This window comes from Pleurodeles waltl, chromosome 1_1, assembly GCF_031143425.1.
Source record: "Pleurodeles waltl isolate 20211129_DDA chromosome 1_1, aPleWal1.hap1.20221129, whole genome shotgun sequence".
NCBI classification, from domain to species: Eukaryota; Metazoa; Chordata; class Amphibia; order Caudata; family Salamandridae; genus Pleurodeles; species Pleurodeles waltl.
Genome location: NC_090436.1, coordinates 745,753,710 through 745,825,798, shown reverse-complemented (window position 1 = coordinate 745,825,798; position 72,089 = coordinate 745,753,710). Strand labels below are relative to the sequence as shown.

Below are 72,089 nucleotides of genomic sequence, written 5' to 3'. Positions count from 1 at the left end.
TGATATGGATGGCAGGGAGTGTTCCATTTCTTCTAACATCATACAGGATAGACCAGGGAGGTAGGTACGTGGTGGTGGAGGGTAAATTAGACGGAAAACAATTGTCACTCATAGGAATATACACCCCGAACACTGCGTTGCATGTGTTCCTGAACACGCTCACCCCAGCTCTATTGACTAACCCTGCAGCACCTGCAATATGGGGTGGTGATTTCAATAATACGCCGGACCTGACATTGGATAGGTCAAGCCCCCCCAAACATTCAGCGGCCAACAGACGCCCCGGGTACCCACTGGTGACATGGGCCAGTGACATGGGTCTCTGCGATTTGTGGCGCATGAAGCGCCCGCAGCGCAGAGAATACTCATTTTACTCAGTACCACACAAAGTATACACTAGGATAGATCTGCTATGGGGTACCCGGGACATTTGCACAGTAACCAACGGGATTGAATACTTAGCTAAGTCACTATCAGACCACTCACCGCTTAAAATAACTTTAGATTGGGGCAGGAGGCGACAAGCGATCCCAACCTGGAGATTACAAGTGGAAGCGTTGCAGGACCCTGCATTTAAAGACGCTTTGAGTACAGCGCTCAAGCAGTACTGGGAATTGAATGCTGGCACTACAAGCTTAAGAGCAGTAGAGTGGGATGCACATAAAGCAGTGACCCGCGGGTACTGCATTTCCACTACATGGGGGGTAAGACGCACACTCCATGCAGAGGTTACCAAACTGGAAAAGAAACTAAGAGCACTAGAAAACGCAGTGGCCCGCAGCGAAACACCATATAAGTCATTAAAAGATGCGCGCGCAGAATACGCAGCTGCAGACGCCACACTACGCCTACATGACTACAAATATCACTTGACCAGATTACAAGCGGAAGGCGACAGATCGGGTAGGCTGCTCGCATGGCTCCTGCGGGAGGAACGGCAATGCCCCCCAATAGGGGCAATAGTGTTAGGCGTAGGCGCAATAGCAACCACACAGGATGAAATTAATGATGCGTTCAGGAAATACTACACACAGCTATACAGCACACGCACATCATGCACCCCCCAACAACTCGAGTCCTTTTTGGTGGAATCCTCTCTGCCCCAACTCACACAAAATGACAGGGAGACATTAGAGGCCCCCATCACACTAGGAGAACTAAATAAGGCTCTTGAACAACTACCTAGAAATAAAGCTCCAGGGGCAGAGGGCCTGCCATCAGAATACTACTCCACCTTTGCAACACACCTGGTCGCACATCTCCTAAAAGTCATGGAAGAAGCAGAGATCAAGGGAAGTCTCCCCCCCACAATGAGAGAGGCAATGATAGTGGTCCTCCCGAAACAGGGGCGAGACCCCACTGACGTTAGGTCCTATAGACCCCTGTCTCTACTAAATCTAGATTGCAAACTACTTGGCAAAATACTAGCCAACAGGCTAGCTCCTCATATGCACACTTTAGTACACGAAGACCAGAATGGATTTATCCCAAAACGCAACACCTTTCTCAACATTCGTAGGCTACTAAGCGTAATGGGCGATACCCCCCCGAGTGCATCTGAGGAAGCGGTGATTTCGCTAGACATCGAAAAAGCATTCGACACACTAGAATGGGACTTCCTGTTTGCCACCATGCAGCGAATGGGCATAGGCCCAAAATTTATAAGATGGGTACGCATACTGTACACCAACCCGCAGGCCAGGGTGAAGACAGGAGGAGTCATATCAGAGAGCTTCCCAATTAGCAGGGGAACAAGGCAGGGCTGTCCCCTTTCCCCCCTGTTGTTCGCCCTGGCGATGGAACCACTGGCCGCGCGTGTCCGTGCAAAAACAGAAGAATGGGGGGTGGTAAGGAACGGCACATCCCACGTCATATCATTGTATGCAGATGATGCTTTGATCTATATACGCAGTGTTGGGGAGGCACTGCCCCCGGTGATGTCATTGCTACGCGAGTTTGGAGAGATATCGGGCTTGATAGTTAATTGGGGGAAATCCTGTATATTCCCACTGGTTGGCCGGTCCCCAGCGAGACGAGAGAACACTTCACCAGGCCCATTAAAATGGTGCTTCGACACATTCAAATATCTCGGGGTTAACGTCTATCACAGTGCTGAAGACCTCAGGGATGGCAACCTGGGGAGGGCGGTGACATCTATAAAGAGCTCATTGCGTTTCTGGAATAAATTACCGCTCTCACCATTGGGAAAAGTTGCCATAGCCAACATGCTAGTGCTGCCCAGGCTGCTATATCACTTCGCTGCCCTGCCGATCATAATTCCTAAAAGTTTCTTCAACAGTTTAAATTCTGCATTGGTGCAGCTGGTATGGGGTGATGGCAGAAGGCGAGTCGCACTCAACACACTATATCACCCAGTGGCGGCGGGTGGACTGGGAGCCCCTAACTTTGAGCTCTACTCTGCGGCAGTACAGCTGCAGTGGATCTCAAATTGGATTCATAACTCGGGGTCGGCGGAAGCTGCCTGGCTGGTAACCCGACTCCGGGGAGTCCCCCTGCTTGAGTGGCTCTCGAGCAAGCAAACTAAAAGCACATGCGCAAACCCATTGATGGCAGCAGCACATGCATACTGGAAGAAGTATATTAAAAAAGATGCCAAAAAAATTCCCTACTCACCTCTCATACCACTAGAACGAATCCCTGGATGGGTGACAACTGGTTCTCACCTATCCGCAACCTGGATAGAAGCGGGCATAAGCACGGTAGGAGAATGCTTCGAGGAAGGAAAACTAATGTCCTTCGAAGATATACAGGCCCTCACAGAGATCAGCCCAGGGCAATTTCTGACATACCACGCTATATGTCATGCAATTAGAGGTACATGGGGGACCGGGGACGCTGAGCCAGACATCTCAATGAACCTACACCATATGCTGAGCTACGACACACGTGAAAAAGTAGTCTCAAATACATACAAACTACTAAATAAGCCCCCGGAGTCTAATCTGCAGAAAGCCCGAGAAAGGTGGAATGCCGTACTGCCTGACCCGATCACAGAGACAGAATGGTCAAAAGCCCTGAGCCACACACGCGAGGTCTCAAGGAACCCCAGATTCCGATACACACAATTTAATTACTTACATCAGACTTATTTAGCGCCAGCCAGAATTAAACGTATGTTCCCTGGATCGGACCCAACTTGCCCTAGATGTAAAACCCCAGCAGCACAGTTTTATCATATGGTCTGGGAGTGCCCGCAGGTAAGGGGGGAGTGGACCGCGCTGACCACTGCACTGTCGGAAATGACTGGCCTGGGCTTGGACGCGAATCCCATATCCTGTCTACTTGGCCTCAGGACCAGAACAAAAAGGAGCAAATTTATGCACAGATTCGTAGACCTGGCTTATGCAATGTACAAAAGACTAATAGCCATGAACTGGAAGGCCTCTAAGGCCCCTGACCATGGAGCTTGGCTCGCTCTTACGCTTCGCTGGACACGTGCTGAATATCAAGTACTAACGAAACTGGCGCGAGGTGGTCCTCGACACTCGGGCTGTGAAACCTGGGGCACATTGGTCTCCAAACTAGAAACAAAGAATGACGAAAAACCTCCCTGAATAGCAGTCAGACGCGATAACATAGACAATTGTAGGTTTCACCCCGGTTGCAATACCACAGTAATCATGAGTAGCGCACACACCTGCCAATGGTGCCTAAGCACAGATATAAATACACTGCACCCCCAAATACACACTAGCCAATTAATACACACAGCCCATCGTCCCCAACTAGTAAACTCAGGGTCTTCAGAAGTTAAGTTGTCCCTTCCCCCGCCCCCCGCTCTCTCCCGTCCATCTTAGGGTTCGCCCTGAACTAGAACTCTTGCTGGCATCGAAACCTCCGCACGAAAGATAGTATCAAATGCGCGAACTAGCAATGCCTGTAAGTACAGACATAAAAGCGCGGATCTAGCGGTGTACGAAAGTTATTGGTTGTTTGTTAAATCTAATAAATAAGCGCCCAGCAAACTATTGTAACTGTAAACATCCTATCACTGCTGCTAAATGGATGCATCGAAATGTTTGATTTTATTGAAAATTTAATAAAAATATGTTTAAAAAAAAAAAAAAAAGTCTTTGGTGGCCCTGAGACTCCTTAACAGGAGGCAAGCTCAGTTCAAGCCCTTGGAGAACCTGGGAAAGTAGAATGTAGAAAGCAAATTCCAGTCCTTTCACTACCAGGCAGGAGCAGCAAGCAGCAGGCCAGCATAGCAAAGCAACAGGCAGAATGGCAGTCTCTCCTACAGCATAGCTCTTCTTCCTGGCAGAATGTCCTCAATCCAGAAGTGTTCTAACTATGTGAGGTCAGAGGTCCAGTACTTATACCCATTTCTGTCTTTGAAGTAGGCAACTTCAAAGAGAAGTCTTTGTAGTGCGCAAGACCCTGCCTTTCCCTGCCCTGGCCTCAGACACACTGCAGGGGGTTGGAGACTGCTTTGTGTGAGGAAAGACACAGCCCTATTCAGGTGCAAGTGTCAGTTCCTCTCACCACTCTAGCTCAGGAAGACCCATAAGCTTGGTAATGGGCCATCAGAATATGCAGGGCACTCCCTCAGCACCCTTTGTGTGACTGTCTAGAGTGTATGCACAAGCAGCTCAACTGTCATCCTGACCCAGATGTGCATTTCACAGACAGGCAGAGGCTCAGAATGGTTGAGCAAGAAAATGCCCACTTTCAAAAAGTGGCATTTTCAAACTTATAATTCAAAAAACAATTTCACACAAAAAAAAGTTGTATTTTTACATTGTGATTTCAGATACCCCAAATTCCATATCTCCATCTGCTCCAAATGTGAAATTACACTTAAGAGATATTTCAGGGCGATCCCCATGTTATTTTATGGAAGAGATAGGCCTTGCAATAGTGAAAACTGAAATTGACAGTATTTCAGTCTCAGGACATGTAAAGCACACCAACACATGTCCTACCTTTTGAATACACTGCACCTTGCCCATGGGACTGCCTTGGGCCTACTTCAGGGGTGCCGTACATGTAGCAAAAGAGAAGGTTTGGGCCTGGCAAGTGGGTGCTCTTGGCGATGCACACACAGACCCTGCAGTGGCAGGTCTGAGACACATTTACAAGGCTACTTACGTGGGTGGCACAATCAGTGCTGCAGGCCTATTAGTAGTATTTGACTTACAGGCCCTGGGCACACATAGTGCACTTTAGTAGGGACTTACTAGTAAATCAGATATACCAATCAAGGAGACACCAATCACCAATACAATCTTCACAGGGAACACTTGGACTTTAGCACTGGTTAGCAGTGGTGAAGTGCCCAGAGTCCTAAAACCCACAAACCGAAATGCAGCACACAGTCGGAAACCGGCGGTAAGAAGCAAAAAAACTATGGGAGATACACAGATGAATGTTGGGAGAACTACCCAACCTTTTGGGAGTTCCCATCATTAAGGAGGAAGAACCTGGACAGACCATCTGCATTGGAGTGTTCTGTGCCAGGGCAGTGTTCCACCATAAGGTCTATTCCCTGTAGGCAGATGGACCACCTCAACACTTTTGTTTTCTCACCCCTCACCTGAGGGGCCTCAGGTCTCTCTGAACCCGGAAGTGAGTCCCAAACAAGCAGGGTCCTAGCTTTTTCAGTGCCAGATCACAGTAAAAGCCTTCCTTTCAATAGTTCTCCTCTTCTGTTCCTGTAGAAGTCACCTACTACTAATGAAGCCTTCGGGTTGATCTAGGCCTGTCTTGTTCAGCTTTGAATGCAAAAAGAACAGATGATGGACGGAATGCAGAGCAAATCAAACATTCACTCCCAGTCACAAAGATCTGGGTTTAATCCATCTTTTTTTTGCACACCACGCCGCCCCAGATTGGACCCAGCCATATGCAAATCAGTCTTGACCCTGTTCCTCATGGGAACAGTCCAGCCCGAACTGCCAAGCCAGGTCCTCCCTGGACCAGAAACAAGCATCATAGGACTGGTTTCAGAGTATCACCCTTCATCAGCTAGACTAGCTTGAATCCAGTGGCGCAGTGAGCACAGGACCCACGTCTGGGCATACCCTTCCCACTTGGGGCGACAAATGCAAAAAGAACAGATGATGGACGGAATGCAGAGCAAATCAAACATTCACCCCCAGCGTCTAAGATCTGGGTTTAATCCATCGTTTTTTTGCTCACCACTCCACCCCAGATTGGACCCAGCCATATGCAAATCAGTCTTGACTCTGTTCCTCATGGGAACAGTCCAGCCCGAATTGCCAAGTCAGGTCCTCCCTAGACCGGAAACAAGCATCCCAGGACTGGTTTCAGGGTATCACCCTTCATCAGCTAGGCTAGCTTGAATCCAGTGGTGCAGTGAACACAGGACCCACATCTGGGCATACCCTTCCCACTTGGGGCGACAAAAAGAACAGATGATGGACGGAATGCAGAGCAAATCAAACATTCACCCCCAGTCACAAAGATCTGGATTTAATCCATTGTTTTTTTTGCTCACCACGCCACCCCAGATTGGACCCAGCCATATGCAAATCGTTCAGCTTTGGAATTATGGCTTCCTCACCATGCTAAGACCATCAGTGTGCACCAAGAGCTCTGTGGAGAAGTCAGGAGGCTTGAGCACGAGCACAATGCACATGGCCTGCTTCAGGGCCTCAAAGGTGGTCTGGCATACCTCAGTCTGAATCACCTGATGTGGCTGCTCCCTAGAAGTCAAGGGGACAACAATGGTACCATACTCTTTGACAAATCTGTGATAATACCTGGTGAGGCATAAGAAGGCTCTCACCTCTCTCTGGGTCTTCGAGGCACCCAAGCTATAATGGTGTCAATCTTTGGCTATGTGGGTGCAACCCAGACTTTTCCTACCTGGTGTCCCAAATACATCACAGACCCCTGCCCTATCTGACACCTACTGGCCTTGATAGTGAGGCCTGCACTTTGCAGGGCCTTCAACACCTTTTGAAGGTGGTACAAGTGGTCCTCCCAGCTAGAACTGAAGACTGCATTGTCATCTAGGTAGGCGGCACTGAAGTCCTCCAATCCAGCTAGGACCTGGTTGAACAGCCTCTGGAATGTGGCAGGGGCATTCTTCAACCCAAAGAGCATAACACAGAACTGAAAATGCTCTTGTTTACCCCCTCGGTCAAGGCAATCTGCCACTACCCGGATATTAAATCAAATGTACTGAGGAACTTGGCAGCTCCCAGCCGATCGATGAGCTCATCAGCTTGAGGTGGGTTGCACGTCAGTCTTGGTGACCAAATTGAGCACATGGAAGTCCACGCAGAACCGCAGTTCAGGAGTGGCACCGGGCTGGGCAGCCTTTTGGACCAAGACCAGTGGGCTGGATCAAATACTGCTGGAGGGATCAATCATCCGCAATGCTGACATCTTGGAAACCTCTTCCTTGAGGCTAGCCTTCACTCTGTCAGTCAAACAGTAAATCTTGTGTTTCATAGGTGGGCTATCCCCAGTATCAATGTCATGAGCGCACAAATGGGTGACTCCTGGGATGAGTGAAAACAGAGTTGCAAAGTGTCCGATCAACTGGCGACAGTCACTCTGCTGCTCAGGGGTCAGTGTAGTGGAGAGGATAACACCTTCCACTGACACATCCTGCTCCTGGATAGACATGAGGTTGAGGAGAGATTCACTCTCCTCTTCCACCCCATCATCAGTAGCCAAGAGCATGGTCAACTCAGACCGGTTGAAATGAGGTTTCAGGGTGGTCACATGCAGGACCCCCCCAAGCGGTTCCTAGCAGTCTGCAAGTCTACCAGGTAGGTGACTTCACTCTTGCCTTCCTTCATCTCAAATATGCCAGTCCACTTATCTTGCAGAGCATGCAGCTCCACTGGCACCATCACCCACACCTTTTGACCAGGCTGAAACTCAACCAGAGTAGCATTCTGGTCGTACCAGCATTTCATGTCCCCCAGGCTAGCTTCTAGGTTCTCTTGGGTGAGTTTCCAAAAGCAGGCTGTCTGGTTCCCAAAGGCCAGCATGTAACTGAATACATCCAGCAGCGACTTCCTAGGAGCTTGCTCCTAGTCCTCCTTTACCAAACGGAGAGGTCCCCTTACATCGTGTCCATACAGAAGCAAAAAAGGACTGAAGCCAGTTCCCTTCTGCAGTACCTAACTGTAGGTGAATAGAAGGCATGGTAAGAGGATGTCCCTACTTACACCTCACGGGTTCTGAAAAACCCATAATCATGCCCTTCAGGGTTTGGTTGAATCTTTCAAACAACCCATTGCTTTGGGGGTGATAAGGCATGGTGAATTTTTAGTTCACTCCACACGCCTTCCACATGTCCTTCATGTACAGCGGCATGAAGTTGGTAACCCAGTCAGATACCACCTCTGTGCGGAACCCCACATGGGTAAAGATCCCCATCAGTGCTCTGGCCACACTGAGCATATTCACTGTCCTCATGTTGAAGTAAGCCTCAGCAAGGCCTACTAGTGCAAGGGGTTCACCCTTCTCTGCACAAAGTCCTCAGACCACATAGGAAGAAGTTGGCACAGAAACTGAAATAAAAGACAAAAGTTTATTAAACCTCATGAGGTGGTACTACAGTTCAAACAGCACCCTTCGGTAATGTTTGAAGTAGCACACTGAACAGAGAGAGCATGGTCCTTTTATACCCACGCAGGGGCTAAAAGGAGGTGGTACAATTATAGAAGCAAGACTTGCATACATGTAAGGTCATGTGAAAATGCACAGTCGACAGGTAGGAGGAGCTGACAGTTTTCAAGGACTAACCGCTGCAGACCTTACTGAGCATGTGCGAAAGTAGGAGATGCTAAATATAACTTGTCACTAGGCAGGTTTTCAAGAGTAGTTAACAGAAAGGTAGGACAGAGCACATGGTGAGCGCATGGCAGCATGTGGCAGAGAAAATGGCTGCCATGAATACAAAATGGATTCCGCGAAATGTTCACAGTAGTTACTAAATACAAGATGTCTTCTGCCAATGCTTAATCTAATCGCTGCTAAACTACAACAGATGACCCTTTCAGCATTAGCTGAAGACATTAGTCTTTCTGGGATAATCTAAATATTCATCTTGTATAGTTATGCTCATCATTTCAGCTATTTCCTTAGCTAACATATGTTGTGCTTTCATTTCTGTAATATTTCTTTTGGTAGGCATGCAAGCAGTAATACACATGGAGCAGAACATTGGACCACACTGAATACAGATACAGCATGTGAAAAATATTGTAATCATTACACACACCTGACCACCCAACAGGTAGTTGGTAATATCCATAGTTACCACAAACAAAATATGTATTATGTGAAGCTGTAAAACTACTATTATTTACACCCTCAATAGTTAAAATCAAGGTACAATCGCTTATCCCCACTGGAATTCGCACAATGCTACGTATACATAAATCTGCTTTAGTTTTTGTAACAGAAATCACAAATTGTTCTTTCTTGTCAGAGTCTCTTATATTTGTGAAGACATATGGTATTGAAATATTGTACGGTTGATACTCTTCCCATTCCCATTTAGTTCCTTTGGCTTGGGGATACCCATCTTTGTCTTGGTAGCATACTTTATTAAGGCGAAAAAAAAAAAAGTCCGCCCTCTGTACGTTTTCAACATGCAAACAAAAGCGTGTACCAAGCTTGACAAGAACCATTGTGTGAAAAAGGAAGAGGAATGAAAGGTGTTCCTCCTTTCTTTTGATGCGCAGGTATCATTCCACATACCCAACAGTTAGTAGTATTTGTAGCATTATAAGTATGATGCAACATCTGAATGAAGGTATTATTGAAGTACGATTGACGGTGCTTCTGCTCCTGATAGGGAAGCGTAAAGTAATATTGATCCTCTGGTACTGGAGTAGTGGCAACAAAAAACTCACGATCAGGAGACTTCTTTTCAACAAACCAGGTGATTATTGCTATAACCACCAAAACAACAACAAACCCCATATTACTAATGATCAGTTTGTTATTCATTTTAGCAACAGTGATAATGGACCCTTTCAGAAATTAATTAAAAACAATCGTTGGAGCTCTTATACCTGGGCAGCAGCTGATTTCTTCACCACGGGCCAAGACGGGTGTCACTACTCTAATGCATGGCTGATCCCCCCCCTTGCCACATTGGCTCTCCGTTTCACTAACCCAGGGCAGTAGCTCAATCAGTCTTTTTAAAAAAAAAATCAGATTCTTTCCTCGGTCTCAAATTATATCGCGACACTCCAGAAGTCGTATGGTCCGGGAAGAACTCCGCAGATTCGTCAGGTGATATAGCACGGCCTTTCTCCATAGTCAAAATCTCTCGATGATCGGTCAGCACAGCAGCTTCCACCAATGTAGGTAGCACTTTCTTGCAGTGAGTACTATGGACCCAATTCTTTTGGTTCGTCACTCGAACTGCTGTCCTTGTCGCAAGGAGCACCTGTTCTGGGCCTTGCCACCTTGGTTCCAAGCTGCTTGATCTTTCAAAGGACTTAATCATCACCTGGTCACCAGATCGGAGTTCATGGCCTTCACCTGTAGATCTGTCAGGAAGTGCTTCTCGAACCTGTTGATGAATATAAACCAAATTGTCGGTTAACTGTGCCAAATAATCATTCATCAGGACACAAGGTACATTATATACAGAATTTGGCTTAGGAACTCCCCAAATGTTCATTGGCCTCCCGAAAACCACTTCGTATGGGCTAAGGCCGAGTCGAGAGTGTGGCACTGACCTAATAGACAATAATGCCAACGGTAATGCATCCGTCCAAGTTAAGGATGTGGAAGCCTGTATCTTCGCTAACTTCAGTTTCAAAGTAGCATTATACCTTTCCACCAACCCTGATGATTGTGGGTGGAAAACCGCATGGAACTTCTGTTTAATCCCTAATCCTTTCAGGACATACTTAATAACTTCCCCAACAAAATGAGGTCCGTTATCATTCCATAAAAGTCTGCAAACACCAAACCTAGGGAAAAATTATTTCAAAAGCAACTTTGCTGTGGTAATGGCAGTATTATCCTTTGTGGGGTATGCCTCTATCCATTTACTGAAGGCACACACCACCACCAAGACATACTTTAAATTGTTGCAGTGTTCAAGCTGAATATAATTCATTTGTAGAACTTCAAAAGGTGCAGTTGGTGTAGCAAACCCTCCCGCAGGAGTTCGTGTCCCTTTTCCAGGATTGTATTGTAAACAGATCAAACAAGACTGTACTACTCTCTTAGCTGTACTGGAAATTTCTGGATGCTCCCAAACTTGCGTAAGCAACTTCGTTATTGTTGAAGCTCTAATATGTGCCAGCCCATGTGCCATCTGAACCATAGGTTGTACAAAAGCTATAGGCAATTTCCATTTATCCATCTGCTTATTCCGCCAACAGCCCTCATCATCCAATTCTCCTTCTTCAGACCATTGCTCACGTTCTTTCAAAGAAGCAGATTTCTGTATATCTAATACGTCTTGTCTAGCATTATGCCAACGTTCAGCTTGTGACTTCACTACATACATAGAAGTAGTACTTCGCTGCATCGCAGTCTCACGTGCTAAGCGGTCCGCAAGGGCATTACCTTGCCCTATCTTATCGGTCACTTTCTTGTGTGCACTACCTTTCACAATAGCTATTTTCTTTGGATATGTCAATGCAGTCAAGAGGTTATGCACTAATTCTCTGTGCATTATCTGCATCCCGTGGGATGTGAGAAAGCCTCTCTCCTTCCAAAGCAAACCAAAATCATGAGCCACTCCAAAAGCATAGCGGCTGTCTGTATAAATGTTCACACATAAGTCAGTACTAAGCTCACATGCTCATGTCAAAGCTATTAGTTCAGCTGCTTGAGCTGACTTCTGTGGTATACGAGCTGTCTCCACTACCGTGTGTATTGTGGTGATTGCATATGCAGCTGAGGTCGTACCATCTGGCAACTTCAAACAAGACCCATCAACCCACAATTCCCCATCTATATCTGGAAGGGGTGTATCTTGTAAATCAATACGACCCTTTGTCTGTTCTTCGGTAAGGAATATACAATCATGTGTTTCTTGTGACTGAGGCTGAGTCACCGGATATGGCAACAAAGTGGCTGGATTTAGTGTTGCACATCTCTTCAGTGTAATGTGAGGAGCCAGCAATGTCAACTCATATCCTATCAGACGAGCGCTAGTTAAATGTTGTGTCTTTGTTTGATTTAAAAGAGCATCAACCGCATGGGGTACTAACACCAACAGCTTATGTGACAAAACTATCCCTTCACTCTGACGTATTGACACAGCTGCTGCGGCAACTGAACAAAAACACCCAGGCAACGCTCGAGCGACAGGATCAAGTACTGCTGAAAAATATGCACAGGGACGCTGCTTATCGCCATGTGTCTGTACTAAAACTGACAATGCACATCCATCTTTCTCATGTACGTAAAGAGCAAAAGGCTTCATGTAATCTGGAGTACCTAACACTGGTGCTGAACAAAGGGCTTGTCGCAGCTGCAGGAAAGCAGTCTCACATTCATCTGTCCATGGGAGGGGCATTGGAGTATCTTTAGTCAAAAGTGCTAGCAAAGGTTTGACAATGTGTGAAAACCCTAATATCCATTGCCTACAAAAAGAAGTAAGACCAAGGAATGCATGAACATCTTTCGGAGTAGAGGGTACTGGTGTGTCTAAAATTGCTTGAATATGATCTGATGTAAGTGCACCGCCCTCCTTAGACAAAAGGTGACCTAAATAGGTTACCCTTGGTCTACAATATTGCAATTTCTTTCGTGACACTTTATGATGGTGTGAAGCAAAAAAAAGAAAGTAAGGACAAAGTGCACTTTTCACATTGCTCAGGGGTATCAGCTGCCAACAAAATATCATCGACATATTGTATGAGAGCCACACCTCAGGCAAAACAAAAGAATCAAGTTGTCCAAAGTCATAGTACAAGAACTAATTGCTCCCTCAACTTCCTCATAAAAGGCGGCTGTATTTTTCCGCGGGTCAGGTAATGCTGTTTTAAGTGCCATTACATCTGCCCTATTCCAAGGAGTATGCACCCAATTATAAATAAAATAACCCTTAGCATCAACAGAAGTTTTATCATCACTTGTACCCAATCCTTTAGGAGGAACATACAAAGGCGGGCCTCCCGCATTGGTTTCGCGTGAACTATCATAGTCTTATCTGTTCCGAAGATGGAAGCTTGCACCCCACCGGTCTGAGATGTCCATGCAACTACGTCCACGGCCCTTTTCTCCTCTCGCAAACGGTCTGCTGCAACACATAATTTCACCAAACGCCTGATTGCATCAGCCACCTGGGAGATCCTTCTCCTTCCTCGCCGCCAAGACCTGGAACTCTCTCCCCACATCTCTTCGCCAGACCCAGGACCTCCTTGCATTCAGAAGGCTCCTCAAGACCTGGCTCTTCGACCGCTAAATCAGCAGCGCTCCCCCCCCCCCTCTCAGCGCCTCGAAACCCTGACGGGTACATAGCGCGCTTTATAAATACTATGATTGATTGATTGATTGATTGGAGAAAACAAAAAGACCATCATGCATTTGCTTATGATCAGCTGCAACATCATCGGGCTCTAACTCATCAGAATATTTCCAAAATAGTTCAATAACTTCTGTGCCAAATGCCTCAGTAAAACATAGCTGCTCCTTTTCCGTCCACCCTTTCATGTTATAGTTCGGAAGCAGAGACATCGCTACGAATTGTTTTACGAGCAATAGATCTAAGCTCAGACGCACGGTCAGCAGGCAACATAGAGCGACTGTCTCGTATCTTCTCTTGCTCTGAACCGGAGGCCTTAACTAACTCATGAGGGGCAGAAGGAACGACATACGGAGGTGGAGGGCGATCTAATAACAATAAATCATCATGTGGTTTATTAAGGATAGGATAGAGAGGTTGCCTAACGGTGTATTGGCCAGTTACCTGTAATTTACGTTCTTTCTCTTCTAGCTCCTTTAAGTCATTTATTTATTTCTTTCTCATTTCCAATGCTTTCACATATACATTCTTTTGCTGCTCTTTCTCAAGCAAGGCTTGCTCACGCTTCACTCGTCCACGCACTTCTTTCTCCCACATTCATACACAGTCAAACATATCTTGCCTAGACTTTCGCTTACACATACATTGTTCCACATACTCAATCTTTTGCAAATCAAATGACCCATGCATAGGCCAACGTAACTCAGGATCCGCACGAGTGTATTTATTCCATAATGTGCTGTACATTATAGAAGAAAGACCATACTTAACATATATATCTCTATTGGGCGTCCCCTCTGGGGGTGCCGGTTGCGATTCTTCCAGTCTCAAATTGGTACCATTACAAAAGCAACACATCCTACGAAGTGCGCTAAAAACAGGCATGCCAAAAAATAGTGCAGAATATGCAATATTATAATCAAAGTAGCACTTAAGGTGCCGTTCAAATCAAATTTAAAATTGGAGAAAATTCTCCTCATTATCTGCCTATATAAATTGCAATTTATATATCAATTCAAAGGACACAAATTGACTAATCACCCAAAACACGAGAGCCACAGTAAGTAGTGCTAAACTACATTACCAAACAAAGGCATCAAAACCCACAGCAAGTGCCGTAAAATGGCTCTTACCAATCACAGGGTGTCCAGGTTCCAACTGCCAAGTTCTAAAATCGACCAAATGGTGACTGCATGACGAATGAACAAAAAGGATCTCAGTCGAGGACCGGCGCCAGCTGGATGGTCAAGTCAGAAGGAAGGGAAAAATGCTGTGGTTGCCAAGACTCGGGTCTTCTCAGGCATTGATCGTCCGCAGCGAGATCCCAATCCTTCGTCGTGACCAATCCGTTGGGCGTCTGAGTCGCCGATGAGTCCCTGTTCGGGCACCAATTTGTTGAAGTAAGCCTCAGCAAGGCCTACTAGTGCAAGGGGTTCACCCTTCTCTGCACAAAGTCCTCAGACCACATAGGAAGAAGTTGGCACAGAAACTGAAATAAAAGACAAAAGTTTATTAAACCTCATGAGGTGGTACTACAGTTCAAACAGCACCCTTCGGTAATGTTTGAAGTAGCACATTGAACTGAGAGAGCATGGTCCTTTTATACCCACGCAGGGGCTAAAAGGAGGTGGTACAATTATAGAAGCAAGACTTGCATACATGTAAGGTCCTGTGAAAATGCACAGTCGACAGGTAGGAGGAGCTGACAGTTTTCAAGGACTAACAGCTGCAGACCTTACTGAGCATGTGCAAAAGTAGGAGATGCTAAATATAACTTGTCACTAGGCAGATTTTCAAGAGTAGTTAACAGAAAGGTAGGACAGAGCACATGGTGAGCACATGGCAGCATGTGGCAGAGAAAATGGCTGCCATGAATACAAAATGGATTCCGCGAAATGTTCACAGTAGTTACTAAATACAAGATGTCTTCTGCTAATGCTTAATCTAATCGCTGCTAAACTACAACACTCAGAGGGATATCTTCAAGATACCAGGTGGCATGATCTGTCTTGGGGTCCAGAGGTCCCATAATATCAATGCCCACCTGCTCAAAAGGGATGTTCATAACAGGGAATGGCTGCAGGGGGACCTTGCATTCCCCCCACTCTTGCAGCTTGCCTGGCAAGTCAAGCAAGACCTATAGAACGCATCTGATTGTTTTTTCATTTGGGACCAGTAAAAGTTGGTGACAAGCCTGTCAAAGGTCGTGCCCTGCCCCAAATGACTTGCCAGAAGCACATCATGAGCCAAACCCAGTAGGAAGGCTCTGAAGTGCTGGAGTACCACCAGCACACAGACTGCAAAAGGTTCAACACCTTAGGCTCACTTTATAGGAGACAATTCTTCCAGTAGATCAGGTGAGATCCAGACTCTTTGCCAGATGCCTGGTCCCCGGCTTGTTGCCAAAGACCCACAAGGCTGGGGAACTCTCTCTGCAATGGGCAGAACTCCTCCCTGGTTGGACCCCTTTCCTGCTGCCATTGGGTCATCTCAGGCAGGTTCCCTAGTTGTGCCACTTCCTCCTCCTTAGGTTCCAGGGAGTCCCCCTCAGGTTCAGACTCCTTCCGAACCATGGGAATTTCTGGGGCAGGTTTCCAATGCCCCTTGCTCCTTCCCTTCCTGGCAACCACTTGGCCACTTTTTCAGGCTCCAGTTCCTTCTGATCATCCTTCGCTGCCATGGACTATGTGGTCAGGCATGTCCACTCAGTAAATACCAACAGCTCCAAGTGCTACCAGTACTGAACCTCCTTCTAGGCCGTGTGTTCCAGGTTGTTTCCCAGCAGACAGTTGACTGGCATGGACGGGTTCACAGATACATGTAAGGAACCTGAGATTCCCCCCACTCAAAGGGAACCTGTGCCACCTTACAATGGCACTCACTGTTGTCTACTGCTACCACTTGGTGGAGAATTCCAGGGATCACTTCCACTTCAGATACAAGGTGACACCTGACAGTGATCACACTGGCTCCTATGTTTCTCAGAGCCTCTACTTTATATCCATTAATGGTTACCTACTGTCAGGACCACGAGAGCATGTGGGCGCTATTGTGCTAATGTAGTAATGAAAACACACATTGTATGTGATAAAAGACAGTACTTTAGCAGAACAGGTCATTGGTGGTATCATTGTGTTCAAAACAAGAACAGGTATTGAGGATCAGCATCATGGAAGACTCTAGAATACAGTGGAAACTCCAAGTCCCAGACTTCCCTTTAATCCAATCATGTTTGGGTGTGGTCAGGCTATAAATACCTGCCACACCCGTTCAACTGACGCTTCCTATTCTGAGCGTCTACGGAGCAGCTGTGTTCCTGGTGAACAGCTGACTGGGTTCTGGTATTTGCGAGCAATCGGCTCGCGGCGGTGGTGAGTTCCCTTTTTGGAGTCAGCTGAATCTAATTGCCAGAGATCTTTTGGTTTGACGAGCGGACGGCTCGCGGCGGTAAGGAATTCCCTTTTCAAAGACGGCTGAACCTAATTGCCAGGAAATTGTTTATTTAGCGAGTGGACGGCTCGCGACGGTAAGGAATTTCTTTTTTTTAGACACTAGAGTGACAGCTGAGCATAATTACCAGAGATCTGTTTAGCGCGTGTTCAGCATGCGACGGAGAGGAATTTCTTTGATATTTTGGCACTTTGGAAATCCAGCGTTTATTCTTTGTTTTAAAATAAGAAACGCTACGCTACGGTGGTGTGCAACAATGTGTCTTTGAATATTGATTTTCTCTGGGAACTCTACGACAGCAAATGTTCTTTGGACACATTTTTTGAAAGAAAGCTAATGCCAATAATCGTTTCTTTATTTTCATGTTCAAAAGATTCTAAAAGTGTTGTTTTTTTTTATTTATATCATGTTTTAAAAGATGACATGGTGCATTTCCTTTTAAAACAGGAACTTGTCTCTTAAAGGAAAGAGATTAATATTTGAGTTTTCTTGTAGTAGAGAATAATTTGAGGAATTTCTTGGTACTGAATTTCAAGTCCATGCAAGAAGTTATTTGGGTGAAATATTCAGCTAAAAGTTTAATGCTTAGTTTTTGGTACAAGGTGTGCTGCTGATGTCACTTCTGAAAACAAATACTCTCTGAGGAATAGTGAATGTTATTTTGTATATACTAAAATTAACCCATTCCTTTTCAGATCTCCCTCCTTGCTGTTCCTTCCCGATTAACCCTTCCCCCGGCTGGGCCACTCGAAAGTTCAGCGCTATTACAGCATCTGACTTTGGTGTTGCCTGGAAGTGGGACCCTGTTCAGCATCGTGCAGATCCCGAGAACTTGGACCTCCTGACACCTACTGCCTGTATTTCTTAGTGTCATCAAGCATGAGGGTTCTCTGGAGCATCTCACTGTGCCCTAATGAGACTAGGGTAGTCTCAGCTGGTCCCCCGCACCCACCTGGGACCAACTCCTCCCCAAGCACTACACTGGCCACCCCTGTGACTGCCCACTGCTGTGCCGCTTGGGACCCTGGGAGTCCCCTAGGAGTGCCCTTCCTGATCACACTCAAAACACTTGAGGGGCCCCTTCCGTCCAGACTTCCCTGGCATGAAAAACTTCATTAGAAGGTTGAGAAGTCTTACCCTGGGAACTGGTTTAGGGCCTTTTATAGAACTCCCTATTATTATCTTTGTTCCATTCCCCCTCTCCTTCTGATGGGGACCCCACCTACCCTTGGCGGAGTCTCCCCATACAACTTCTGGTGGACCCTGGTACTCATCAAGAGGTCTGCCTCCTAAGCAAGCTTCCTGGGATCAATAAGCCTGCTGTCAATCAAGTGCTGGCACAGCTCTGGAAAACACAGACTAGACAAGTGCTCCCATACAAACAGATTGTGCAGCCCCTCATGATCTGTTACCTCGCTGCCCTTCACCCAACCGTTCAGTGCTCTGCAAAAGGAATTCACACACTCAAGCCAGGTCTGGGAATCAAGTTTCCTACTCTCCCTAAACTTCCTTCCGTACATCTCTGGTGTCAGACAATAGCTAGTGATAAGGGCATCCTTCATGGTAGAGTAGGTAAGCTTGCTTGCTGCCCCTAGTGCCAACAATGTGTCTCTCCCCTCCAATGTGAAGTAATTCCACAGATCTGCTCCCCAATTCTTCTCAGGGACCCAGTGCATATGGAGAGCTGCCTCATAGCCCTTAACACCTGTGTATGCATTCCTCCTTAGTGTACTGTTCCCCTAGATTCTTGGGTAGGTGTACCCTTCTGTCAGACTGCGCTGATGAATTGCTGCCACCACCTGTGCTGGCCTTGCTTTTCAAGTTCAGCTCCTTCAAGCTCAGCTCATGAGTTAATATAATTTTCCTTTCTTCTATGGTCAGATTCTTTGCCTCCATTTCCAGCCAGGCTTTCAAGCTCCAAGTGTGCTTCCTAGCTTCCTGCCTGTCCTCCAGCGTCCTCAGGGGACAGATCCTGTGAAGAAAAACTGCTGCCTGCCCTGGAGGATGTCTTCGCCCCAGGCAGATCCTGTTGCACCACAAAATTCCCAGGCAAGCTCTGTTCCTCCATATCAAAACTATCCACCTCTATGTGATCATTAGCCTCTCTGGCTGCCACCCAGGGCCTCAGCAGCCTTTACCAGCTCCCCCTTTCTAGTGAGGCCTTTAAAAGGACACTTGAACTCCTTGCAGAACTTTTTGGGCTGAGTCACCATAGAGGTTTCTAACCTCTCCTGCTCAAACACCAAGGGCCTGATTTGAGAAAAGTGGTGCTGCACCCAGTGCAGTGACACTTTTGATGCACCCCTTAGCACCCCCCTATTGCCACCATATGTGCGCCGTTCTAAGATACGGTGCACCATGGTGGTAGTTAATGAACTAGCCTCAGAATTTTTTATGCTAGTTCGGAGCTTTGCATGATTAGAGTCAAACATGTTGACTCTAATTCTGCAAAGCCCATTGAACCCCATTGAAAAAAATGGTGTGCCTCCTTTTAACGCCTGATCTGAGCCGGCGTTAAAAGTGCCGAAAACAATGATGCAAAGAAATCTCGTAGCTTTTTTTGTGCCATTTTTTAATTCACCCTACCAGGGGAACACCCCATTTGCATACATTATGCCTAGCACAGGCATAATGTAGCACAAAAGATTACAAAATGTTGCAATGATTGCATTGCGCCACTTTGTAAATTTAATGCAGCAATTGTGGCCTCGTTCGGCCATATTTGCATAAAGAAATTACACTAGTGTGGCGCAAGGAGGCGCTAGAGGCTTTTAAATCTGCCCTCAAATCTTCAATAACTGCTGATGGCTCACCATAGTGAGACATGATTGTGGATGAAACTCAGAAGCTGCATAAGAACTCCAGAAGGCAAAAACAGAAGACCAAAAGGTAAAAAAGAAAAAAATAAAGAAACAGTATGTGGCTGGTCTGAGATATGGACACAGGGTACACCAATAACTATATCTCAAATACAAATACAAGCCCTGTCCTCACCGCTGACGAACGATGTTAGAAATGGGTTTCTAGTTGTCAGTGATTTGCACCCTGCCAAAGTAGGGGCCCTTACTCTAGTCAGGTAAGGGAGTCACACAGCTAGGAAACCCCTGCTTCCTCCCTTAGTAGCTTGGCTCAAGCAGTTAGGTTTATCTCAGAGGCAATGTGTAAAGTATTTGTACACACACACAAACACAGTAAAACCACCACAAACATACTCCACACTAGTTTTTAAAAAAATAGGCAATGTTTATCTGAGTAAAGCAAAACCAAAATGGCAGAAATCCAACATACACAAGTGAAGATATAAATTTACAAAGATTAACTGTAGTATAGTCTTAGAAGCACAATAGCTCCAAATAAGGCTATCACAGCGTCTTGACAGAATCACTTCCAACAGTCCAACACCACTCATGAGGGAGTGTGGGCCAGTCACGGAGTCGCACAGACCCCGGGTACACTTCCTTGCAAAACGATGATGAAACAAAGATGTTGCACAGAGTCAGGGAGGTGAGACATCGCTGGAGCCAGTGCGGTGTCAGTTCCTTACTGCTCCCAGGGAGGTAAGGCATTGGTTCCTTACTGCTAGGCGGGGGAGGTGAGGTGTCAGTTCCTCACAGTAGCAGGAGAGATGATTCAGCATCAGTGGCGAGGCATTGGTTCCTTACGACAAAGTGGGGTCAATGAATCCAGCAGGTCAAGATGTGAGGCGTCACGATTACACCACTGGGCTACAGATGCTTCAGCGGAGTCAGAGTTGGGTGTCATGGACGCCGGTGACACAGCATTTGGGAATCATGCTGTGGTGGGACATTGGAGATACTGCGGCAGCGTCAGGCCAGTGTTGCAGGTCGTGGTTGTGGCTCTCAGTGGGGACCATGACTCCGGTGCAGGCAGCTGAGTAAAGCAGCACCTGTTCTGAAGTCACTCTGGAGTCGATGTGTTTAGTTTCTTCTTGGTTGGACCAGAGCTCACTTCCATGTCCCAGGAACTGGATTTTGCAATACTTGGCAAGCCGGGACTCTCAGCAAGAGAGCCAAGGTGCTGACAGGTGAAGTCTTTGATGCCCTGAAACTTCTTCATAGGACACAAATTCAGTTCAAGCCCTTGAAGAACCTTGGAAAGCAGGATGTAGAATGCAAAGTCCAGTCATTTCACTCCAAGGACAGAAGCAGTGCAACACAGGTCGGGTGGAGAGTACAAAGTGCGCATGTTGGTTTGGCTGACCTAAGACGGCCGGCCAAACCGATATGCATACTTAGGGCCTGATTTATACTTTTTTGTGCCGCATTTGTGTCATTTGTTTACGCAAAGCGGCGCAAGCTTACAAAATATAATTGAATTTTGTAAGTTTGTGCCGCTTTTGCATAAAAAAATGATGCAAATGCAGCGCTAAAAAAGTATAAATCAGGCACCTAGAGTGCACCTACCAGTCCTTCTCCCTGCTGCTGACGCAGAAGATGGCCCCACCCTACAATCGGCAGACTCGCTGAGGAAGTGAAAATAAAATGATAATAAAATAGTCTTATTATCATTTTATTTTTCTACTGCCTTTCAGCTGTGGGGTGGGGCGGCGCACCTCTGCCATAACATGCTGCCCCTGCCCTATTCAGGTGCAAATGTCAGCTCCTCTCATCATTCTAGCTCAGTAAGACCGATCAGCCTGGCGATATGCCATCAGGATATGCAAGGCATACCTCAGCTCCCTTTATGCGACTATCTAGAGAGAATTAGGCCTTGCAATAGTGAAAAACAAAATTGGTAGTATTTCACTATCAGGACATGTAAATCACACCAATAGAGCCTCGGGCCTACTTTTGGGGTGATTTACATGTAGTAAAGGGAAAAGCTTTGGACTGGGAAGTGGGTGCACTTGCCAGGTCAAAATGGCAGTTCAAAACTGCACACACAGACACTGCAGTGGCAGTTCTGAGACATGTTTACAGGGCTACTCAGTGCTGCAGTAGTATTTGACTTACAGCCCCTGGGCATGCATAGTACATTTACGAGTAAATCAAATATGCCAATCATGGAGAAACCAATCACCAATACACTTTACACAGGTAGCACTTGCACTTTAGCGCTGGTTAGCAGTGGTAAAGTGCCCAGAATCCTAAAACCAGCAAAAACAAAATGCATCACACAGTCAGAAACAGGTGGTCAAAAGCAAAAAAAACAGACTGGGGAAATCACGCCAAGGAATGCCAGGTCTAACAGTTTTCACCACCTGTCATGAGAAATTATAATAAATTTAGCACATCTCCCAGTTTTAAGAGATGGTCATGGATAAGGAAGCAATTTTTGATGTGTTTCTTTTCAGGATTAGTTATGAACCTTTAACAGAAAGCAATTTAGTTAATACTGAGATCACTGTGTTTATATGTTGCACTTTATCCTCAAGGTGCCTCGGTGTCTGCTTTTTCTAAGCCAATGTACGCTGTCAATTATGTTATTCTCTGCACCTCACTCAATGCAAAATTGTAGTCCTATTACTATGTTCATGGAAGGTCCTCGGTTTGAGTTTCAATATCTGCTCACCCTATCTTTAAAGACACTTCCTTTGCAATCAGTATTAGCAGGACTCCTAAGAATTCCTGCCTTCAAAATTCTTCCACTTCTGCCTGCATTAATTCCCACTTTGGAAGGAGAACAGCCTTTCATGGCGACCTGCATTTCACGTCCTTTCAATGTCCTTCACGGACGTGTCCAGATTGCCATGGGCCCTAACGCAAGCATGGAGAAGCGGTCCCTATCACCTCATTGAAGGTAACAAAAAAGTGCTATAAAAGGAGTGCAGTGGCCCTTAAGACCACAAAGCCCGGGTGCCACTGCTTCTCACTATTGATAAGTACACCTCCGTGTATTGTAATGTATTGTCACTGTGTGTTATGCTTCAAAGGCCATCACATACCTTGTGTCTGCAGCGAATTCACAAACGACACGACACGTTCCACGCGTTTCCTGGTCAGTACGGCTGGCCTCAAAAGTGTATTGTACATGAAAAGAGAGCCCTCTTGTGGGGACTAGCCTACATTACCAATTTCCTGACACCTTAAATAAAACATCATTACAGATGCTCTGGGAGACCTGGGGTCACGTGAAATAAATGTTTCACGAACCTAATTCACGGTTGTGCTGTTTCAAAGCAAAGTACTGAAACGTGTTATCATTGTATTCTATACTGCAGACTGGGCGCAGGGAAAGCTGTGCTCGCTTTGCAGGGCTGAGAAAGTAATGCAGAGAAGGAGGGGTGAGAGGTGGGGACTGGGAGGGGTGTCTCCAGTGTGAGTGGGAGGCACAGCGCGGGCCAGCGTGGTCCAGCCGCTAACTTTACAAAGAGTCTGTCCTGAACTCTGCAGTGGAGGAGCCGGAAGAGCAGGGCAAAGCGACAACTTCACTCACTTCAATACGAACACTTCAGGTGAGGGGGTTTCTCACCTTAGAAGCACTACCTCATCTCAGGAGGACTCCCCTAAATCAGCAGGGCTACCTGACCTCAGCAGATCTCCATCACCTGCAGACAGAACTACCTCACCTCAACAGACCTCCCTCAATTCAGCAGGACCCTCGTGCCTCAGCAGGGCTCCCTCTCCTGAGGAGGGCACGCTCACTTCAACAAGATTCAAATCACCGCAGAAGTACCACGTGCCCTGAGCAGCAGGACCCCCTCTCCTCAAGCGATCCCTCTACCTCCCCGGGGCCCAGGACGGTGGGTTCTATAACAAAGTTCTCCAGCACAGGCTATGGGCGAGTCCTGGGTGTCGCCAAATGCCAAAGGGCACAGGAGCCAACTTTTCGACCCCATTTGTCTGGATTGTGCGGACCGCAGAGACATCTGAAACAAAGAGAGCGTCGGCGGACACAACGACTCCCACACCAAGGGTCACGCGAACTCGCACTGGGACGCGCCAGCAGCCAGGATGGCACAGACAGCGGGGTGAGTGCCGCGCATCTGCCTCACGAGGGCTGCCAGGAAAGGGTGGGGGCACATTTGAAACCTGGGTCCATATAACAGCAGGCGTCACACAGCGGCTGCCATTATAGTGGGGGCCGAATAACTTTCCCGACACAGTTTAATGCCGGCCACCGTGTGTTTTTTAATTTAGAGTTTTTATCCAAATTCATCGCATACACATTGCCAACATAAATAAGTAAGCATCAAGACCCTGGCATTTAGGTTTCGAAGTAGCTTAACTTTCGGTCAGCTGGCTGCCTTTACGTTAATGGCTTCTTTTTGTTTCTCTATTTCGTATTAATCTTTTAGTGTCATTTTATCACGATCTAAGGGCCTCCTCTACGGTGAAATGGCGCAGCGCGGTGCCGCAAGCGATCTTTCTGCGCCGCGCTGCATCAGTTCCAAAATGCAGGATTGCGCCATATTTAAAAGAATACGGCGACTCCCTGCGTTTCCCCTGCACCTGCGCTAAATTAGTTGCCTAGCGCCAATGCAGCCACCCTTGTGCCATGGTGCAAGGATGGCTGCGCTGCAGGGGAGATTGTTTTTGTGCAGGAAGGGACACCTTGCTGCATAAAATCAATCTTCAATGGTGATTTGCCCCTACTATGTGTACTAGTTACAAAACGATATTGCCCCCGCAGGGAACAACAATATATACCTCACATCTAATTTATATGCAGTATAGATACATGCATGTAAATTAGATGTGATGTATATATTGTTCTTCTCTGAGCGGCCAATATAGTTTTGTAACTAGTCTTTAACCAGACCCCTTTTGGGTTCTTTTCTGGGTTACCCTCTGGGGTTTGTGGCATACCTACTATGTGTACAACAGAAAGCAGCACAGACAGAAAGAGACAAAAACTAGCGCCACTCTTAATGACTCCCCTGCCTCAGGTTTGCGATTTCTTCTAAATCTGAGGCAGTGTCAAAAAGCAAAAGGTGTTGCATGGGTACGCCCACAGCAAAGCCCATTGCCCGCCCCTTAGCCGCAGAACACTGCATCTGGGTGGTCCATATCTACAATGATACCTTAAGCCAGGAAAAGTGGCTTATCACTGCCTTGTAGGTATGGTACACTGCACATTGCCACCGGAGCATTGCAAAAAACAAGTTGCTTTTGTGGCGCTAGACGTTTTTCCCCCTAAAAGGTTTCAGAGTTTGTTTCTTCTGTGCGGTTGTGCATCTTATTTCCACCTTATATTCGGCACGTTGAGCTGAAGAAAGACTGCGGGGTCTGTCTGTGATGGGTAAGAGAGGGACGCCAGCCCCTCGCTGTTGGCGTTTTGCTCTGCCAGGGTGCAGCTGTGGGCCTCCAGTGTGTGCTGCGCAAACAGCGTGTCCCAAGTTCGGAACACAGAGCCGAGCTCGATCAGTCTGGTGTCAAGGGCACCAGCCAGCAAACGGATTCCACGTTTCATACTTATTCATAAGAGTCAAGACACGCACAGCCCATCCTCCTCCGAAGCTCATTAACAAGAAGGTTACTTCGGCATTAGGAGTTAGCGGGAAGGGATGGTCCTGAAGAGGTGCGACAAGTCCTTGCTCTCTCCATGGGCTTTCCTCAAGCCTTGTCCACTCGCAAATCACTAGGGCGGGAGCATAAGTATTGGTTTATAATTTAATGCCAGGGAGTAGCCAGAAAATGAAAATAACCTGCCCACACACACAGACTTTGAATTAAAGCTCTGATGGTGCAAAGCAAGTGAGCCCAACCCTACATAGCAGAGCTACCTACTCCCTTACGACCATGCATCTATCCATTCATCCTGTCACCCTTCTATCCATTATTTCACATTTACATTCTGTCACCCATTCATTGTTTAATCTATTATTCACTTTTCCAATTCCATCCATCCACCTACACTGCTGTTAATCGATCCATTCACCCCTGCCATCCATCCATCCATTCTGTCATTCGTTCACCCACTTTGGCATCCAGCCATCTATTCACTCATCCTTCCATTCTGCCATCCATTAACTCATCGGTTCATACAGTCATTTATCTTTCCATCCCTTTACTTTGCCACCATTTCACCCGTCCATTCACTTATCCATTCACTCACTCATTCATTCATCAATCCATCCATCCATCCCTTTACTCTGTCCATTTACCTATCCATTCACGCACCCTTTGCCCACTCAGTCATCCACCCTCTGCCCACTCATTCATGCACCCGCTCATCCATTCCATTCCGTTCCTTCCTTTCACTCTTACTCCCAATATTGCCTCCTTCTTTCCCTCTTCTATTTACCCATTTTTCGCACTTTCTTGCTCCCGCTTGCTCTTCTGTTGACACTGTATTCCTTTATAGCTGTAGGTATGAGGTTTTGTCTTCCGAGTTACTGGCAGAAGAGGCCCACAAAAACCCATCCTGCTGTAGCTGCTGAAGCAGGGGGGTCACATTGCCCTTGACAGAATGCATTTCTTTTTTGTTGAAAGGTAGATAGCGTAAAACAGAAGCCGAATTCCTTATAACTTTTCACTTATAATGTACTAGCGCAAGTGATCGCCCAGTGGTCCAAGGGCAGCAGATTGGTACCCATCTAAGAAGGTGTTCCCTCCAGTCAGAGCCCAGCAGACATTGTCACCTTCTCACTCACCCCTCAAGGCTGTGGCACAGCTCCCTGTGATGTCATGCTTTCACTGCCCACTTGCTGTGCATTTATTGAAAAACAGAAGTATTTCGATAAGCAATGTTCTGCTCAGGTACCTGAGGTGAGCATTAGCTTTGGTGGTAACATACAGAGACAGTGATGAATATGGCAGCTGGTAAGTGGTGCCAGTTGCACGGCAGACCATACATTTAGAACATTTACAGAGCCAACGGGATGCTGAAATGGGCAGTTTCAAGGGGAGGGGAGACGTACTTAGAGGATCAGACTGAGATCAGCCAGTGTTTCGGCTTTTGTACCAGGCAGTGGTCTTTAAGAGACTATTTAATTGTATACAATTGTGCAGGAATTGAGTTGCACTGAGGAAGAGGGCGAAGCGAGAAAAACAGAATCTGATTGCAATGCATGGAGCTTTGGTGTGAGGAGGGGTTTGCGACTGGCAAGGTCTAGGTTTTGAGTAGGAGCCAAACACTGAAGGTTCCGAGATGTGGTCCGATGAGGACCTTTTAACTGTTTTAAAGACTGATAGCCTTGTTTACAGTTTGGTGTACAGGGCCATCTGCCCAATAGACGTAGATATTCTGTCCACCAAACTCGTGGTTCACCTGCTTACTTAGCTACCATGCTTCCGATGGAGGAACTTGTGCTTTCTCCCTGACACAAACCTTTGACCGACTGACATTGGACCTTTGGTCTGTGGATGCAAGACCATTCACCCAAAGGTGACGTTGCAACATCTTTTTTTATTGTTTAGGGCTACCTAGAAAAGCTTCACATGTAATCAGATTAATAATCCCCCCACACGCAGGGAAAAAAATCTCCAGCCATCAAGCCCCCTATATTTTGGTCTGTCAAAAAAAGTACTGCTTTTCGATTTTATTTTATGGAAGAAAGGCCTATATTTATACTTTTTTAGCGTCGCATTTGCGCCGCTTTCTGACGCAAAAACGGTGCAAACTTACAAAATACAATTGTATTTTGCAAGTTTGCGCTGCTTTCGCGTAAAAAAATGATGCATATGCGGCGCTAAAAAAGTATAAATATGGGCCTTAGTGGCTTCATCTTCACTGCTTGTCTGAAGGCACAGAGATCTCCCCCTGCCTGGCAGAGAGATTTAAGTAGGGTGGGCTGTAGTCCACCAGGTTAGCAGAGTAGTCTACTACCATCTTGGCAGAATGGAGTACAGCCTATCCATATCGTGTGCGGTGCTGTGTTGTTGCCTGCCAGCCAACTGATGGTGATAGCATGCGGTAGGGTATGCCTCAAGAAACCACACACAGTCTTTGGGGTGAATTGTAGCGCCTTATCCAGTGAGGTAAGGGAGTTTTAAGGAAGAGTCACAGAAATGCTGTTGCATTAGTGCAGTTTATGAAAGACTTTTGCCGCTACCAGTGTCTACAGATGTAGTGCGAATTGGCACACCCTCCATGCTTCATCATTAGGATGGCACATACCTCATCTTGAAGGAATAAGCGAGAAAGCGACAAGCTTCAAGAGCCTCTTGATGGCGTCTCAGACAAGTACATATGGAGATGTCTGTAAAAATACCATTCATTGTTTAAAAACATTACATAAAAAATATCAACATGTTCATTCTCTTCCAGACAGTATTCCAGATTAAGGTGCAACCGCAATTTTGTACCCAAACTTGGGTCACAACTTGACAACCAAGACCCAGCATTTTTCTCCACTCTGATTGCACCTGGTAAAGCAAGGGGGCATTTGCATGGGGAAAAAAGGCAATCTCCCCTTATTCCGATCTTCGGAACTCAGAATGGAAAGGGTAATAGTGTCCTGGGAAAAAATGAAAGTCCCTGTGTCGGTATTTTCAACCAAGGGTACTATTGAAAAAAAATACAGTCCCTGTCAAAATGAGTGCCCAAGATCAAATCTAAATTGACCAAAAAAAATATGAACGCTAGTTTTATAACATCGTTATTCCGTGTAACAACACATTAATTCATAGATACACAACTTCTCTGCTCCACATTCTCAAGAGCACTGGTCCTTGAAGCAATTTACAAGATGATAATAGTTTCCTGTAAGTCTGAGACAGCCATTACAGGCTGATTTTCCGGGAAATAATTCCCCTACGGGATTTGGTGCTTGTTACACTTTCGTGTCACTCATATAGCTTGATAACGATTTAAGTCTACATGTTTCCAGATGTAAGAATTTGCCGATTTTATTGAGTGCTAAGCTGTGACGTCTGTTGAGGTGGAAATGATATGCTAAGGGGCTGATTTATGAAAAGTTAACAGCGCCTTTACTTCATTTTTGTCGCAAAAGTGGCGCAAACTAACAAAATAAAATTATATTTTGTAAATTTGCGCCACTTTTGCATCAAAAAATGACGTAAAGGCGGTGCTAACTTTTCATAAATCAGGCCCTTAATATTGCTAACAACCATCAATTACTTATTAATCGGCGTCCTCTGTGCTGGGAAGAACTATTTTACCACATTTTTGGCACCAACTTTGTGCAGAACTTGATGTGCTAGTGTGTATGACAGACAAGCTCTCGACAATATTGCCCATCCCTTTCCATTCAGCTACTTTTCAGCTGAACACAGACATCCCAGGACGGCTGGCCTGCCTGAAAAAACATGTGCTTTTGTTTAAAGTGCCAAAGATTAGAGAGGAGAAAATAAACAAATTCTGTTTGCACAGTGGGAAGTTATGACGTTCCATAGAACACTGATGCAATTGTTTAATGAAGCAGACACACTTTGTAACAGAAGACTGGAATGTAACTCCCCGACAAAATGAATTGTGAATACATTTTAGGATTTCGCTAATTAACCTATACACTGGACTGTGAATCTGGAGCAGTTGCTTTGGATTTGGATTTGTAAATCACAAATTACTATTTTTTTGTCAAATATCGATTAATTTCTGTTAGGAATCGATTTATTTTGGTCATTTAATGTCAAGATTTTGCTACCAATTCTCTTAGGGGCATATTTATAATGGTTTTGCTTAATCGTTGCACCACGCAAGGGTGATGCAAAATTTAGAATGACATTTGCCACACAAGGCCACCTTGCATGGCCCTGTGTGGCTTAGTAAATATTGAGTAACGTAAGGCAGTGGTATTCACTGCTTTGAGTAACTCTGCCCAAGGGAGGCGTCCCATGGGTGAAGCATGTGTGTCCCCACACATCCACCCATGGATGTTGGTGCATTACCGGACGTACTATTAGTGATAGGCCTGGAAATGTGTCAAAATGCTATGCTTCCCCACAGGAGCTGTAACTATTTCTCCTCCTTTTCCTCATTCTACGCATGCTGCATTCTTCAGCACCGATAGGAAGAGGAAAAAGCCTCAGAGGATTGATTGTTTTTTTGGAGAAAGATGTCCCTTCCTGCACAAAAAACAATCCTGCTGCAACACAGGTGCCCTTTCACCATGTTGCAAGGGTGCCTGAGTTGGCACTAGCTAAAAGTGCACCAGAGCAAGCAGCGAGCAGGAATGAGCTGTGTAATGTAAAATACAGAGCATATCTGCCCTTTCCCTTCCACACAGTGGAGCACAGCAACGTAGCTTGTTGCATTGCATGAATTTTTGATAAATATACCCCTTCATTTTTAGGGTTGAGCCTGCGTCGCATGTGTTTGCGCATGCGTTTCGCTTGCGAGACGCTTTAGGAGCTAGAATAGGGCTCGGAGCCCCGTCCATGTCACGTCAGTGTTTTTCATTGATTTGTGGGCTTGCCTGTTAAAATCTGCTTACTTTCATTAGTGGAAGGCATGCGTACGTCATGCCTTTTCCTGTGATTAGCCCTCCTCGAGCGCAGCGACCAAGTACTGAAAACATGCGAGGCTCGCTGTTTTCCGTCGGGTTTGTGGACTACTTTTTATCTTTGTTCACAGCGCAATCTCACTTGGCAGAAGTCAAGCACTTTCCTTGACATCGACCCTGTAACATAATTAATTGTTCTTTCGCTGGTTACGGTAATAATTGCACTTTTACCGATAGGTTCCACTACGAGTGAACTGTAACAGCGCGATCGCGTTCTTTTTTTTTCATTTAATGTGGCAAGAAAAGTCCGGTTGGGCGTTTTCAACTGCTAATAGATCTAACTCGGAGAAATGCAAAACCCATTGCATTGCAAATGCTTGTTATTTTTGGTGCATCTTTCAAAGAAATGCCAAAAATTGAGGATATTTCATTTTTAAAGTGGAACAGTTTATTTCGCAGTTTGGTGTGCTGCTCCAACTGCTTTTCAGGCATTCAGAGAGAGATTTGCCAAATTCCAAGACTTTTTGTGTGGTGCGGGCGGCAAAGGCAATTAATGTATCTTGCCATCAGCCATGCAGTGCACAGGCCTTAAGCTGTCAGGAGGAAATGTTTTTCAGGGCTCTCCAGAATCTCAGCAAGTCTTCTTTGAGCCTTAATGGAAGATGTCAAATGATCCATGAAGCCTGAGTATGAGGACTGAAGAGTGGTCTGAGCCCTTCCTTTTTGGGTGGGGGAAGGTATGCAATACAGTAGGCGCTTAGCTCCTAGAAGGTGGCAACATTTTAACAACATTATTGTAGCAGGCATTTGAAAAATGTAAGGTACTGTGCCTATGCCCGTATGACATCTGTGTGGTGAAAAGGGTAAGCATTGGACACTACAAAGAGTGATATGATGAGGAGGGGACTGTAACATGTAATATGTAACTTGGTAATTAGGCCAGAGCACTACACTTCAATTATTACAAGATTTGACATTACATATGTACCACATACTAACGATGTTAGCAACAAATAGAGAATGTGACTTCCTCAGAATGACATGGTTTGGTCAAGTGCTGAAGAGGTAGGAGAAACCTGGTTTCTGAGTTCAAAAGGCAGCTACTTAATCCTATTTGACTTTTACTACCCTACTTAGAGCTACATGACTTTTAGTACCCAAGCAGTTTAGTAGCTCACCAATGGTTTTGACAAGGAGCTTGGTATAGAATATGTGAGATGAGCTTATTTTATAGCAGAAAATTGGACCACGGGCTGCAGGGATTTGTGTTTCCCAGATGTTACCTAGGTTGCAGCGGAGAACTGTAATGGCAGCCACTCAGTCATCCCATCTGTCACACCCCCTTCTAGAAGTCCTGCCACGAGACTTCAAGCAGCATGAAAAGGTGACAAGAGAATGGTATTGCAAAGAAAGTATAAAATTAAACTGTCTGCCACTGCAGGCCTTTTGAGCAGTGTGATGTTCCAGCTGTCATGCGTGTCCCCTTTTTTGCAAATGTTCTAAAATAAAAGAAAGGTAGGTCCTGATTTAGGCTTTGGTAGAATCAGCACATCCGCCAAAAAGAGGCAGATGTCTCGCCTCGTCCACCCTACCTACAGTGTACCGGTAGAGGTATATCCGCCACTTTATGACGGTTGCCAAGCACCCACAAAACATCTACATCCTCCCTTTAATCAGCTGTACACTTCATGAACATAGAAACTTTTTCGAAAACATGCACCAGGTTGCAATCAATGAGGATTCGCAACTTTCCTGATGGACTGCAACATTGTACATAAAGAAAATTGCACAGGCTCAATCCTTATGCTGCCACTTCAAGGGCTAGTGAAATGTACTGGAGAAAAGTCAATATTGTGAGGATTTAATGTAGCAAATGGCAATCGAGAAAGACCCTCCCTTGACAAGCAAGTTTAAGTCCCTAATCACTCATTTTAAATGATGATAAAAGTTTGCAAGCCATACGAGAATCAATGTTGCTTTCGAAATGGGTAAAAATGTATCTGCTTCCTCGCTCACTCTACTTAAAATGCTTACACTTAAAAAAGGTTAGTAATTTGAGCAATGGTGCATGTCTCTGGATTGAAAGCTTGCCGACCCGACTCAGCCGTTCATCCTTCCTAGGTTAATATTTCCAGTCTGTTTCTGGCTTGAGGCAAATAACACTATCCCCTCCTTACAAGTGGCCTCTCAACTCTGCCCCATTAGAATTACGGGATCTGCGGAAACACTGCAGATTTCTTATCTTTCACCGGGAGGTTTCGGCTGCTAAAAGCAAGTATGAAGTACAGCCCCACACACCCGGACCCGGCGAGTATAACCTCCTTGCAGCAGAAATGGGGAATGCGCCTTGTTATCAAGGCGCCTTGGGGCACCAGCATAAACATCACATTTACAACCTTCGCCTACGGGGAAGCTTTTCAATTACTGAAGCCTTGTTTCCTGTAATTTGGCCACTCTCACCTCAATCCCTTCTGAGGGCCTGTGTGGAATCAAAGTGACGCATAGGTGGGCGCCGGCTCGTTGTTTTACGCGTGCCTTCCTCAGCCGCGTTACAGCTTCGTTCCACCTGAAATGCGCACCTATTGTGAAAGGCAAAGCAGGGTGATGAGAAATGAACTGGGTGAGGATGAAGCCTACAAAACATATGACTATATACCACCACCTAGTGGCATGATGGTAAAATACAACAAAATGCAGGTCAGTAACCCGATTTACAACGCACAATTACTCAGAGCTCAATTTGTGCAGGAAGCACATACACTGGTTATTTTGACCTACCGTTCTACGGGGAAAAAAGAAATAGGATTGAAAACAGTCTGACATTTTGACGAACCGTAGACGCGTTTCGGTTTCCAGTAAGGACAGTTTGAGGAATGGCAGAAGAAAAGTTGTAGTCAGTGATTGAAAGGAGAAAACTATTTTCCAGCCTAATTTGTAATACAGCAATCTTCATTTTTATGCGTATCATAAAATAAATGTATGTTTCTCGTAAGTAACTTCTTACTCATTTCCTATTTTATGTTATAGACAAGTTCGTACATGCTTCATTCACAATCGTTTGATGGGAAGGTTGTATATACGAGTATCTGTTAGATTATAACACATGTCGAATATTGTTACTGTTCAGATACCACCTATTGGCTCAGTAAATCAGAACCATTGCTCATTATAACCAATATACCATGCACTCTCCCAAAAAAGTTGTTTTCCCAGTTTTGACTCTGAAATAAAAGCAGAATTCAGTAAGTATTGTTACTCATATATTCATATAATGTGTCAGGTGGATATGCAAAAGCACAAGACTGTAGCCTTCAACGCTGGTTCTCAAGTACCTTATGCATGTCAGATTTATAGGTTAATCTTTTCATAGATCTACATACAATGATACCTATAATCATAATAGAGAGGCAACATAGAAACAATGCAAGAGCAGTAGGTCCTTTATGTTTGCTTTTTTAATTGTGTTCTTCATCAAAGTATGCAAGCAAGTGCAACCTACACGTTTCGCCTTTTCACAGACTTCCTCAGGGCAACGTTCATTGAAGATGACGTATAGGACCAACCTGGTCAAACAATATCGACAACATCAGCCAGATATCCAGAGTACACTCCAATAAATGTAGATAGTCTTGAATCATAGCACAAATGTCCAGTGACCAACGTAAGGTCGATACCAAGTTTAAAAAATCAGCAGTTCAATATTCCATGCTATGTTTGGCAAGAGGACCGCGTCCAATATCCAGGTTTATAAAAGTAGGTAAATACCTAATTTTATAAAGCGCTTGCATACTTTGATGAAGAATACAATTAAAAAGACAAACATAAAGTACCTACTCTTGCATTGTTTCTTGGATGACACCCTATTCGCACACTTTGTATCTATGTTGCATCTCTGTTACGAATAAAAGTCTCTAATGCTTGAACATTTGGTAGCTGGTCTTTAGAGGTGGGTGATATTTCCTTTGAACTGAGTGTTTACTACAGGTGGTGTAGCTGCCAATATTTGTTCAATACAATGATACTTGGCAGGACTCCTTTGCGAAGCAGTAGTTATTTTGTGAACATTACCTGTTACAGCTCCAACTGCACCGTGAAAGGTCCCAACCCTTTTATCAGTCCTTGTCCACAGGGAGACATGTGCCAAAGCTTCTTAATAATTCCCACATCCCCTCTTTCTGTTTTGGGATGTCGCTGCATCATGCAATGCATAACGTTTCAGTCTTCTAATGCTCAGCCATGGTAATACAAGCTCCGGTGCCAGGTGTACTTTTGCCATTTGAATTCATCACTTGTTCTAGCAACAAATTCATTTTTAGGATCATTAGTTGGAATCTGATGCCTTCTCGGCGCTCCTGGTAATGGTGGAAGCGCAAGGTAGGTAACACGGGTGTTCTAAATGTAGCACCAACCTTGCTAAAACCAGACAACTTTAGCCGATAATTTCAAAATGGCGGCGACAACCCTCCCCTGTTGTGGCATTACATCAAAGATAACATTCACCATGACCACCACCGTCCATACATCTTGCCGCCTGCATCTCTTTCAGGCTGAGCTTTTGGTGAATGTGTTCAGTACAAATTCCATTCCCACTCGTTTTAGAGAGGGTAGACTCCCTAAAATCACAGCGTTATTAGAGGAAATCACGTTGTGTGTTGTTGCGGTGGGAAAGGAGGCTGGTAGGGAGGTTTCCGTTTTATTTTAAAAGCACTGCAGTCCAGGACAGGGCCTCGCATGGGATTGCAGAGTGCTTTAATATTCTTGCCCTTTGTCTATCGCTGTGAAGGCCTGCTGGAAACAACTCGCACACATTGCTAATTTGTGTCTTGTAATTTGTTCCACAGATATATTTTCCTTTCATTAGGCAAAGTGTACGTTTGTCCTTCATAGTCCAGGCTACACATCTTGCTCTCTACAGTTATTTGTACGCTATCACATAGTTATCGATTTTTTAATTCTAGCCACTTTTTACCTTATAGTTTACTTTTTATTCTAATCTACTGCATTCTTAATGTAATCTGAAAGTCTACTCGAAACTGACAAAGAGCTATTCCAAAGGCCCCCTAATTTCATTGAATGTTGAGGCACAGCCAGAGGAAACTCAAGTTCGGATAACTCTGACATGCAACCAGTGCTTTAAATGGGCCGGTACTGTCCGGTCCTGGATACCGGCACTTTTTTTATTTTGAGAGAGGGAGTACCGGCACATCGGAAGAAAAACATAATACTTTTAATAGGAGAGTACCACCACTTCCCAGCAACAAGCAGGTACTTTGGCACAGAGTACCTGCACTTTAATTTTTCCTTTTCAAGCACTGCACGCAACGTATTTTCACAGTTTTTATAGACGGTTCCATACAATAAATGTTATACTTTATGCAGTTTTGCATAGCGAGAACCATGCCCTTGGGCATCAGAGCCCTTTACAGATGGGTACAATACAGGGAAAATTGAGACAGTGATCATCATATACTGCTGTACAAGACCTGAAATCAGTAAGCAGTGCATTTATAGCTTGGTGTGAAAGACACGGAGACAACAAATGATAAAAAAGGGAGGGTAAAAACTGCAATTCACTTAAAGGCGTAAAACTAGATACATGAGCTTGCAATTTACTCTTTTTGTTTCATAACAGCTGGTTTCTAATTTTATCTTTGCATGCTTTATTTGAAATGAAACCACATTTTAAAGACATGCTGAACGAACTGAAATTTGAATACGAAACAACCAATGCTGAACTTGTAAATGAATAAGTGCAGGGCATACTTAATTTGTGCTTCTTGTTTCCGGTGTCGGAGCACTGATACCTATTTTTGAGGGCCGGCACATATTTTTCTACTCAAGCATTTATTGCGAGCAAAAGACAAATATGGGAAAGAGGGAGGAAGAGAAAAACAAAAAAGCATGACACAAAGGGAGAAAGCAGAAAGCTGCAGGAGTGAGCTGAAGGGGCAGGGAGTGGCTTTAAATGAATTGAAGAGGCCCGAGATGGCTTCAGGATTAGCTGCCTCAGTATTCCATGCTCGCACATTTAATTGCAGCAGCCCCATGTTTAAGAGGAGGGCTTTGGGCACTGGCACATTATTATTTACAAATTAAGCATTTGTGCAGGGACCCAATGTTATCCTCAGAAGCCCACGGCTGGCCTTGTCAAATGATGGGGTGATCAAAACCAAATATCAAGACTGTCTAGTCTATGCCTGGGCGGGATTTTGAATTCCGCTGGCGGAATCGGATTAATTTTGGTATCTCTGCATTTCTAAACTTTAGAAACCACTGCATATACCACTCAGCGCCCTTTCATACTCTGCAGTGATAGATGGCAAATGCAGCCTACAGCCAAACAGCCGCCATAAGACCGTCGCCGTGGCTACCAGCCGACTGCCATATTATGACCATAGCCGGAATTCCGCCAGAAGGCTGGTGGAATTCTGGCTAAGGTCAAGGCGGTGGATGGTGGTAAGGTGGCGTGCTGCTAACAGCAGCACCACGCCAGTAGAGCGCCGCAGACCGTATCATGATCCATGATACGGCCTGGCGGTGTTCTGTTGGGGGACGCTGCTGCTGGCAGCAGCGCCCCATCCCGTCTCCTGCTGGAGGACCCCCTGCAAGCAGGTAAGTTGGGTTCTCCGACAGGGGAGGGTGGAGGGGGTGTTGTGTGTGGGGGTGGGGGGGTCTGTGTATGCTTCTGTGTGCATGCATGCGGGTGTGGGGTGTGTGGAATGCATGTGTGTATAAATGGATGTGAGTGTGCATGTATTTCTGTGATTGTGTGTGTGCTTGTATGTATGTCAGTGTGTGAGGATGTGTGTGTGCATGGATGTATCAACATCAAAGGGAGGGACAGGGAGGATTAAAGGTCCAGTGTATAGTCTCCCCAAGTAACAATAGACAAAATGAATACACTGTTCCTAGCAAAGAAGAAGAAGGGAAACCCTATGGTTTAGGAGCAAGAGCCCTCACACATCCATTCGGATGTCATGCTTCATCATTGGGGTGCTCCTCGTCAGACCGGCGCTGCAATGTCTGACGGGCTCCCCGTTAGGGGGCTCTTTTCCAGAGATCTTTTTAGAGTCACTGCCGTGGTAGACTGAGACCTACAGGCAGGTAGTGATTCAAGAGCAGGAGAAAGTTAAAATTGGTTCTCTATCCCGACAGGCAATTCTCATTTAATAGGCAAAAAGGGGATAGGACCAAGATTAAAAACAGATTGAAAATGATAAAATGAGGTAATGCTCAAACACTTACCAGGAATAATGGGGGCGAGAAATTATCTCAAAGCCACCCAAACAACGGTCAACATGTTTCGCGGCTTACGGTCTAACAGATCCACTGACGCTTATTCAGGACCATACATCAAAAAGACACTTCTCCTGTATCACAATCATTAAAGCATTATAGAGTAGTTTATCAAAAGTCTAATAAAAAAGGCCAAACTTCCCAGTCACTTACAATAAAGCGCACTGTCCGTCCAGTCACCTAAACATATTAAGGTCGCCCTGGGAAAAGTAAGAAAGTGAATAAAAACAATATAAGTAATAGTAATGTGATTGTGACCAGTGCTGGATTAGTGCGCAGACTGAGTGATAAACCGCAAAGCACAACGTGAAACTAAAAAAAGTGCTTACCATCCCTTATTCTAGGAAGGGCTCCTTATCTTAAGGCGCAAAACATGTTGACCGTTGTTTGGGTGGCTTTGAGATAATTTCTCGCCCCCATTACTCCTAGAAAGTGTTTGAGCATTACCTCATTTTATCACTTTCAATCTGTTTTTAATCTTGGTCCTATCCCCTTTTTGCCTATTAAATGAGAATTGCCTGTCGGGATAGAGAACCAATTTTAACTTTCTCCTGCTCTTGAATCACTACCTGCCTGTAGGTCTCAGTCTACCATGGCAGTTACTCTAAAAAGATCTCCGGCAAAGAGCCCCCTAACGGGGAGCCCGTCAGACATTGCAGCACCGGTCTGACGAGGAGCACCCCAATGACGAAGCATGACATCCGAATGGATGTGTGAGGGCTCTTGCTCCTAAACCATAGGGTTTCCCTTCTTCTTCTTTGCTAGGAACAGTGTATTCATTTTGTCTATTGTGCATGGATGTATGCATGCATGGGTGAATGTGGGTATGTGTGTGTGTGTATGCGTGTGTATGTTTGTGCGTGTAGGTGTGTGTATGTCGGGGGTGTTGGAAGGGGGAGGGTGAGGGAGGACTCTGGGGAGTGGGAGGGGGCTGGGGGAGACCCCTATCAGTGCCAGGGAAGGAATTCCCTGGCACTGATAGTGCTTATCGCCATGGATTTTGTGGTGGTAATAAAGCCACGGAAACCGTGGCGGTGGGTGGGGTCATATCCAGTGGGAGGCCTAGTGACATCCGACGGGCTGGAGACTGTAGTCTCCAGCCCGGTGGTCGTTACCGCTGTGGCAGTCGGTGTGGTACATTGGCGGTTTGGCTTTTGCCAAACCGACAATGTCATAATATGGCGGTATGTACCACCAGCCTGTTGGCGGTACTACCGCCACTATAACACCGACCGCCGGGGTCACAGTGACCCCCTAAATAACTGAGTATGAAAGGGTGCAGGAGAATGCTATTTGGCTGTGCTATTTTCATAGTGCAAAATGCTTCCTCACATCCATTTTTAGACGCAAGGGTGCATTTTGCACTAAGATAATAGTGCCAAATGCCCACTGTGCCCTGTCTGGAATTCCAGACAGTTTAGCAGAATTGTAATCTATTTCTGCATGATTTCATGGAATCAAACTCCCAAAATAATGCCAACCCTTAGTTTAGTTTTGATTCCAATTCTTGTCTCTTATATCCACCACCCTTCACTTCCTGCCCCTTTATCTGACTCTTACCAGTTCCATTTCGTCCCTGCTTACTACCCTAATCACTGTTTTTTCTATCTCTCTCTCTTCCTCCTTCTTTGTCCCTTTTCTACCTTACTCTTTCTTGTTCTGGGTCTAAAGTCTGATGATGAGAAATAAGTCCTGGTCTAAACAAATTGAGTGGTTGTAGGGCTCCCCTGCAACTACCGGCTCAGATTAAGCACTACAAATAACTTTCCTAGAATACTTTGGGTTTGCATACATTTAATCAAAAAAATTAAACACTTTGCTTAAATAATAGAAACACTGTCCTTATCCGGACAATATCACCTCCTGCACGTTGACAGGACAATATCACTTCCCGCATGTAGACATGTTTCTTCCTTAGCTCCAGAAATGTAGATGTAGTAATTTGTGAAAGAGTATTATTACGCACAATATGAAATTTGATTTTTGTTTACTAGAAAAAGAAAAGTCTTGTTTATCCCCCTTTTTCAAATTTTCTCACAGCCTGCATTTACAGTCCTGTATGTAAAAGATGTGTTACTGTCTCCATCCTGCTCTCCAGCCAACTATCCAAAATAATTCTTCAAAACAAGCACTGACAAAGCTGGGCGACATTGTTTTTAGGTCGAGCATAGCAGCTCGCAAGCGCTGCTTTTCCGACATGTGGTTTCTATGTGGGCTTTTAACCAAGCCCACCTCACGCCCATCACTTTCACTAGTTCGTGGGCTTCCCTTTAAACAAAAAACCTTTGATGACATTGGTAAATGCTTTACATTTGTCCAGCCTTGGGGCGGTTTTGTCACCGCCTTAGGGACCGACCCTGTTACATGGATAAATGCACATTTGCCAATATGTTTGACTGCAAGTGAACTTCTTTTTCCTTTTGTGACTTTCCTTCATGCTCATGGCGGCCGTGGCACTTTGAATTGACTTGCTTATGTCAACTATTTTACTTTACATTTTCAATTTATGTGGCAAGAAAAGTCCAGTTAGGAATTTACAACACTAATAGCTCTAACTCAAGCAAACAGTAGACCCATTGCATTGCAAATTCTTATTTATAGTGTCAATCGGTATTGTGTGATCTCGAAGCTACCTGGTGTTTATAAGAAGAGTGGCCAGGGCACTCCAGTATTGTAGATCCTGATAATGTTCAGAACACTCTGCTAAACCCCGACTCGACCGGCACGGGTTGTTTTTCAAACAAAATTGAGGCTTATCATGGCCAGTACTCAGCTTTCCAGGACTATTTGACTTCTCCTAGAGACTCATGACAACCAGCAGTTCGTTACATGTTCCTATCGGATTTATATATACGTTATATACACCTGAAGCCTTGACAAAGTCTTGAAGACGAAACACGTGTTGGCTGTTTTGCTGTATGGACTTATTGTTACATTTGATTATCCTATTGTACCTCTGACCATTGATCATCATCTGGGTGTTCTGGATACATGGTCATTTTGTACAACGCAGTCTTTGTGATTGAGACTTCTACTACCTACTTGCATCTGTAATAAATCCCTACACATCATCTTCCAAGAACGGACTTCCAATCAATTCTTGAACATTATCAGGATCTACAGTACTGGTGTGCCCTGGCCACTCTTCTTATAATATATAGGCAACCACCCACTCCTTAGTGTGTGGCCCTCCGACACCTGTGGTGGCAGGTGTTTTTGGCTAGCCTGGCCGCCAACAATATATTTTTCACATAAATGACTATGCTCTGATCTTACAGCTGATATACCTTTTGCGGATGTGCAAGCACCTTTTGGCATTCTCCACCTTCTTCACTTGGCCTACCTGGTGTTTAGTTGTGCGATTTAGCATGGCAAGATAAATTGTGCACTTGTTTTTGATAGCACAAATTAGTTTGTATTGGTATTTGTGTCTCTCTTCATATTTACACATATAAAATGTATTCATAGCGTGGGAGCAAAATCAGACGTGAAGACTAAGCATAGTGTTAGAACAAAAACACGGCTAGAGACAAAAGGAGAGTACATATTGTTGCAGCAAGTAAGGGAACAACGAAATCAGATGTACCAGGCAGTCTCCAGTTGCCCTAGTATATATTTATGAATGTAACACAATACACAAATTAATGACAGTGTTACAGCAGACAGCCCAGGTTCTCTTGTCAGTCATGTCTTATGCTGGCAGGGAAAATTAGCAATAGCCCTTAGACGCAGGGAGAAAACTCCCTACTTGTTGGGGTCTTTGTTGCATTGTTTCACAGGAACAGCCTCCTGCTTTGGGGGTTTGTTCAAGAAAAACAAAAATAGAGGCCCACTCAGCATTAATTTCTGAACAAAGTGCTGTTGTCCTAATGACACACACTCTTTCACAATTTGCATTATTACACCAGGTAGAGTAATGAACAGACTAAATGAAATAGGCAGTGCTCTTCTGCCTTTAATTTCTAGTTATCTGCATCTCTATTTATATCAGTATAAAAAATGCTATCACAGTGCCGGCAGGGTCAACGTCCTTCATCAGGACTAACAGATTCCTATTTATCTATTAATTTATCCAGTCATGTGTCGTGTCATCATTAAAAAAATGTGTAACAAAAAAAAAACCTTTCCTCGCAGTTCACATTGATGGATGTTTTCACCCAATCGACTTAAAGTGTGTTCTTAATCCGGGAAAGGAGTAGGGGTGTCGCCTTGTAGTCACACATTTGTCAAGGATTCAACACCACTTTGTTGCTATTATTGCCCCTCTGCCATGGGCACTGAGGATCTACTAGTCCAGCTGAAGGCCGCCGAACCTGTGGGCATACAAACATCAACCAAAACTTGATGGGATAATAGGGTGATAAATTCCCAAAGACCATCCAAATTAATTATTTGTAATCCTGATAGAATAACTCATTAAATAAAATCTAATTGATTTGTGATTCTTCCAGCCAGTTTTAACTTGTAATGAGGAGGATCCCTTTTCCCTTGTAGAGCGGCTGGTACAAACAAGCTGCACCACTGAATATTATGGCACAAGGGGTGTAAAAGCATACCCTAGGACAGCAGTTTTCAGACTTTGTATTGCCACGCCCACCCAGTGAAAAAATAGAAATCATCAGGCCCTCCTCAAGATTTTTCACAATTATTCTATTAAGATGGCAATGTTTAAACATGTCTATACTCATGTAAACATTACAGTTATCTAACCTTTTTAAAAATGCTTAAAACAAAGCACATTTATCTGAAAAATACTTCTTTTGGCCAGAGCCTGGCACCCCTCTGGGATCACTTGAGGCCCCCTAGGGACGCCCGCCCCCCAGTTTGAAGACCCCTGCCATATGATGAAGCATGCCGGGATAAGTGGGTTCACAAATAGAGGAATCACACAAGAAGAAGGATCATTTTGAAGTTCATCTATCTGTGTGCATTTTGGGTTGATAGCTGAGTGACTGATTGGTGATCCTTCCTTCCTCTCACTTCTATGTGTGGGTAAATGGTATGGAAGTATGCTGAGTCTGCAGTGGCAGCGGACAGTGTCTTATTTGTGTTTTTTGTGTGAGGTTTTCATTGTCAGTTGCGGTAGTGTAGCCACGGGCTCTGTGGCAATCATCAGCGTCGGCTGGCAATGCCATGGTCTGCAGAATCAGGGCATGCAAAATCATCCGGCAAAGTCATCGTGTTCAGTGTAGTCGATTCATTTAGCTTAATTTATTTTCTGTAATGTGCAAAACACCGTATAACAACCTTCAAGTGTACAACAAATAACATACAAAACAGAAAATGTAAGCATGCAATTATTAAAAGTATTCTTTTTGATGGGAGCACACATGTCCCTTGCATTGTTTTACAGCCTTGCACCTCTATCCTGAGTAAAATCAACTGTAGTTTTCGCTGGTACCTCGATTCTTTGTGCCCAAAAATCACATCAGTTATGCGGGTTGAAGCTTAGGCTGCGTGAAAGGTGCTGAAATCGAGAGAGGGACGCTTTGGTCGATCTGGAGGGGCGGCCGAGCATGTGTTCCTGTCCATGTCGTGAGGCATAATCATGGAGAAATGGAGTCAGCATGAACATTTTTTGATCTGTGTTAAAGGACGTGCTTTTTCACTTCTATGACAAAATATTGCAGACAAAAAACTTGCATCTATAAAAATACTGAGGTCACAAATAGCGACTTTACATAGGGTGTGTGTAAAATGCAAACATGCCGACCACAATAATATAATGGGCAAAAATATCAACATAAAACGGATTTTAAATATTTAGCATTAACATTAACTTTAAAAATTGTATTTACTTTAAAAATAATATTATATTCAAAAAATATGTAAGTACAATGTAGAAAATATATATTAATAATTTTTATTCATTTGAAAAACAAAAATAAATCTAGATGATCCTGTTATCATTAAGTATTAGCAGAAGATACACAACACCTTCACTTATATTCTCTATGCACCCATAATAAGAGACCACAAAGTCAACCAATCTTCCAGCCTAGCTGTTTGTTCAAGGGGATTGAACTACTGGGAGAGGACGCAAAAGGAGAAATATAAATGGAGAAGATGCACTAGAAAGCATTGAAAATATGTGGTCCTTAGACTTTCAGCCACAATGCCTCTTGAGTGGTGCTAATCCACATGGCTAAATGTTACAATTGCATTATTATTGTGTGGTTGTTACCGGGAAATCCCTTCCTGTTGTACATGGTATAGGTGCTATTTTTATTTTTCCTAAAGTTCCCATTTGTTAGAATTTGTCTGTTCACTATAAAATGCAATAAATAGATGGCCTCCGCCATTCAAGGTTTTCTCATCAATAATTTTATTGCAATCTTGCAGTTATATTATAAATTATGTAATTGAAAATGTCATTACTAATGTAATATGTGGGGTAAGTAGCAGTGCATGACGAGGGCGCAAGCTGTCTTTACTGGAGTGAGTTTGGTGTGTACTGTAAGTTCATGTATATATATATCTATATATATATATATATATATATATCTATATATATATATATATATATATATATAGATATATATATATATATATATAAATATAGATATATATAAAATATATATAGTTCAAAATAAATGTACAGAAATAAGCATGATATGAAATAATTAAAATTAATAAACCTGAATATTAAGATACAATATAATTTTATAATTAAGAATACTGTAAAAATATGCATAAAAAGCTATAATAAAATATAAATATACTATAAATTACTGAACATTTAGAAAATAATTTCATAAAAAAGACAAAAAGTAAAAATATACTATAGAAATGCAAATAAAAAGACACAAATAAAAAAAGTTACGCTTTAGAGAGCTCAAATCCACTGGTCCCACTCCAAACTAGGCAAAAGTAGTGTTGAACTTTGTATAGGTCACATTTGCTGTTGCTCCTCCAACCTGAGCAACATAAGGAACGTATGGGACTTTGGAGAGGTCACATTTACTATTCTCACTCCAATCTGAGCAACAGTTAAGAAACTATTGGAGTTTGGAGGGGTCAGATTTGCTATTCCCATTCCAACCTCAACAACAGCAGGGAAAGTGTTGGATTTTGCAAGGGTCAAATACACCAATTTCATTTCTGAATTTAAAAAAAGGCTAAATATAGAAACAAAAAATACAGGAATATATTAAAATGTAGTCCATTTTTCACATTATATAACTCATATAATGAATTAAAAATGAAGATTACAACAACATTTAAAAGTATAATCAAAAACAAAACCTTATTAAAAAATATTTCCCAGTGTGTGTGCATCAGCTCTGCGTTTCCATAGGAAATTAGTTTTTTGTGTTGATATTAACTGTGGCCCCGTTTAATTAAACTTTCCAAAAGGGTGGTACTTTTTGACTAGTTTGTGCATGGAAAGTTTCAGGATGATCCATCAAGTGGGGGTGAGAAAAAAGGTGGGTCCCAAAACACAAAATCACAGTGCATTTTCCATAGACTTCTTTAGGCAGGGCTACATCAAAGACTGCTGAAAGGAATTACACCAAATTTGAAAGGAGGCTAGATCTTGGTGTACAGATTGTGCTCTGTGCTTGGTGTAAACCCGCTCATTAGTTTTTTGAGTAATTAAAGTTCAAGTATAATTGTATGTCGGAATGGTTGCTTTTGAGGGAAAATGGTGGGAGTCCCTCTGACCCAATTAAAAAAAATAGTGGGGCATATTTAAGAGCCACTAGCGCCTCCTTGCGCCACATTAGTGTAATTATTTTTATGCTAATGTGGCCCAACGAGGCCAAAATCCCCACGCCATATTTACTAAGTGTTGCAATGCAATGTAACCCTTTGTGCTACGTTATGCTTGCCCCAGGCATAATGTATGCAATGGGGATGTTCCCCCATTGGGGGGGGCAAAAAAATGACACAAATAAATCTAACAGATTTCTTTGCGTCTTTTTTTGGGCACTTTTAATGTCTGCTCAGAGCAGGCATTGAAAATGGAGAGACACACTTGATTAAAAGGAGCCTCATTGGGCTTTGCAGGATCAGCGTCAATATTTTTGCCGCTAATCCTGCAAAGCTCTGGACTAGTATAAAAAATTATGGTGCCAGTCCCCTAACTACAGCAATGGTACTCCATATTTTAAATACGGTGCACACATGGTGGCGTTCGGGGGGCACTAAGAGGCACAGACCCGTGCAGCGCCACTTTTCTTAAATATGCCCCAGAGTGTTGTGATTGGCCCAGTAAGCTTTTTTTTCTCTTGGGCCATCTCACTCCTGCGGGAGTGCAAGACCTGTAGGAGCAATCACTTTGATTGGCTTCCAGCAACATGAGAAAAATATTGCTGGCAGCCATTACAAGGGCTCAGGGCTTGATTTTGAGTTTGGCAGAGGGGGTTATTCTGTCACAGAGGTGACAAATATTCCATTTGCTGCATTATGATCCTATTATAGCCTAAGGAGATCGTAATACAGCAGATGGGATATATGTCACAATTGTGACAGAGTAACCTGTCCACCAAACTGTAAATCAGGCCCTTAGTCCCTATCCTGATTTTTTTTTTAAACAGTATATAAGGGTGCAGGGTAGGGATAACCTGCCCCCAGGCCCCATGGAGTGAGCCAAGGTTAAAAAAGAACGGCAAACCTGCAGGATTTTTCTGTGGGATCACAAACAAAAAAAAGAAAAATACGCCCGGAGTATCTTTGTTTCTTTAAGGGGAGAGGGGTGCATAGCCCCCCTTCCTGAGCTGTTTTCAGCCCAATAACTGCATTCCCTGGGGCCCCAACTTATTATTATGGGGAGAGGAGCATGTAATTTTTTTATTTTTCAAGGAGAGGGGGCCCTCACAGTCTCCCCTCCCCAAGCCTTTAAAAGGCTCAGGGGACCTTACCTGATACGGCTGTCACTTTTCAAAAAGGGGAGGGAGGCCATGCGCCCCGAGCCTTCAATGCCCCATCTGACCCCATCCCCTGTGGCTGGCACACTTGCTTTGTCCCAGGGAGCCCACCCTCAGGACACAGCAGTTTCCCTGCCTGCACTTGTGCAGGCAGGGAAACATGTACGCTCCTGCCTGGTGGGAGCATTTTTTAATCTCCAAAAGGGAGCAAACACAAAGTCTGTTTCCAGCAGGGGGGTGCTTTAAAAATGCTCCTGCCAGCTGGGAGTAGATTTGAGATCTGTTTTCTTTCCCACAGATTGCCCCAGCCCAGAAGAAGCAGCCTAAATAGATGCGTCCCCTGGGCAGGACAAGGAGCCAGCTTCAGCCGTGGGGGCCCTGAGGCTCTCCCCCGCAGCCCCTATCGTATGTATGTTGGGTGCCCTGGCTGGGCACTGGGGTGCCCAGCTATTTAAAAGAGGTCCCCTGAAGATAAGGTCCACGGGGCAAACTATGCTCGGGAAGGGGTGCCATGAGGCCCCCACACCTTTAAATTAGATATGGCCTTGTCAAAATGAGGCTTGGATGGTATCATCAGTGAGGTTTTAAATTATGTCAAAGAGTGATGTAATAAGTGCATGGCAGGGCGTAAGTTATAGTTAGCTCTGTGAACTATAACTGGTGAATTTCTGTGTTTTATTTTAAAGTTCATGACATGTTATGTTATGTTGATATGTTATGTTATGTAATGTTATGTTTTGTGGATTTGTAGAGCGCTGCTAATCACCCATGAGGCTGAGTAGGGCAGGTCTGAGCTGTGGAGGAGGTGATCATGCCTGTTTTGTCTGGAAGAGCTATGTTTTGAAGTTCGTTTGGAAGTCTATGAGGGAGGGAGAGCTTCTGAGGTAGTGCAGAGGTTGGTCCAGGTCTTGGCTGCAAGGTATCAGAAAAAGCATCCTCTGCTTCTGGCCTTCTTGATGCGAGGAAAGTGTGCTCTTGCCTGGAATGCACATTGAAGGTATCTGGTGGCTTGGTAGAAGTTGAGGCAGTGTTGAGTTACGCTGTACTGGTGTTGTGGAGTGCTTTGTAGGTGTGGGCGAGTAGCTTGAACTTACATCATTCCTGATTGGGAGCCAGTGGAAATTGTTGAGGTGTGGAGAGATGTGCATATTTCACAGGATGTTCAGGAGGAGTCTGGTGGAGATATTCTGGTAGTTTTGAGTCGGCATAGAACATGGTCTGGGATTTCAAAGCAGATGGCCTTTCCATAGGCAAGTCTACTTGATAAGAGACTGCATGACTGTTGTCTGGTGTTAAGTGGGATCCACTTAAAAATCTTCCATAGCATTCGCAGGATGTGGAAGCATGATGAGGCGATGGCATTTATCTGTTTGCTCATGGAGAGGTTAGTGTCCAAGATGTTCCCAAGGTTCTTGGCATGGTCCGTAGGTGGGGTGGTGGCCAAGTTCAAAGGGACGCTAAAGGGTGTCCCCAGGGGAGTGGTTGTTGCTGAAGATAAGGACTTTGTTTTTTTCTCTGTTGAGCTGGAGGCAGTTGTTTTTCATCCATGCAGCGATGTTGCTCATGCAGTTGGCAAAGTTTGCTTTGACTGTGCTGGTTAAGTCTGTAAGGGAGAGGATGAGCTGTGTGTCATTAGCATAGCATATTATGTTGATGCCATTGGCTCTGATGATGTTCACAAGAGGCGTCATGTAGATGTTGAATAGTGTTAGCTGAGCGACAATCTCTGAGGGATTTAAGAGATTAGTTTCTTGGGTTCTGAGGTGTAGGGGGGAAGACGTTAATGTTGTCACTTACATAGTCACCTAACTGTAGCACTACTTTAGTCTTTGCTTTTTTCAGTAAATTTCTAAGGTTTTTATTTTTTTAAACAAAAAAATATATTTTTATCCCACCTTAATATAACGTTAACTTAACTTTTGTTTTTTTCAGTGTGTTTCTCTATATATTACCAAATTACCGAAATTACTCTGATTGCTCGAGCGTAATCAAAATTCTGCCTCAGCCTAGCCTTAAGCCCCTTTTGATCTGGCTTTAGGCTAATCCGCTTGCTGGAATGTTAAATTGAACTTACTTAGCAGAGATGCTATCCTTTGTTTGGGTGACTACTCCCACATGATTTGAAAGGGTTGAGTAAATGGTACGAGATCTTGATCTGAATAATCTGTGGTTCACTCCAAAATCTACATTTGAGAAGGATTTGGGTTGCCATAATGAGGTAGACAACCATGGATTTAGGAACCTTGGGGGACTGAAGAGATTTGTCCCCCAGATCTTAAAATGTGAGGACGCAGAAAACAACATCCCACTTCCCCCCAGATTTTGTGATGGAATCTGATGATTAAACAGTGGCTGACAATATCCCTCTGAAGACATGCTGCTGACTGGAAAAGTCTCATTGAAGTGCTGTTACTTGTGGAGCAAACTCTGTCAAAGCTCCACGGCCACTTTGTTTTGTTAATTATTTAATTGCAGTCATTTATTTGTTGAGCTCTCCTAAAATCAGTGTGCTTATCAAGTCAGGCGAGCCAGTAGTGGCACTGACATAAAAATAGCATCTTAGCTGAGTCTCATCACTCCAATGACTGCAAGTAAATAATTAACAAATCAAATAGGTACGGAAGCCCCACATAGTTCGCTCCATGGGTTTCCGCACTTCAAGAAGACACATGAGGCATATATTCAGACAGACATGTTTGTCCGTCACTGTGTTTGACTGTTGATGCTAAACGGAAGAGAAAAAGATGTAGCCTTAAAATAGCTGAATTTCATAAATTACAACCAGTAATCCTGGACTCATGTCCTAGTTTTCTCACTTGACCAAATTGTGGGATCCACGAAACATCACTTTACGTCACTATGTATAACTTTTCCTAAACAACCAATCTGAGAGCACCTCGAAATAATTGAGATTAGGATCTGCTCGATCCAAAATCCTTACCTCATATTTAATAATAATGTAGGCCATATACACAGAATAGATGGAAAACATCCATGTTGTGTAACTCATGGCGATAACAGGGTATGGGGTAGTCTAGAATATTTCATGTTTAAAACATATAATTTTCTTTAAATGTATCTCAAACCATTGACCTAATCATCAAAAATGTTGAAAAAATACATTTTTCATTGTAGTCTTTATATTTTTATGATGCTTTTTGCCTGATTTACATACTTTGATGACCCAGTTCATGGTTTTGCTCCTAAAGCCAAGCCACATCATCGGCTAGGCTGCCTGTGCCCCGTCACACATTTAGGGGCATATTTATGATTTTTTTGCACTTTACTGTGCTGCCCTGCGTCAAAGGGAAAGGGTAGGAATGTGCTGTATTTAACTAATATGGTGTATTCCTGTCCTTTCCCCCTGTGCCGGCGCCCTTTTGGCAGCCTAGTGCCAATGCAGGCACCTTTTCACCTCGATGCATGGGTTCCTGCTTTGCATCAGGATTGATTTTGTGCAGGAAAGGGCACCTTACTGGGAGTATAAATATGGCATTAAGGCCATAGAGTCATTTTTTGCACGGGAACGCCTACCTTGCATTTCATTAAGGCAAGGTAGGTCTCCACTTCCAAAAAATGACTTTAACTCCATAAATTTGGCACTAGACGGGTCTAGCGCCAAAGTATAAATATGGAGTTCGTTTTGCACCGAATTAGAGTTAAAAAAATGACGCTAATTCGGTGCAGAGTATAAATATGCCCCTAAATGTGGTGGGCGAACCATAAGTTTGGTTGACATACAACCCACCAGTCTGAAAATTACTTACTGAATGTTGAAATGTATATCAGGGTAGTTAGGGAAAACAAAAAGTAAGGTTCTGATTTAGATCTTGGTGGACAAGTTACTCCATCACAACGGTGACGGATATCCCATCTGCCGAAATATAAATCCCATAGGATATAATGGGATTTATGTTTCAGCAGACGGAATATCCATCACAGTTGTGACAGAGTAACTCGATCACCAAGATCTAAATCAGGCCCTAAGTCTGGAAGAATGTTACTGCCAGTCTTAACCCTGTAGGTACTTACTTACAATTATCCATGGAACTTTTGCCAATTTGGTTATGCGTTGTAAGTCTCTACTGTGTAAAGAAATACAACTTCTTTGTTGATCAGGACCTGAGTGTCTTCCTACGCTGTACCACTCACATTCGTTGACAGAAAAATTGTGTTGTATTGATCGCAGCTTTGGGGATTTATCTTCATTGTCACCCATTAAGTTTAAATTCCGCTTTTCACAAATTGTGAAATAATCAAAGGGACATGGCTTGTCATTGCAGTTTCTGACTTTTTCCCTCTGTTTTCCACAGGCTCTTGGTGTTTGTGTTTGGAAGCATGTCGACATTGGTGAGGAGAGCTTAGAGGAAATTCGATAGAGAAAAATGACTCCTGGTCACCTGCTGGTGGACTAAAACTGCAATCAACCCGCTCACCTGCGCAAAATGGCTTTAATGACCACTTCTGAAATGAAACAAGCTGTTCAGCCGAGGGAAAGGCGTGATTCCCTAATCCTGGCACACTACAATTACACAGGAAAATTGACGCAAAGAGGGCCTGAGCCTACCCACATGGATGTTTCAAGCATAGCCTTTATGGTCATATGTAGCCTGATTGTGCTAGAGAACTTAATGGTGCTGATAGCCATATGGAAAAATAACAGATTTCACAATCGGATGTACTTTTTTATCGGCAACCTGGCCCTCTGTGACTTGTTAGCTGGAATAGTTTACCAAGTGAACATTCTCATGTCAGGCAAAAAGACTTTAAGCATTTCAGTGACAGTCTGGTTTGTAAGGGAAGGCAGCATGTTTGTTGCCCTTGGGGCTTCGACCTTCAGCCTGTTGGCTATAGCCATCGAGAGACATTTGACCATGATTAAAATGAGGCCTTATGATGCAAACAAGAAGTACAGGGTGTTCCTTCTGATTGGAACCTGTTGGCTTATCTCCTTTTCATTGGGTGCATTGCCAATTCTTGGCTGGAACTGTATTGACAACTTGCCCGACTGCTCCACAATCCTCCCTTTGTATTCCAAGAAGTATGTTGCTTTTTGTATCAGTATTTTCATGGTCATCCTGTTGGCCATTGTGATGCTCTATGCTCGCATTTACATACTTGTGAAGTCCAGCAGCCGTAAAGTCACCAATCATAACAATTCGGAGCGGTCCATGGCTCTCCTTAGGACCGTTGTGATTGTAGTGGGGGTGTTCATTGCCTGCTGGTCTCCATTGTTCATACTTCTGCTCATAGATGTCTCCTGTAAAGTGCAAGAGTGTGATATTTTGTTCTCTGCAAAATGGTTCATCGTGGTCGCCGTTCTTAACTCAGCCATGAACCCGGTCATCTACACGCTAGCCAGCAAAGAAATGAGGCGGGCCTTCTTACGACTTGTGTGTGGCTGCTTCATGAAGTCTGGTGTCAGTAGAACTTTGCAGATACAGCCAACCCCAGATTATAGTCGAAGCAAGTCCAGCAGCTGCAATTTTCCAAAGTCAAAAGAAGAATTGTCGCCCAGAGCTGTCCCTACATGTACTTTTGAAAAGAGTGAACCTTCATGTCACAACGGAAAGATGTGAGAGTATAAGTTTGGTCTGCTGCTCTGTGGACTGAATATGAACTGAGGCAAATTTCCAGTCATATTGTCATACAATAACTGCAACTGGAGGGACAATGAAAGTGGGAAACAATAATTATTCAACTCTATTTATTGCATGAACTATTTAGACGAATTTTTATGTGCAAGCAGGTCTGAACTCAGAAAGGATCTTTCTAGTACCATGTACCACTGTAGCATGCCTATAATCCATAGCATAATATTTGTCTGCAAGTGGAACAGTTGCCGACATGCTTAAATTCTTCAGATAGCGACATCCTTACCTTTTTATGTTCACAGGTCGCTCAATTGTCCACATCTGCCGTTTTCAGAGGAATCATAATTCTAATTTGCTCATAGGGAGTAGGCAAAATTATTTCTGTATTCTTTCTATGAGGATTCGATATTCCAAATGTAACCAATAGAAAGTGGGCAGTGTGATTCCAGGCACCTGGGAATCAGGCATTCCACATGGCTTTGGTGGATTTTTTGCGAAGTTCCTTCGCGTCCTTATACAGTTGCCATACGGAGGCGTTATGGAGGCGTGTCCTACTGTATGTGAAGGACTTGTTGTCTTTTATGACACAAGCGGGAGTTATTTATGCCTTTGGTTTCTCCTCTTTGTTTTCTGCCTCCCAGGCCTTCTATTTCACTTATATTAAGTTACTAAAGGGGGCATGCCTCTATTTATATACTGTTATCTAACCATAGTTGCAATACTAAAGGTAATTATAAAAACATTAAAAAATGAAGTTGAGTATGTTTTAACTTGTTGGACTCCAAGAGTGAAGATTCGTCAAATGCTGTGCACCCACATTGTTTGGTAATTCCAATTAACCAGACGTCAATACAAGGTGGACATTGGGACCTCACTCTGTGATCACCAACTTCGCAGGTAAATCTGTCTGCATTGGCCTACACACCCGGAAACCCATCTGTGCGCATGACAGAAAACCGAATACCTTCTTACTCTTCGTTCAACTGTTGCTTTTGAAAATATCAGAGAACGTGGCCCAGAGTGGAGTTATGATGAAGTGAGTGTAATCTTTGAAGGCAACGTTTTTATGAGTGAGTTATAGCGAATGGGTTTGCCCGTGATTATCGAGTGCGTTTTTAACCCTTTTAAACTCTTCCCACCGTTTGAGCATTCTGTGATGGCTCCTGCGATTGCACTGTTCTCTGTACTTTTCACGATCAGTCATGGCCTAGGGATTACTGATAATTGCTGCCCAAAGGGAGAGTTTTTTCATCCTTGCTTTACACGTTGCCCTCTGCCTGACCAGGAGCTCCATTCACCAGCTCGCTGTGCGTGGTGCTGAGCGGCTTTTGCGCTGCATGTTCCTGCGTGACACAGAACCCTAATATGGACGGCTGTTTGAGCCCTCTGAGCGCACGAGGCCACTGCGTTCAGCTAGCTGTGTGCTTCTTCTCACTGCCGTGCACAGATTTTAAGTTGCAGAGAAGCTATGGTGTCAGGGACAGTCCGCATCATGTCACCAAGTTCATTTAGAAGTATGTTACATAAGTGTATGTGTATCTCCCTTTGTTGACCCTGATATGGACTGTTGGGAAGCCAAGCCTGCAGTGGATGGTGTGAGAAATGCAGAATATTGAAGATAAATCCACAGGGAAAAATTAAGGGGACCTAAAAGCTATGGAATTGCACACTCAGCATGGTTGGCTTAAACAGTGGCGGCTCACCCGTTTGGGCCGAGGAGCGTCGCCCCCCGCGCCAGTAGCGGCAGCTGCAAAACCTTTGAAAGAAAATATAAATAAACTATGTTTAAACGATAATAACACCTTCGCTGCCAGGCCTTTTCCCCCTCCTGTGCCGAGCCTTTTTTTGGCTATTTGGGGCAGTTCGCGCTTAGGCCCTCATAACTTTTTGTTCACATAAGCTACCCACGCCAAATTTGCGTCCTTTTTTTCCAACATCCCAGGGATTCTAGAGGTACCCAGACTTTCAGCGCAATGGGAGGAGGCCTCTGTGACAATCAGACTTTGTGGGTTCCCCTGAAGGAGACCAAGAAATTAGCCAAAATACAGTGAAAAGTTTGTTTTTTTCAAAAAAATTGGAAAAAAGGGCTGCAGAAGGCAGCTTGTCTTTTTTTCCTGAAAATGGCATCAACAAAGGGTTTGCGGTGGCAAGATCACCATCTTTCCAGCTTTCAAGAACAGGCAGACTTGAATTGGAAAACCCAATTTTTCAATACAATTTTGACATTTTAGTGGGACATACCCCATTTTTACTATTTTTTGTGCTTTCAGCCTCCTTCCAGTTAGTGGCCAAAATGGGTGAGAAACCAATGCTGGATCCCAGAAAGCTAAACATTTCTGAAAAGTAGACAAAATTCTGAATTCAGCAAGGTGTCATTTGTGTACATCCTACAAGTGTTTCCTACAGAAAATAACAGCTGAAATAAAAAAATATTGAAATTGAGGTGAAAAAACAGCAATTTTTCTCCACGTTTTACTCTGTAACTTTTTCCTGCGATGTCAGATTTTTGAAAGCAATATACCGTTACGTCAGCTGGACTCTTCTGGTTGCGGGGATATATAGGGCTTGTAGGTTTATGAAGAACTCTAGGTACCCAGAGCCAATAAATGAGCTGCACCTTGCAATGGGTTTTTATTCTATACCGGGTATACAGCAATTCATTTGCTGAAATATAAAAAGTGAAAAATAGGTATCAAGAAAACCTTTGTACTTCCAAAATGGCCACAAGATAAGGTGTTGAGAAGCAGTGGTTATTTGCACATCTCTGAATTCCGGGGTGCCAATACTAGCATGTGAATTACAGGGCATTTCTCAAATAGACGTCTTTTTTACACACTGCCTTACATTTGGAAGGAAAAAATGTAGAGAAAGACAAGGGGCAATAACACTTGTTTAGCTGTTCTGTGTTCCCCCAAGTCTCCCGATAAAAATGGTACCTCACTTGTGTGGGTAGGCCTAGCGCCCACGAAAGGAAATGGCTCAAAACACAACGTGGACACATCACATTTTTTCACAGAAAACAGAGGTGTTTTTTGCAAAGTGCCTACCTGTGAATTTTGGCCTCTAGCTCAGTCGGTACCTGGGGAAACCTAGTAACCCAGCGCATTTTTGAAAACTAGACACCTAGGGGAATCCAAGATGGGGTGACTTGTGGGGCTCTGACCAGGTTCTGTTACCCAGAATCCTTTGCAAACCTCAAAATTTGACCACAAAAACACTTTTTCTTCTCATTTCGGTGACAGAAAGTTCTGGAATCTGAGAGGAGCCACAAATTTCCTTCCACCCAGCGTTCTCCCAAGTCTCCCGATAAAAATGGTACCTAACTGGTGTGGGTAGGCCTAGCTCCCACGAAAGGAAATGGCCCAAAACACAACGTGGACACATCACATTTTTTCACAGAAAACAGAGGTGTTTTTTACAAAGTGCCTACTTGTGGATTTTGGCCTCTAGCTCAGCCGGCACCTGGGGAAACCTAGCAACTAGCGCATTTTTTAAAACTAGACATCTAGGGGAATCCAAGATGGGGTGACTTGTGGGGCTCCGACCAGGTTCTGTTACACAGAATCCTCTGCAAACCTCAAAATTTGACCAAAAAAACACTTTTTCCTCTCATTTCGGTGACAGAAAGTTCTGGAATCTGAGAGGAGCCACAAATTTCCTTCCACCCAGCATTCCCTCAAGTCTCCCGATAAAAATGCTACCTCACTGGTGTGGGTAGGCCTAGCGCCCACGAAAGGAAATGGCCCAAAACACAACGTGGACACATCACATTTTTTCACAGAAAACAGAGGTGTTTTTTACAAAGTGCCTACCTGTGAATTTTGTCCTCTAGCTCAGTCGGTACCTGGGGAAACCTAGTAACCCAGCGCATTTTTGAAAACTAGACACCTAGGGGAATCCAAGATGGGGTGACTTGTGGGGCTCTGACCAGGTTCTGTTACCCAGAATCCTTTGCAAACCTCAAAATTTGACCACAAAAACACATTTTTCTCTCATTTCGGTGACAGAAAGTTCTGGAATCTGAGAGGAGCCACAAATTTACTTCCACCCAGCGTTCTCCCAAGTCTCCCGATAACAATGGTACCTCACTGGTGTGGGTAGGCCTAGCTCCCACGAAAGGAAATGGCCCAAAACACAACGTGGACACATCACATTTTTTCACAGAAAACAGAGGTGTTTTTTACAAAGTGCCTACTTGTGGATTTTGGCCTCTAGCTCAGCCGACACCTGGGGAAACTTAGCAACTAGCGCATTTTTTAAAACTAGACATCTAGGGGAATCCAAGATGGGGTGACTTGTGGGGCTCCGACCAGGTTCTGTTACACAGAATCCTCTGCAAACCTCAAAATTTGACCAAAAAAACACTTTTTCCTCTCATTTCGGTGACAGAAAGTTCTGGAATTTGAGAGGAGCCACAAATTTCCTTCCACCCAGCATTCCCTCAAGTCTCCCGATAAAAATGCTACCTCACTGGTGTGGGTAGGCCTAGCGCCCACGAAAGGAAATGGCCCAAAACACAACGTGGACACATCACATTTTTTCACAGAAAACAGAGGTGTTTTTTACAAAGTGCCTACCTGTGGATTTTGGCCTCTAGCTCAGCCGCCACCTGGGGAAACCTAGCAAACCAGCGCAGTTTTTAAAACTAGACACCTAGGGGAATCCAAGATGGGGTGACTTGTGGGGCTCTGACCAGGTTCTGTCACCCAGAATCCTTCGCAAACCTCAAAATTTGGCCCAAAAAACACTTTTTCCTCTCATTTCGGTGACAGAAAGTTCTGGAATCTGAGAGGACCCACAAATTTCCTTCCACCCAGCGTTCCCCCAAGTCTCCCGATAAAAATGGTACCTCACTTGTGTGGGTAGGCCTAGCGCCCAGGAAAAGAAATGGTCCAAAACACAACGTGGACACATCACATTTTTTCACAGAAAACAGAGGTGTTTTTTGCAAAGTGCCTACCTGTGGATTTTGGCCTCTAGCTCAGCCGGCCCTAGGGGGGGCAGAAATGGCCTAAAATTTGCCCCCCCAACCCTACCAGGGAGCGACCCTTGCCTACGGGGTCGCTCCCCCTCCCTGACATTGGCGCAAAAAAAACGAAAACTAGATTGACCTAAAGTCGGCTGATGGGCAGAAATGGTCTAAATACAATTTGCCCCCCAGTGGAGCGACCCTTGCCTAATGGGTCGCTCCCCATCTCTAAAAAACAAACAAACAAAAAAAAAAACACACATTTTTTTTTTAGCCCTGGTGCCTAGAGGTTTCTGCCCCCCCTGGGGGTAGATCGGCCTAATAACAATAGGCCGATCTGCCCCCAGGGGGGACAGAAATGGCCTAAAATAAATTTCCCCCTGCACCCCTAACCCCCCCCCCGGGGAGCGACCCTTGCCTACGGGGTCGCTCCCCTTGCGTGACACGACATTGGTGCAAAAAAAAAAAATCCGGTGCCTAGTTGTGTCTGCCCCCCTTGGGGGCAGATTGACCTAAAATCCGCTGATCTGCTCCCAAGGGGGGCAGAAATGGTCTAAATTCAATTTGCCCCCCAGGGGAGCGACCCTTGCCTAATGGGTTGCTCCCCATCTCTAAAAAACAAACAAACCAAAAAACAAACCACACATTTTTTTTTTGCCTCTGGCGCCTAGAGGTTTCTATCAGCCTAATAACAATAGGCCGATCTGCCCCCGGGGGGGGCAGAAATGGTCTAAAATAAATTTGCCCCCCGTACCTCCAAACCCCCCAGGGAGCGACCCTTGCCTACGGGGTCGCTCCCCTTGCGTGACATTGGCGCAAAAAAAAAAATCCCCGGTGCCTAGTTGTTTCTGCCCCCCTTGGGGGCAGATTGACCTAAAATCCGCCGATCTGCCCCCAAGGAGGGCCGAAATGGTCTAATTACAATTTACCCCCCAGGGGAGTGACCCTTGCCTATTGGGTCGCTCCCCTTCTCTAAAAAAACAAACAAACAACACAAAAAAAAAATTGCCTTGGTGCCTAGAGGTTTCTGCCCCCCTGGGGGCAGATCGGCCTAATAACAATAGGCCGATCTGCCCCCGGGGGGGGCAGAAATGCCCTAAAATAAATTTGACCCCCACCCCCCCCGGGAGCGACCCTTGCCTACGGGGTCGTTCCCCTTGCGTGACATTGGCGCAAAAAAAAAGATCCCCGGAGCCTAGTGGTTTCTGCCCCCCTTGGGGGCAGATTGGCCTAAAATCGGCCAATCTGCCACCAAAGGGGGCAGAAATGGCATTAAATACAATCTTCCCCTCCAGGGGAGCGACCCTTGCCTAAGGGGTCGCTCACCATTTGTAAAACAACAACAACAACAAAAAATCCCCGGCGCCTAGTGGTTTCTGCCCCCCATGGGGGCATTAAAATAGGCTGATATGCCCCAGAGGGAGGCAGAAATGGCCTAAAATAAATTTGCCCCCCAGGGGAACGACCCTTGCCTTAGGGGTCGCTCCCCTTGCGTGAAATTCACGTAAAAAAAAAAAAAACTCCCTGGTGTCTAGTGGTTTCTGTCCCCCTTGGGGGCAGTTTGGCCTCATAAAAATAGGCCAATCTGCCTCCAAGGGGGGCAGAAATGGCCTAAATATAATTTGCCCCCTAGGGGAGGGACCCTTACCTAAGGGGTCGCTCTCCACCTCTAAAAAAAACAAAACAAAAAAAAATGATTCCTGGTGCCTAGAGGTTAAGGCCTTCAAAAAAATGCCCCCCCTGCGAGCGACCCTGGCCCAAGGGGTCGCTCCCTCATGTCAATTTCCTGAAAAGAAATAAATCCCTGGTGTCTAGTGGGCGTTTTAGCATCCGGATTGCTTGCAATCCGGCTGCTAAAACGCTGAGACAGACTTCAAAGGGAAGGAAATTACTTTCCTTCCCTTTGAAGCCTCTCCGGCCTCCTCCACGTGATCGGAAGAGAAATGCTTTGCATTTCTCTTCCGATCGCGCTGGAAGCTGATCTTCCAGCGCGATGGGAGGAGGCCACTATGACAATCAGCGCGCGATCGTGCGCTGACGTCACAGGGGGGATGGGGGGGGCCGGGGGTGGAAGGGGAAGGGCTTCCCCTTCCATCCCTGCCTTGGGGGGGTGGGGGAACCCCACAGAGGGAGCACTAGCGCTCCCTCTGGGCTCTGTGCCCAGGATGTAATGTTTATGTCCTGGGCACACGAGCACTGTGCCTCAGGACGTAACCATTATGTCCTGGGCACAGAAGGGGATAAACTATGTTTATTATTGTTTTCTTTGAAAAGGGTGGGGCCACAGGGGTGACGTGCACTAAGGGGGAGTGCTGAGCATTCCCCCTTCAAAGGGCCGGCCAAACACACATACGCTGTAGGCTCTCTCCAGTCCAGCAACAAAGTTGCCGGGCTGGAGAGAGCCTGCACAGGCTCCCAGTCTGCCTGGGAGCACCCTGGCTGGGTGTTCCCAGCCAATCCTGATGCTGCTCTGAGCAGCGTCAGGATTGGCGCAGGGCAGGCTAGGAGCCTGTGCCTGTAGCAAGGAGTGTCATGGGACAGAGCCGGTAAGTGATTTTTTTTTTTTTAATTTAATAAAATGTTTATTCCCTTCCTCCCACACCCCTCCCGCACCTCCCCGCCCCACCCCTTCCGCGGCCCGCGAGCCGCTACTGGCCTGTCCCACTCTCAGATTATGGTATTTAGTGCTAATTGAAAAATGATTGTAGTGTGTGTAAAATACTTAAAAACTGGGCTAAAAAGATTGAAAGGCAGCATGGAGATTAGGCCTTCTGTCAAGACCTATGTGCTATGATGTTCTCAGGTCAATAAATCTTCTACCTTAATCTACTGGCACATATGATTCATATGAGCCTTCTCTCATTACCAAGCTTAAGGAACCAAATGCCCTCCTCTTCAGTGACGAGGCTACTGACATCACTCCTAAACTAAGTCATGTAAAACTCTTGATATAGAGTCTGAGCCTAGTCCTAGAATGCCATCAACAAAATATTTGAACTCTGTGTTGCTAAGTATGCGTCCTGTCAGTGTGCACGAAGTTGAAGTATCTAGGTTCACTGAGGAAAGTAAGGCTGATATATTGTTCACTGCTGAAACGTGGTGCGATGAGGCTGGAGGACCACACCTGATTCTTGCTCTTACTGACAGCTATCTTATGACAATGTCGATTCTTTGACATTGTACTATCATAATATTATAGGAACAATGTTGATGATCAAGCTATCACCTCGGTAAGAATATATAGGTAAGTATGGGTTTGCTATACTTAACTCCACTGTATGTACCTTGACGATATTTATATCTTCAAGGTACGTAGATAAGGAGATGAGAATAGTCCACATTTTTACTACATTGCTACGGCATCATGAAAGAAAACTCTATTCTGATTTACTGGTAATATGAGAATGCACTGATTAAGGGAATGGCGATGGGTGCCATTAACACTTAGATCATCTTTGAAGATTAATATAGCAAGCCACAGCCGGACTGGATCCTTCCAACAGCTAGCAGAAAAGGTTAAGGTTAGTCTCACAGAGTCTTGGACTCTCATACGTTAATGTATGGATCACCGAAAAATGTTGATGCTTTTGCCCCTGCACTGCCAAAATATTCCCTTCCCCTTTTTCTGGTAACTACTGTACTTTCATCTTAAGAACATTTCATCTCTGGTTTGCAGAGATAATGCATGTGTCAGCTTACAAGGTATGGAGTACTTTTCAAGGACTTCGCTAAAACCAATTTGTTTGAGAACTCGTGCATGACAAAGGTCACAAGCTAGAATGGAACCTTATAAATAACCCATTGGCACACGCTGTTGGCACTACAAACTGCCGATTAGGCTGATCACTGAGGGGTTCATGTTAATGTTGGCTTGCCGATTGCATAAGAGCTTAACATTGACAGCTGAAAGGGTAGAAGTTAAGAAAACCTGTTAGAATATATTGAGGAATACAAAAAAAAGCTATGTTGACAAGGCTGCTCCCATGAACATCGCAAGAGTGGACAGCTAAATGGGATACCTGGCTCAACCCAGGGATACAGGAGATGATGAGAGAAATGAAGCAACTCCAGTGCAAATGTCACAAAGGCAAGACACAGGCTAGTTTGCAAACTAGAAAAAATGTCAGTTGTGGGCAAAACAAAACAACTGTTGGGCGTAAGAAGGTAAATTAAACCAGTCAAAATAAGATCACATACAATGCCCTCAGTGAAATATTCCGAATTTTGAAAACTCTGGCAGATTTGGGTATTTCAATATTATTATAAATAAATTGCTTACTTGATGCAATATCTTACAGGATTATTTTTCCAACAAGGCTCTGAACAATGTAAACAATATTGAGGGACAGATAGGTACCCTTCAGGACAGTGTAGATCTCTGCCTGGACTTATCAGCTCACATCAGGGATCTTCCACAATTTGTTTTACGGAGGGTATGCACATTAATATCATCAAGATTGTTCATTGCCGCAATTTGACCGCTTATCCTGGAGACCCTTGTTCCCTGGTTTGATAAAGGGGAAATTGCAGTACTTGCCCAGATTCTATTACAGTTGGTAAACCTTTCTTTCCAAAAAGGTCAGATACCTTCAGTATTAAAGAAAGCATCCCCTCTGCTAACAAAAGGCCACACAAGAGCATAATGTCCCCAAGAACTACTGACACATCACAGATCTAACTTTTCTGTTGAAAATCAATGGCAATGGCAAAGCTGCCTCATTCTACTCTCAAGCATAGGATGAATCAGTGAAACATCTGGGCTTTTTGCAGTCGGGCTTCAGACCAAAGTAGTAAGACACAGAGGCCCTCATTTCAACCCTGGCAGTCAGTGATAAAGTGGCAGTAATACCGCCAACAAGCTGGCAGTAACTACCACCAAATTATGACCATGATGGAAAGATCTCCGAAAGACAGCCAATGTACTACACCGACCGCAAGGGCGGAAACAACAGGCCCTGCACGGTAGGCGCCTACAGCCAGGGGGAAGTCAAAGTTCTGCCCACCTTATTATGACCAGACATTCCACCACCTTCTCTGGGGTGGTACCAATGACATCAAAAGCCTGGCGGAAACAGACCTCAGAAGTGAAAGGACTTACCTTTGGAGACACAAGGAAGAACCACGCCGCCATGGAACCCGAAATGCATGTTTTTCTGATGATATTCTACGTTCTGCTCGACCACGAACACCAATATCGGCGAAGACGATGATGGTGAGTACAGCCGCCTAGCACAGAAGGGAGGGGGGAGGAAAACAAGAGTGACACACACACGCATTATACATACCCCACACCATACACACAACCAGCTGCACAAGAAAACAAGTTAAACCCCCCAAAACAGCTGAATAATGCAAGAACAACAGGAATGTACCAAAGTGAATGTAATAAGATCAACACAGTATAAATAATAATTTAGTCAATGTAACAGATATATACAAATGTACAGAACAAGGGACACAGCCCAGTCCTCATTTTGTGTAGGCCACATGGCCACAGGCCAAAGTCCAAGGCCCCACTTGTTACCTGCATCAACACGAGAACACTGCAGGGGCATCAGTTGGTAAATAGGCAGGCACTTCAGGGGGTAGGAGGGGCACCTCATTTGGGAGCTGAAACAGGACCACTGGTTCTGGAGGGGGCAACAGGCCTGTGCTTGGTCCTGGGGAGTGATAGGCCACAGCCTCTCAGATGGGTGTCTTGCCCACTGGTTCTGGAGGGGGCACCATGCCCTGTGCTTGGTCCTGGGGAGTGATAGGCCACAGTCTCTGGAGAGGGTGACTTGCCCACTGGTTCTGGATGGGGCAACATGCCCGTGCTTGGTCCGGGGGAGTGCAAGGCCACAGTCTCTGGAGTGGGTGTCTTGCCCACTGGTTCTGGTGGGTACAGGACGCAGAGCAGCCCATGGACGCAAGATTACATTTCATCCACCGGCGGTAATGGCTGCACTGTGTTGTCGGTGGTGGGAGGCTCCGGCACATCCCCTGCACCCTCGGGTGGATGCACTGTGGTGGTGCTGCTGGTGGGGGAAGGCTCTTGCACATCCCCTGCACCCTTGGATGGATGCACTGTGGTAGTGCTTGGAGGCTCCTGCCCATTCCCTGCACCCTCGGATGGATGCACTGTGGTGGTGCTGCTGGTGGAGGGAGGCCCCTGCACATCCCCACACCCTCGGATGGATGCACAACCATGCTTAGTGGTGGGGGCTCAGTCACAGCTAATGGCCCAGGCTTCTTGTCCCTCTTGCCTGCTGGTGCAGGCTCCATGTCCCTCTTGCCTGCTGGTTCAGGCTCCTTGCCCCTCTAGCCTGCTGGTGCAGGCTCCTTGGCCTTCTTGCCTGCTGGTGCAGGCTCCTTGCCCTTCCTGCCTGATGGTGCAGGCTTCTTGGCCTTTCGGGTGGCAGGTGCAGGCTCCTTGCCCTTCTTGCCTGCTGGTGCCCTTCAGTAAATGTGGCCTGGATTCCTTTCCACCATGAGTGTTTGCAGATGGAACTGGGGCCGTGGACTCTGGCTGAAATGCTTACCTGGGTTCGTAATACCCTAGGAAAGAGGTCAATGGTGGATAGGAACAGTTTTTAGGGACATTGGCGCGGGAAGAGGTAGAAGGAATCAGAGTGAGGGAGTGGTTGTTGGAGGTGTCTGCTGGATTTGTTTGCAGGTGCATGGGCTGTATGCTGTTGTGAGGTGGATGGCAGTTGGGTGTTTGAGTGCTTGCGTTTGTGTACTTTAGGAGGAGGGCAGACACAGTGGGAGAGGACACAGTGGGAGAGGACACAGGGGACGTGTGCATGGATGTTGTGGAGGTGTCTGCCAGTGAGGTGTGTCTTCTGCTTGGTGTTGTGATGATGCTGGTAGTGGATGATGATGTAGTGCATGCAGGTGTGAGTGTTGACGTAACTAGGTGGGAGGTGAAGGAGGAGGAAGAGGGAGAGACAGTGGAAATAGTGGATTTTATTGTGTGTGCAACTGGATGGTGTTTGTGTGAGTGCAGGTGGGATGAAGTGTGGTGCTTGTGTTTGCCTGTGACACTTTTGGCTGTTGTCTTGTGCGCATGCTCGTCTGTATGTGTTCTTGGGATCGGTTGGGGTTGAGGAGAATGGGACTGGGCAGTGGAAGTTGGAGGGCGGACGGTAGAAACAGGGACAATGACTGCCATCAAAGAGGAGGCCAGAGCCTGAATCGATCTCTGTTAGGCCACCAATCCAGTGTGAATGCCCTCCAGGAATGCTTTAGATTGTTGAATCTGGGCTGCTAGCCCCTGGATGGAATTCACAATGGTAGATTGCCAAACAAAGATGGATCTCAAGAGGTCAATAGTATCCTGGGGCAGGGCCTGAGGTGCCTGGGGCAAAGGAGATGCCCACACTCCTGCGTGAGTAGGCACGGGCAACTCGATGAGGGACTGCTGGGAGGGCGGTGCTGGTGCTGTGGTGGCGGCTGTAGCTGAGGTGATCACAGATGTGTCCACCACCAGCAGGGAGCTTCCATCAGAGGAGATATCTGTGTCCGATCTGTCCCCTCCTGTCTCCGCCGTGGTGCCCTCCACAGCATCAGTGGACTCTTCTTCCTGGCTCCTGTGGGATGCAGCTCCCTCCATCGCAAGTGCCTCTGCTCCTCCACCAGATGATTCTAATGCACATAATTGTATTGTATTGTAATCGTATTTATATAGCGCTTACTACCCCTGACGAGGGGTCGAAGCGCTTTTCGGTGAGTAGCACGCTACTCTGGAACCCACCAAGAATTAGTGATGGATTAGTATCGGGAAATAATGAGTACAGTTTTAGTATTATTATGATTTAATTTGAGCCGCAGATATGAGAGTTTGTTAGTTAGATTGACTGGAGTAATGGAGGGGTGGAGGAGGAAAGACATCCAGAAGTGTTAATTGGGAGTATATCCTTCATTTACTCAACCCAAAGGCTTGGGATGAAGAAAGGGGAATGGAGGAGGGAAGAGTATGTGGAAGGGTTAGGGAGAGCATAGTAGCAGGGTGAGATAAATGCGGGAGAATTTAGTAGGGTTGTGTGGGAGGTCATGGTAGTAGAGTGAGGTTTGGTGAGTTAGATGTGGAAGCGGAGCGAAGAGCTTAGGCAGAGTAATTTAGGAGATGAAAGTAGTCGAAAGAATTTGGGATGAGTCAGAGTGAGAATGGAGGATAGTTTGATAGAGACATGACATATGATGATGGGTAGATAAGTGTGATAAGATGAGAGCAGGAGTTCATAGATATCTAGTATAACAACCCACCCAGGAGCCATGCAATGACCCACGAACATGCCAAGCACAGAAACAAAATATACACATATATATATATATATATATATATATATATATATATATATATATATATATATACACATACACACACACACACACACATACAAACACACATGAATACACACACATATGCACATACAATACATAATTAGAACCATGGGTAAAATATACTTAGTCAAACAGGTTTAAAGAGTGTGTGTGTATTTTATTGTTATGACATAGTAGCGATACATATTTTCTAAAGAACTATACATAACTAGAAATATACACATAATCTGAAAAAAATATTTATCAGCAAAGGCATATGCAGTCCATAGTTGTTTGAATATGGTGGTTATGAAGGAAAGAGCCAACTCTTGAGTAGTTTTCTTAAGACAAGAAAGTTATCTGTGGCTCTTATAGTTGGGGGTAATGAATTCCATAGTTTGGCTGCTTGAACGGAGAAGGATGTACCACCTATAGTCTTTTTCTTGTATGGTGGTGTTCTAAGGCTGGGTGCCAATCTTGAGCGGAGGTTTCTTTGTGGGATGTATTTGGTTATTTTGTTTCTGATAAAAAGCGGTCCTGTTCCATGTATAGCTTTGTGGGTGATACAAAGCAGCTTGAAAGTGCATCTTCTGGCAACGGGTAACCAGTGTAGTGCTCTCAAGGCAGGGGAGATGTGGGCTTGCGGCTTTACATGTAATAGTAGCCTCGCTGCGAAATTCTGGATACGTTGTAGTTTTTTCATAATAGATAGAGATGATCCATGGTAGAGGCCATTGGCATAATCCAGTTTGGATAGTACAAGGGAGAAAGTATCTTGCACCTTGTGTGGAAATCCGAGGTGGGGGAAGATGCGTTGTAAAGTCTTCAAGGTGATGAAGCTTGTTCGTGCTAATTTTTCCACTTGGGCATTCATAGATAACTTGGAATCCATGGTGATTCCTAGGTTTTTTAACTTCCTTGGATAACTGAGGAGGTGGTCCGAGATCGTCAGGCCAGACGCACAGAGGGTCATAATTTTTCCATTCACCACATATGAGTATTTCTGTTTTGGAGGTATTTAGTTTGAGATGGCCCCAGGTCATCCACTGATCAATGGCTCTGAGGCAACTGAAGATTTCTGAGTTTTCAATGTTTTTGGGGCATTCTAATTTAAGTAGTATTTGTGTGTCATCTGCATAGTTGTAGCATGTGAGATGGAAATCATTGATCAGTTCTGGTAAAGATATCATGTAGATGTTGAAAAGCAAAGGTGAGATGATTGATCCTTGGGGGACCCCTGCTTTTGTGAGGTAGGGTTCGGACGAGAAGGGGGGCGAGTGGATGATATTAGATCTTTTTTGAAGATAGAAAGTAATCCAGTCGAGAGCAATCCCTTGTATGCTGGCTTTGTGGATTCTTTGAATTAGGGTGTCATGGTCAACCGTATCAAAGGCAGCGGAGAGGTCCAAGAGAAGTAGTGCAGCAACTCCATTGCGGTCGACTGTGTTTTTAAGATCATCCCAGATTGCTATGAGTGCCGATTCAGTGCTTCTTCCTGGGCTGAATCCAGTTTGGAAGTCTGAAAGTATAGAATTGTCTTCATTGAATTGTGACATCTGGGCGAATGCTGCTCTTTCAATCAATTTGCCCAGGAAAGGTCCATTTGTGATTGGTCTGTAGTTGTTGGGGTCTTGCGGGTCTAGGTTTGTTTTCTTTAATAATGGTCATATGTATGCCTTTTTCAGGTCTACAGGAAAAGTTCCTAAAGTTAAAGAGTTGTTGATGATCCTTCTTACAGGTGTGGCAGCAGAAGTAGATAGAAGAATGTTCTTAAAGATTTGTGGTGGGCAAGGATCAGAAGGGCAACCAGAAGGTCTGCTTGCTTTGACCAAATCCATAAATTAACCTTGGGATATTTGTTTGAATGACTGTAGAGGTTGGGTTGGTTTATTCTTAGAGGGTATTTTAGGAAAGGGGTTGGTGCTGATGTTTTTCTTCTGTTTTAAATAGGAGTCCAATGTGTCTGCCTTGGTTGTGTAGTGAATTGCCAATTTGTTTGTGAAATCTTGAGTAGTGGGATGACTTCCTTCCATATATGTAGGTTTTCGAAATTCATTGAGAATTTTTATAAAATTCCTTGGTTGTAGATTGAGCATTTTGAATTCTGTCTGAGTAGTACCTTTTTTTTTAGCTTTTCTGATTGATGATTTGTATATCCTGTTAAGTTTGTGTAGCTGCAGTTTGTCTTGACTGTTGTTTGTTTTGAGCCAGGTTTGCTGCAACTTTCTGATTTGATGCTTTATCTTTTTAAGTTTTGTGTTTCTCCAAGGTGTTGGTTTTCTTTTGTCGTGTTTAGTTTTTCTGAGTGGTATTAGGATATCAAAAGCTTCCTGTAGCCACTCATAAAGTTTTGGCACAGAATTAATTGTATCTAGATCTGTGTTGGCTGTTAGTTGTGTTTCTAAGTCATCCAAATTGAGTTTGCTCCATGGTCGATAGGTGTATGTATGTAAGTAGTTGTGGGGTGTGTTGATTTGTGGAGTTTAATGTCCGAAAGTTATCAAATGGTGGTCTGACCAAGTGATTGCTGTGATGCTATGAATAGTAACTAGTTCAGGCTTAGCAAAAATGACATCTAGGATGTGTCCAGCGATGTGTGTGGGATTGTGTACAATCTGATGTAGGTTCAATGCGACTAGGCCAGTGGTGATAGCTTTTCGATTGGGCATATTGGGTTTGTCAAACCAAATGTTTAGGTCCCCAAGAATGCATAGGTTGGAGTATAGTGTAATAAGGTTTGAGACTGTGTCTAGAAAAGCATCTGGGAATGTGGAGTTGTTAGGTGGAGGTCTGTAAAGGAGGAGAACGTTACAGGAGGAAGTTGGAGTAGGGTGGCATCTGGTAAGGAGGGCTTCACAACCTTGTATGGAGATGTTGTCTGTTTTACTGAGGTTCAATGCCTGTTTGAATATAATAGCTAGTCCACCTCCTCTCTTGCCTATACAGTTTTGTGCAATGGTTTGATAGCCTGGAGGAATGGCTTCGTGAAACACTGGGGCCTTGTCATCTCCCAACCAGGATTCAGTTATGAATAGTAAGTCAGGTTGTGTGTCTGTGAGCAGGTCGTAGATGTGGTGCTTGTTTTTTGAGAGTGGTAGAGAATTTATGAGCTGGCAGTTTAGAAAAGGTGTGTTAGTGGTAGTGTTGTTTTGTTTAGGAGAAGGGTAAGTAGTATAATATGAGCTTGAAACAGGAGTGTTGCTAGTTGTGATAACTGTTTGAGGCTCACAATAGTCTTGCTTTTCAATATAGTGTTCCTCTTCCAGCAGGTTAAGGAGGCATTTTGTTGGGTCTGTGTGTGTGGGAGGTGGGAGGTGGACTTGGTGGCTGAGAGAGCCATGAAGATTGTACTGTTTTCATGTAGTCTTATTATGTAATAGACAAGGGGATGCGAGGTTGCTATGAGGGGCATGTTTTTTATTTTGTTTGCCTTTGTTTAGTGTGGATGGAGGATGGGTTAGGGGTGGTGGAGGAGCATGTGGATCATGATGTAAGGCTCTAAATTGTGCAATGGAGGAGAGGCGAATGAATTAAAGTTGCTGCGTTGGGGTGCTTGTGGTAGGTGTTTGTGAAGATTGAGAAAGTAGGGGTGGAGATAGGATGGAATTTTTATTCTTTGTGTAGGGGAAACATCCTTTTTTACGACTTTTTTATTACGAAAGTCGTGGTTAACGAAAGCCTAACAACGCTTTTTTTAACCACAACTTCGTATTTTTGTGCCTTAACTACGTATGTTCTGAAAAACGAACATGCGTGGTTAAGGTACAAAGAAGGGAGTTGGCGAAGGTAAGTGGTGGGTTTAGGTTTTGGGGTGGGGGTGGGGGGTCAGGGGGTTTTAGGTTTTGGGGTGGGGTTGGGGGGGTGGGGCGTTTTTGGTTTTGGGGAGGGGGTGGGGTTAGGGGGTTTTAGGTTTTGGGGTGGGGTTGGGGAGGTGGGGCATTTTTGGTTTTGGGGAGGGGGTGAGGAGTTAGGGGGTTTTAGGTTTTGGGGTGAGGTTGGGGGGTGGGGCGTTTTTGGTTTTGGGGAGGGGGTGGGGGGTCAGGGGTTTTTAGGTTTTGGGGTGGGGTTGGGGGGTGGGGCGTTTTTGGTTTTGGGGAGTGGGTGGGGGATCAGGGGGTTTTAGGTTTTGGGGTGGGGTTGGGGGGGTGGGGCATTTTTGGTTTTGGGGAGTGGGTGGGGGGTCAGGGGGTTTTAGGTTTTAGGGTGGGGTTGGGGGGGTGGGGCGTTTTTGGTTTTGGGGAGTGGGTGGGTGGTCAGGGGGTTTTAGGTTTTAGGGTGGGGTTGGGGGGTGGGGCATTTTTGGTTTTGGGGAGTGGGTGGGGGGTCAGCGGGTTTTAGGTTTTGGGGTGGGGTTGGGGGGGTGGGGTGAGGGATGTAGGGTGAATGGTGCCTAATGCTAATGATTTTATCAGGAATGCCTTTACAACGAAATATCGTTGTGAAGGCATTCGTGGTAAAATCATTAGTAGTAAGGACGAGGTCGGTGTTCCGACCTCGTTGTTAAGGTTAGTAGTTGTTTTTAATTCGGTGTTCCGTCATATAATCTTTGTGTAGTCCTGAGGGTGGGAGTGGGTATGATGATATGTGTAATGTAAGTTTGTGTTGATTTGATGTGCTGATGTTTGTGGTCTGTGTTGTTTTTGTGGAATAGTGAGAGGGGATATTGGTGTAGTTGTTTTTGGTGAGGGATTTATATGTGAGTTAGTGCTGGTGAGTGGAATTTGAGTGTTAGATGGGGTGTTGATGTGTTTTGGAGATGAACGTACGAGGTGTGTAAGAGGTGATGGATGTGTGTCAGGGAAGTTAGTGTTAGTTGTGATGACTGGACGAGGTAATATGTGTGGTGGAGTGAAATGTGGGGATTGTATGGTTGTGTGTAATTGGTGAAGAGAGGGGAAGAGTGTTTATAGATGGTGTGTTTGAAGTCAGGGTTTGGGCATTGTTATGATGACAGGTGGTCTGTGTGGAGCAAACAGCGGGTAGTGTTGTTGGTTAGTATGAGCAGAGAGTGTGTATCTGGAAGGCTGAGACTGAGAAAAATGTATACTGTAGTTTTGTGTTGTGTGGGTGATGGCAGGTTGTGTTAGTGGGATTGGACAGAGTAGTGTTTGCTGTGAGAATGCAGGTGTTTGACTGTTGTAGTTGTGGAGGATATGTGTATATGTGTTGTATAAATGGTATTGTGTTGGGTGATGGGACAATGCAATCTTTCTGTGGTCAGTTTGTGATGCATGAGTTGAATGCCTTTGTAGAATATGTGTTTGCATGTTGAGGGATGTGTAGGGGCTGGAACCATTCCTGGTCAATGGAGAATTGGGCAGCATTTCTGGCCCTAGGCCCTAGTCCATACCTGTCCGAACAGGCCCAAACAGGCAGCTGCCCTTGTCCTCTCCGCCCTTCACCTCGACGCCCGGGCTGAGACGCCCTGAGTCCTAGCCTTTAATAGCCCTACTGGCCAATAAGAAGCTGGTCCTAACCCTAGCCAATCCAATTTCAAGCCCTGATTCAAACAACTAATGGGAGACCCAGCCCTAATCACCAATCATAGCCCTATTCCTGACCACCAATCACAGCCCCAGCCCTAAAACCAGCAACCAATCAGAATCCCAGCCCTATGCACCAATCACAGCCCTAGAACCAACAGCCAATCAGAACCTCAGCCCTATCCACTAATCACAGCCCTAAAACCAACAGCCAATCAGAATCTCAGCCCTATCCACCAATTACAGCCCTAGAACCAACAGCCAATCAGACTCTCAGCCCTGTCCACCAATCACAGCCCTAGAACCAACAGCCAATCAGATTCTCAGCCCTGTCCACCAATCACAGCCCTAGAACCAACAGCCAATCAGAATCTCAGCCCTATCCACCAATCACAGCCCTAGAACCAACAGCCAATCAGAATCTCAGCCCTATCCACCAATCACAGCCCTAGAACCAACAGCCAAATCAGATTCTCAGCCCTAGAACCAACAGCCAATCAGATTCTCAGCCCTATCCACCAATCATAACCCCAGCCCTGGAGCCAGCAACCAATGGAAAGACCATCTCCCAACAACCTATTGCAACAACATATGCAACAACCAATAGGAACTTATATAAGGAGCAAGTTAACTGAAGTCCAGTCCCTGTGGTCAGGGGGAAAGGTAGCTTCTGCTCTCTTCAGAATATCCTTGGGTACCGACAGGCTGAATCCATACTTCCAAGCTAGCCGAGTATACTTTCCAGGTAAGGGAGAGATTGTTTAAGAAACAAACACTGGAATATAGGACAGGATGACAAAACAAGAAAGGGGGGGAGGGAGACAAAGGATACACTGGGTCAATGGCAGCACCAACACCACTGTTGGCGTACACAGCACCCTCATACACAGGGATCAGGCCTACACACTATGCATTACACTACCAGTGATATTGTTAGCCACCAAGGCATGGGGAAGGGCACACCCCGGCAAATGCAGCACACCTGGGACCCAAGCAGCCCTGACCAGTAGTGGATGCCTACGAGCTAGGTAGCAGGATTATCCCTTCAGAACCCTAGCCACTAGGGGACCTATGCTGCAATGTTAGGCCTGGCCTAAGGGCAACCACTGACACACATCCACCACCTGGATACCACCCTACCATGCGTAAGTTGTAAGGATGGGTACTGTACACCCCCCTTTGTGGCTGCTGTGATGCCCTCAAGTGCTCATCCAGCTCTGGATAGGCCACGGCCAGTATGCGGGCCATTAGGGGGGTCAGGGTTCGACGGTCACCCCTTCCTCGTTGGGAGGCCATCCCCAGCTGGGCCTCCACCGTCTTCCGTGCCCCGCGTCTCAGGTCCTCCCACCGTTTACGACAGT

General features: G+C 45.0%; 1 protein-coding gene across 1 annotated transcript; it reads left to right on the top strand.

Annotated features, from left to right (window-relative positions):
* Positions 1 to 23,231: 23,231 nt before the first annotated feature.
* On the top strand, positions 23,232 to 52,742 carry S1PR3 (sphingosine-1-phosphate receptor 3). The gene is made up of 2 exons (XM_069227569.1): positions 23,232 to 23,834; positions 50,692 to 52,742. The coding sequence occupies exon 2, from the start codon at positions 50,824 to 50,826 to the stop codon at positions 51,955 to 51,957; it is 1,134 nt and encodes a 377-aa protein (XP_069083670.1). The 5' UTR covers positions 23,232 to 23,834; positions 50,692 to 50,823; the 3' UTR covers positions 51,958 to 52,742.
* The last annotated feature ends 19,347 nt before the right edge of the window (positions 52,743 to 72,089 follow it).

Coding starts and splice junctions, on each gene's coding strand:
- S1PR3 (XM_069227569.1), top strand. CDS start 50,824: ATGGCTTTAATGACCACTTCTGAAATGAAACAAGCTGTTCAGCCGAGG.